At 32.3% G+C, this 72,089-nt stretch overlaps 7 protein-coding genes and 1 pseudogene across 8 annotated transcripts; 6 read left to right on the plus strand and 2 right to left on the minus strand.

Annotated features, from left to right (window-relative positions):
- Window positions 1-8,471: 8,471 nt before the first annotated feature.
- On the minus strand, window positions 8,472-9,098 carry LOC117922440. The gene has a single exon (XM_034840573.1). It carries the CDS (start codon window positions 9,096-9,098, stop codon window positions 8,472-8,474), a length of 627 nt encoding a protein of 208 aa, XP_034696464.1.
- A 3,429-nt stretch (window positions 9,099-12,527) lies between these two features.
- Window positions 12,528-13,552, plus strand: LOC117922660. The gene is made up of 2 exons (XM_034840833.1): window positions 12,528-12,698; window positions 12,963-13,552. Exon 2 carries the CDS (start codon window positions 12,969-12,971, stop codon window positions 13,431-13,433), a length of 465 nt encoding a protein of 154 aa, XP_034696724.1. The 5' UTR covers window positions 12,528-12,698; window positions 12,963-12,968; the 3' UTR covers window positions 13,434-13,552.
- Window positions 13,553-25,515: 11,963 nt separating this feature from the next.
- LOC117922396 lies at window positions 25,516-26,837 on the plus strand. Its single transcript, XM_034840535.1, has one exon. It carries the CDS (start codon window positions 25,638-25,640, stop codon window positions 26,214-26,216), a length of 579 nt encoding a protein of 192 aa, XP_034696426.1. The 5' UTR covers window positions 25,516-25,637; the 3' UTR covers window positions 26,217-26,837.
- Window positions 26,838-34,532: 7,695 nt separating this feature from the next.
- LOC117922441 lies at window positions 34,533-35,498 on the plus strand. Its single transcript, XM_034840574.1, has 2 exons — window positions 34,533-34,634; window positions 35,058-35,498. The coding sequence occupies exons 1-2, from the start codon at window positions 34,533-34,535 to the stop codon at window positions 35,496-35,498; spliced, it is 543 nt and encodes a 180-aa protein (XP_034696465.1).
- A 377-nt stretch (window positions 35,499-35,875) lies between these two features.
- On the minus strand, window positions 35,876-46,065 carry LOC117922172 (homeobox-leucine zipper protein ATHB-15). Of its 2 annotated transcripts, none has more exons than XM_034840208.1 (18): window positions 45,059-46,065; window positions 44,496-44,655; window positions 44,008-44,108; window positions 43,819-43,909; window positions 43,494-43,589; window positions 43,305-43,418; window positions 43,135-43,218; window positions 42,865-43,020; window positions 42,631-42,705; window positions 42,306-42,412; window positions 42,038-42,230; window positions 40,814-40,999; window positions 40,628-40,708; window positions 39,619-39,753; window positions 39,197-39,522; window positions 38,336-38,441; window positions 36,837-36,986; window positions 35,876-36,316 (listed from the first exon to the last, which is right to left on the minus strand). In XM_034840208.1, exons 1-18 carry the CDS (start codon window positions 45,265-45,267, stop codon window positions 36,170-36,172), a joined length of 2,517 nt encoding a protein of 838 aa, XP_034696099.1. In that variant the 5' UTR covers window positions 45,268-46,065; the 3' UTR covers window positions 35,876-36,169. The 2 variants fall into 2 exon arrangements, with proteins under 2 accessions (XP_034696099.1, XP_034696100.1); XM_034840209.1 differs by lacking the exon at window positions 35,876-36,316 and adding an exon at window positions 37,256-37,310 and having other exon boundaries at window positions 36,896-36,986.
- A 13,707-nt stretch (window positions 46,066-59,772) lies between these two features.
- Window positions 59,773-61,248, plus strand: LOC117921666 (GATA transcription factor 9-like). The gene is made up of 2 exons (XM_034839616.1): window positions 59,773-60,168; window positions 60,464-61,248. The coding sequence occupies exons 1-2, from the start codon at window positions 59,860-59,862 to the stop codon at window positions 61,142-61,144; spliced, it is 990 nt and encodes a 329-aa protein (XP_034695507.1). The 5' UTR covers window positions 59,773-59,859; the 3' UTR covers window positions 61,145-61,248.
- A 7,814-nt stretch (window positions 61,249-69,062) lies between these two features.
- Window positions 69,063-70,572, plus strand: LOC117922508. The gene is made up of 3 exons (XM_034840639.1): window positions 69,063-69,346; window positions 69,987-70,049; window positions 70,125-70,572. The coding sequence occupies exons 1-3, from the start codon at window positions 69,275-69,277 to the stop codon at window positions 70,311-70,313; spliced, it is 324 nt and encodes a 107-aa protein (XP_034696530.1). The 5' UTR covers window positions 69,063-69,274; the 3' UTR covers window positions 70,314-70,572.
- Window positions 70,573-71,479: 907 nt separating this feature from the next.
- Window positions 71,480-72,089, plus strand: part of LOC117921419 — a 5,358-nt pseudogene continuing 4,748 nt past the window's right edge.

Here is a 72,089-nt window from a genome sequence, read left to right on the forward strand (position 1 = left end):
TCAAACAGGTAATGTATAACTAGTGAACATAATTTCTTATTAGAATGATTGACAAACTTCCTGACCAAAATCTTAAAAAAGAATACTTTAAAAAATATTTAGAAATTCAAAAGCAAAACAATGAAAGAAGCCCATAAAATACAAACCAATATAGTTTAAAAATTGTATTAGATCAATTTTCTGCACCTAAACCTGTAGGAATACAAGACCTCAAAATGAGATAAGTCAAATAAAATTTCAAATTAATAAAATACAAAACCAAAATCAAGACATAGAAACAAGACTTCAAATGTTGGAACATGAGAAACTTCAACTTATAGAAACGATAGAAGATAAACAATTAGAAGAAGGAGAATCTTCTCAATTGTTTGTAAATACTATAACAAAAACTATTACTAAAAAATGGCACATTAAAGTAAAACTTTTTATTAAACTTGATTTCTCAAAAGAATTTGTGGCATTAGTTTATTCTGGTGTTGATATAAATTGTGTAAAAAAGGATCGATTCCTATTGTATACTTTGAGAAAACTTATCAATGAGAAAGGATTTCTTAACATATCAAATATATCTTATTATATTTGGGTATTGAAGATAAAAAAGTTTTATATTTGGATATATGGAGAGGCAAACATGCATACGGAGAGATGAAACCCACGACCTTTTACCAAACAAGTTCTTAAACTATATCGAATTTACCAATTTTTTTAAAAACCTAAATTTATAGGATTTGAACAATACGAAAATTTGAAGAAAAAGAAAAAGAAAGTAAAAAGTAAATAAATAAATAACAAATAAAAACATGAGAAGAAGAGGAAATGGAATACAGAGGGAGTTCAATGATGGAGCACTACTACCCTCCACTTTTTCACCTACTTCCATTGTGGTCATTTTCTGCATTAAAACTTTCGAAAGATCTGAATCCAGCAATATGTTTGTTTACTTCCAAACCTAATTTCTATTTCACAAACGAACAGTTGTCTTCCATCGCAATATTGCATGCATGGTACATGCATATGAATATATACATTCATGTAAGTTTAATCTACAAGAAAATATCTTCACCCTTCTCTCTCTCTCAACAAAACTAATCCGGTTAAATGATGGAAATTGTTTAGCTCGGGTCGAAAATTGTTCAGAAAAACAGTCTTTTGTTATTTAAAACCAAAAAAAAAAAAAAAAAAGCTTTTTAACTCAAAAAACATAGTTCGCCAATTTTAAATAGAAAATAAATTTTTACGATATAATATTTTGAGTAATAAGAAGAAAAATATTTTGAAAATTTTTGTATTGTACATGAGTCTATGGTACTTTAATGAAAAGTAAATTAAGAAAATTAAACCCTATTTGGTAATTATATTCAAAAATAATTCTGAAAATAGTTTTTAAAAATAAATTTTTTAAATGTTTTTAATATTTTAAATATATTAAAAAATAAGTTTTATATCTAATATTTTATTTTTAATCATTTTACATATCTATATAATTATTTTCTATGTCGATTTTTAGAAAACAAGTGAAAATAATAAAAAACAACTAAAATAATATTTTTTTTAAATATCTTATTTTTTTATTTATGAACATAAATAAAAAATTATTTTCGAAAATAGTTGTCAAATAAACCTTTATTTTTCATGTTTGAGTTTTCAATCATAATTCTATTCTTAAACGATTTGAGAAAATAATTTGGAATCATTTTCAAATTCAAAAAATGTTGTCAAAGATTAATTTTTTAAAATGTATCCAAACATGCCTTACCCTCCTCCCTATGAGTTGATGTATGAATATATATGACAATTTGCTTGGGGATAAGGCTATACATATGGCTGCTTGGAAAGTAGAAGTGTACCTTTAATTATTTTTATACATGACAAAGACTGTTGTTAGTGGAGATTTGGAGAAAGCCTTGGCATGAAAGAGGTTCAACTTTTTCTAAAGCTTCCTTTTGCCCACCAGCTCCCCACTTCTTGGTCCTTGGAATCAAATTTGGCCACACAGATCACCTATTTCTTTGGAATTTAAAAATGTATTTTGATAAATAAGAAAAAAAATTAAAAAAAAATAAATATAAAAAATATGTCTAATAGCATATCAAACATGTTTTTAAAATTATTTCTTGAAAAAAAGATTCTGAAAATGAATGTTTTTGTTATTTTAATTTTAATTAAAATTAAGAATATTTATTAAAAAAAAAATCAATTTTACTTGATAGCCATTGATTTAAGTGTTGGGTTACCCTTTCCCTTTCCCTTTCATGATGGGTATAAAATTTGTGGGGTGGATCAGAGGCTTATTTTAACATTTGTGTTTATTTATTTATTTATTTGTAACAAAAGGTTATAGTTTCCTGAGTGGAGGGCAATTATCAGCTAATTTTTATTCCATAAAATATATTAATAATATTTATTTTATTTATTTATTAGATTCAATTTTCTTGACTTTGCCATTCAATTAATAATTTCAAGCCAGCAGGAATATAAAGAATGAGAAAAAAAATTCTACTTTATTGAAAATTAAATATTTTTATTTTTATATATTATAAAATATTAATCATTCAGATGAGGTGGCGGATTGATTCAAATTTGCCTTCTCTTGTCCCATTCTTTTTTTTCCTTATAATAATTAATTAATAACCAAAGTGGCAGCTCTTTTCAGCTATCAACCTGTAAATATAGAACTCTATACTCTCAGCGGCTATAAAGTATAGATGAACACTAAAGTCTCTTTAACATGCAATACAATGTTTGAAGTATGCAAAAGAGAAAGCTAGCTTCACTTCCCCCAACTTTTTGTTTTTAAATGATAACTATTACTTTGATTAGAAAGTGTTTTTGATAACGATTTTAAAAAATAGTATTTGAAAGCTGTTTTTAAAAAAGTTGTCATGTATAAAAGTTTGTTTACTTTTTTTATATTGGATTGATAAGCTTGAATTAGTTTTATTGCATTTTGTATAAGTTGTCGGAAGTCGAGTTCTTGTTAAGGTTATGAGGATCAAGTTGTCTGATCTGTTTTCAAGGTTGAAGGAGGACCCCTTTGAGTGTTTATTTATTTATTTATTTATTATTTTTATATGAAGAATGACGAGTTTATCCATATTATATATGTAGCCTTATTATGATTTAGAATTTTTATTTTAAGAGTGTGATTGAAATTGAAAGGAGAGTGAGAGTTTTACCATATACCCATTCTCTTTTCTTTGATTAGTAAATTTTGAGAGTTGGTGCACCCATAAACATAAAATCACATTGATCATCAAACTATTTTAAAATCATGTGTTTTTTTTATTTTATTTTCTGCTCTTATGTGTGTGTGATTTTGGTTATTATTTAACATATTTTATATATTTAAAAATAATAATTTTTACTTATAATACTTTATTTTCAGTTATTTCTTATATTTATATAATTATGTAGTCTAAAATAATTTTTATAAAATAAGTGAAACAAATAAAACATATCATTAAAGATAACATATGTTATGTTTTTAAGAATAAAAAAGTATTTTTTTTGTTAAAAACTCGTTAAACTTAGGGTCTGATTAATCATGTTTTCTTAAACTTATTTTTAAAATTTGTTTTTATTCTTTATCTTGAAAACAGTTTTTATAAACAAGTTTAAAAAAAAGGTCAAATGAGTTCATGTTTTCATTTTGCTTTTTAAAAACTAATGAAAACAACTTCTATTTGTTCTCTAAAAATTATTCTATATTTCATTTTATTTTTAAAAATTATTTTCAAAGAACAACGGTCAAACAGTATTAAAAATATTAAAAATAATTTTCTATTTTTAAATCACACGATCGAATAAGCTTTTATTTTTCTATTTATTTGTTTTGGAAATCGAAAAATTATTTTTGAAAACAACTTTTAGGTATATCTTAAAATTTTCAAAGTAAAAAAAAAAAAAAAAAACCACATAATAAGTTCGGAGAGTTGGGATTAGTCCACATCATAAATGAAGTAAAACCGAGATTAGATCGATAATTTAAACTAAAGAGTAAAAACCCCTTACACATGTTTGATTTTCATTGATGAAAAATAGGGTTTAATACCAAATTCATATCATAAAATGACCTCAACGGTATCTTGCAACCAAACTTTAATAACCCTAAGTTTGGCATATTGTCGTCATTCAAGAATCATCCATCGTTCCTTTCTTACTCGCTAAGTATTTCGGTAGGCGTTGGGCCGTCGGCATGCCGTAAATTAAACGGTCTAAAACTTAAAAGCTCGTGGACAACATGAGTTTGACTACCAAGTGTAGAATAATGGAGGAAGCCTCAAGGGCCAAAATAACAATGACAAGTACCTTGTGGGCATATACACAAGAGAGAGAGAGAGATCTCAATAATTGAGCACTACCCTCCATTAGCCCTCCACCCACTTTCTTTGGGGGTCATTTTCTTAGCTCACTTTATCACTCAAATAGTTGAATCTAGCACTACATTTGTTTACTTTCAAACCTAACTTCTATATTTTAAACCAACCCTTGACGTGCTTGTCTTCAAATACCTAATTAAAGGGATTTTTACAAAAAAAAAAAAAAAAAAAAAAAAAATCATTTTTAAAAATAATTATTACAATATGGCCATTTTAAAATCATTTCAAATTTACCACAATTCTTTTATATATTAGTTAAAGTTATTTTTGGAAGAGATAATTCAATCGAAAGTTTTAAAATTCAATAAAAGTTGCTTCTTTTGAAAGTGACTTTTATCTGAACTCCTTTGAGTTATATTTGGTTTCGAAAAGTATAAGAGAAAGAAAATAAAAATTAAATATAATTAAAATTATTAAAAATTTTGTATATTTTTAGATTATTTAATATTTACATAGAAAAGTTAAATAAGTGATTTTTTTAAATAGTATATCAAAATAATTTAATAACTTTATATCTATTTTTTATTTTATTTTACTTTCTTTCCTTTTATTTTTATTTTCATAATTTTTCGAGATTCAAACATAGTTTTAAAGTATTATAATTTAGAAATATTTTAAAAAATTATTATACTTTTTCAAAAGCTTTAAATTATAATATTATAAGTAGAAAAAGAGAAATTGGTATAGATGGATACATTCCATCTAAGATTAGGAACATGGTACATTTCATCTAAGATTAAAAATAGGCATGATAAGACTTATCTTTTACATATCTCTTTTTATTTAGAACTCCATAGATGTCATTAGACTTTTATTGAATCGAGAAATAGATTTGATTGTCGAATTTGATTTTTGTCTAAAGTAAGAAATGGATTTGATTGTCGATTTTGTTTTCTTACATAAATTCAAAAAGCATGCTTTCCTTGATCAAAAAAGCATATATCTATAATAGTAAACCATGAGTGGATGAAGTCCCTAATAAGATCATCTCCTCTACTAATTTATAGATTTTTCAAAATTAAAATAATGGCACTGAATGAAGTTGATTTAAACCTATCTAAATCTTTCATTTAAGGGCACGTATCAATGATTAATAGAAAGCAAAAATGTACTTTTAATTATTATATATTAAGACCCTTTGTTAGTGGAGATTTGGACAAAGCTTGGGTTGAAAGAAATTCAACTTTTTGTAAAGCTTTCCTTTGCCCACCAGCTCCACCACCTTCAAGTGGCCTTCCAAACTCTCCACAGAGGCCACCTAGTTTTCTATGAAAGTGGTTCAACTTCAAGGCCATTGATTTTGGGCACCCTTTTCCTCCTTTTCCTTATGGGCATTGATGAAACAACAATCTAGTTGGTGAAGTTATACGACAAAACCCAAATCTCAAAAAGGCACTTAAGCATCAAAAGATAGAATGATTCTTTTCTCAAATGTGAAGTTGTGGGTCTATGACCCCTTATAATATCTGTGCTTTCTTAAATTCCTAGTACCAAAGAGATAGCCCCTAAAGTGGAGGGCACTGAAAATTAATATAGGATGGAGAATGATCTAAATGGGATGAATTTTATTCTACTTTATAAGAGGGTACATGTTTTAATTTGTAGATGGATAATTGCATGTATGTATTCATCATTTAACATATCAATCATTCAAGATTTTATTGAAGAGTACGATATACATATTGAATCTAAATCCTACAAATTTAAGTATTTAGAAAAATTGATAATTTAATATGATATTAAATCATAATCTGATGGAAAGTCGTAAGTTAATTTGTCGTTTTTTATATATTTATTTTTTATGTACGAATTCGAAGTTACACGTGAAAAGTGACGTTAAGAAATATCATATATATACACGTGAAAATTAGTATTTCAAAACACAATGTAAAAATAAATCTAATCACTTTAAAAGCATCGTGTTTTTTTTTTAATATTTAACTAAAAATATTTCTCTTATATAAATTAAACTTTTGCTAAAACTTTTTAAAAAATTCAAAAATAATTATTAAATAACCCATATATGTACTAGTACTACACAATATAAAAATAAAAAAAAAACCCCTCTATCCAAATACCAACCAAAACTTCGTGAAAAGGTCTTTTTAAAAATAAAAAAAATAACACTAACAATTAAGATAAACCCACTATAAATCTATGGAATCACTAGGCCAAATGCATCTACAATTACATGCACAACAATAATTTTGATGTGACTTTGCTTTTGAGTACGGTCAACCGACATTTCCAACTGCTCCCAATTATAATACTACTAAAATATAAGATAAATATCTATATGAAAGCAACATGACCCAAATTTAATGACATGGGACTTCAATCAATTTTTTTTTTTCCCTCTCATTTACAAACAAATCTACTGAATTACTTGCCTGATACGTACAAATGTTTCATAGTATAAAATAAAAAGGGTTGTTTTCAAATAATCAAATTATTGAGGGTCGGAACATAATAAAGGTGTCCGAGAAGCCAAAGATGTGGCCTAAAAGTGACAAGTGTCTCAAAATTGTCGCATTTTCTCCCACTTACCTAATATTTTACCTAAGTTTTTTGTCTTTATGGGTTTAAGTTATCCTCACGCTATACACATTCTAAAAAGTTAAGACCATATGACAAGCAATACATATCTTTCCCCCAATAAATAATAATCTTTAAATCATTTTCGTCCTTCTTGTTTACAATACATGGAAAATAAATCGGTCAACATTATGATTGTGTATGTATGAAAATTATTCTCTTCCCCGTGATGGGTGATTAAACAAAATGACTTTGTAATTTAATAATTAATAAGTCGAGAATTGGAGGCGGATTTTGACCTATCAAAGCATTAAGTAGTTTTGAGTCTTTTGACTTACCATTTTAACCAAATTTTCTTCAAAGTTGCAAAAATGGAGCAAGATCCAATATCATGGTTTGTCAAACCAGCCGCAAGAAATTCCTAATTGACTAAGCAATTTATGTGCCATGTAGATTAGCTAACTAAAAAAGCTATTAATTTTTTAACCATTCTGTCACAATTATTGGAAAAGCATAATGCAACTTCTCTCATTTATTTACCTAATTTAACTGTCCTTTTCTTATAACATATTTGACAGTAATTTTGAAAGATATTTTTAATCTGTCTAAAATATTAAAAAGATTAAAAATATTTTTTAAAATTACTATCAATCGCATTATTAATCGGTCAACACATCCTTCTCTATCTACTCATTGTCACTAATTTTTGGGTAAGAAGGAAACAAAAGATTCATTTGAGTTTATTCAATTAAAAATGTTCATTTTTAGTAAAAATAATTTTGACTAATGGAATATCAACTTACTAGTTACTACATCTACTTGTTCTAATACTGAAGAACTTATTGAAAAAGACAAACAAATCACTCTCTATGACTAATAATCTTCAGCATGCTCCCTTACTTTCTTTGCTTTCATAGATTATAGAATACAACTGTAAAATCCAGTGAGTTGTATAATTTGTTTGCTTTCTGGTTAGAATACAAGTATGCAAGCCCAAGCCACTACCCTAAAAAGAAGAGAAGTTGCTTTTTCAAGCAAAAACAGAAGCAAAAGAGAAAACATAGAAACAAAATGAGGGTTGTGCTTTGGATTGGATAGGGACCTACAACATGGCTTTAGCAGAGCTGAATCAGATCAAGCCATGTCTCTAGTTTTAGCTCAAATGCTTAAAGCAGACAGAGTTAAATATTCATAAGAAATTAACAATACTTTGTTGTTATCGTACTTAGGTGGGTCGTGGCTAGCATTATGCTATGGTAGTTAGACAACTCAAGACGCTTGAAGTTTTTGGCAAAGGCCAGCTCAATCAAACCAGGGAAAGGCAAAGTAGGGAAGGACTGAGTTTGAAAGAATAAAAGCTTTCAATGTATTGAAAATGGAGACTTGCATTAACACAAATTCTGCATTTAAACTCTTGGTTGTATGCACAACTGTCAACCCTTACAAGCTTTTTCAAGTACACAGCAAAACTCGTGCAATTTTTTTTAAATTTATGGTATGAACAACAACAATAAGCTTCTAAATGCCGCCGGAATCCGGCCAGGATGGCCGGAAAATTCAACGTGACAAACTTCCATCCATCTTTTGCTTCTTCAAGTCATTATAGAACCTCTCGATAAATTCCTCAGCTGCCTTGTCCACTTCGCTGTCCTCGTCGATGTCCTTCAGCGGGAACGGCGAGTCCGTTATCCTCAGCTGCCGCACCATGGGGCTCCGGCCGAACCCCGGAAGCGCCGGAGACGCCACCTCGCTGTTCAGCATCTCCAGCACCGCCTTGACGGCGTTCACGGTGGTGAAGTCATCGTCGGAGGTTGGCGGCGTTTGGAAAACACAAGAAAAGATGTTGTGGTGGTTGTGTTTTCTTTTGTTGAAGTTGAAGGGAAAGTGGTAAGGATACGCGGGGCTGTTGCTGCAGCTGAACTCGTACTCACGTGGTGCAGCGAAGGAGATGTGGCCGTCAGCAGAGCGGCGGGCGGCGGAGGAGCTGTGGTGGTGGAACATGAGGTTCCCGATGGCTTTTCCGGCGATCTTGCCGCGCTTCATCATCATGTTGAGATCGAGCAGCAGCTTTCTCTTTGAAATGCCTTTTCTCAGCATGAAGAACATCACACGTACTATGCCCCATAATCTCTTAGCAATCACTGGTAGATTTGGTTCCATTTTCACTGGTGGATTTGGCTCCATTTTCTAGATTTCAGAGGGGTTCCAGAGAAGAAGAAGTGGGTAGAGAGACTCTAGAAAGAGAGGATTTTGGTTTGATTGGAGGAGAAGCGTGAGATGGGGGTATTTAAAGGAGAGAAAGTGGAATTATTGGATTTCGAGATTTGAGCTAGAACAACCGTTGGGTGTATGGATTTTGCGTGTCTTTGAGGGTTTAAATTATTAGTTGAATGATTAGTGGGGCTTGTGGTCAGCTGGCAGCTGGCTCCAGCTCTCCGAGGCTCTGATCATGTAATTGGTTGAAATGAGGAGTTTTTCAATCTTTCTTTTTGACTTTTATGAGTTTTTAACCCAATCAGGATTTGACAAATATTTGTTTTTTCATTTTGCATGTTCTTCCTCTTGAAACTTAAAACAATGTTTTTTTAGCATTTAAAAACTCTAAATTAAAATAAAATTTTATTTTATTTATTTTCAAAATTTTAATTTTATATATATATATATATATATATATATATATATATTATTTTTATAATAGAATTAAATTATTTATATTAATTTTTTTATTTTCTCATTTTTGTAACAAGCCAATATTCATATTTCTCAAATTTAGAAATAAAAGAATTCTGTAGTTGAACTGTCAAATCCGAGTTCTAAATGATTCACTATGTATTGAAAAGATAAGGACCTTATAGTTCTTTTGGATCTAATTCATTGAAATCCCATCAAATAAGATAATAGAATTTTAAATTTGAAATATTATAAATAGAGTCGTTACGACATCCATTGAAGAAGTAGTTCTCCCATCCACAAGTTATTTTAGTTTATTCCGAATCTAATAATATCAATAAATTTCTAATAAAACTCACCCGTACAACCTAAATTTAAAATTCGACAAAGCATATTTTTACGGTGTATAAAGGAATTACTTTCTATTTCACCCACATTTCACACACTTAAAATATGAAAAAAAAAAATTAAAAAACTTTAGAAAGACACGTGCCCTTCTTTATAATTGGAGCTCATTATTCACCTTCTTCAGCTGGCACGTGACTACGTGAGGAATGAAAACCACGAGCAGCTGCACGTCCGTACAGTTCGAAAATCTGATAGTGGAACGGAAGCACGAAAAATCTGTACCTCCAAAATCACCAAACCACCTGCCTTTCCAGAGAGGTTTCTTAGTGGCAAAGATTTCGGACACGTGTCGCAACGGTAAAATTGTGAAACTTCCACGCATCTACCATTAGCCCATATAATCACTTTATGCTTTTGCGATATTTTGGTGATTAATCGATTTGAATACACTTGGATCTGTACGTAATGACTTGAGCTTATCCTCTTTGCTTCCTTCGTTGGAGATACTTTAAACATTGGGCCCGCCCCACTGGACCAGGACCCGGACACATGGCAGGCCCATTCAGTTCACATGATAGGAAGATGTGGTGGTGGTTTTTCTTGACCCTTTGCTTCTTTGTGTTGATTCTTCATATGCTTTTTTCCATACTCAACTTTACTTCAATAACGACAATTTGTGTTCGGTGGGTCGTGTTTGTATTATCTGCAAATCAAACACTTCATTAAATATCTCAATTCAAATTATAATTTAACTAAGAATGCATAAACGAATTAATTATTAAACAGATAACACATCGTATAATTTATTTAATTATCGAGTCCTATTTAAACTCAAGTTGAATTAGATTGTTAAAGTATTTTATTTAATAGGTAATTTTATTCCTTCCTTATTAATAAGATGTAAATTTTTTTTCTAAATCAAGTTATTCGGATTTGTAAAATTTAAAATAAATATGCATTGATAGTTGGTAAAAATTTTTGGTTGGTTAATAGAAGAAATTAGGAAAAGAATATTTTCTATTTCTTAATTTGATTTCTACTATTTTTTTAATTTCAAAAAATATTTTTGATAAGCTTTAAAATTATGTTTGATTCTAAAAAGAATTTTTGGTATTTTTTTTTAATAAGTTTTAAAAAGAAACAATTGTCTTTTAGACCTAATTGGATCCAAAAATTAAGATTTGACCCATAAAAGTTGCATAATTGATGGAGATGATATTAAATATGAAGAGACTAATATACCCTTTGAAACTATTTTCTACTATAATGTTTGAGAAATTTTTTATCTTAATTTTTTTTAATAATAATTCTGAAAATTTATTATTTTTAGAAAACTAATTTTTTCAAAAATATATTATAAAATATATCATTTAAAAAAAATAAATTTGACATATTTTTAGTTATTTTTTATATACACAATTTTAAAAATATATATTTTTCAAGATGTTTGATTTTTAAATAATAATGATTTATTTTTATTTTTTTTAGAAAATGGGGTATTTTTTTCAAAATCACTAAATTATATTAAATTTTATTGAGGTTTGTAAAAGGAATAAAATTTAAATTAATATTTTTTTACTCTTTTTTTTTCAGTCAATAAATGTTATTTTTGGAAAGATAAAAACTTCATATCCTCCTTCTCAATTTTCACACTTCTTCTAAGTCATAAGTTTAACTAATGAACTTATATGAACCAAAATTTAATTTTTGAGTCCAACTAGGTCCAAAACACAATTATTCATTTTTAAAATATGATTACCTTTAAATTGAAATTTGATTCTAAAAAAAATCTTTAAAATATTTTAAAATTGAGAAATTCTCCATAATTTTAAGAAAATATTTTATAAATATAAATAGAAATATTTTTTTTTTGAAAAGGTGTGGCCAAGAGCTTTTATGAAATCTAACATAGCATATTCATTTATTAAAAACTTAATTACTACGACTTTTAAAATATTTTTTTAAAGTAACTTTCGACTAAAATAAATATCAAAGATTTTATTATAAAACTTCAATAAAGGTTTCGTGGGATTCACTAAAGAGTAAAGGAGAGTGTTAAATTAATAATGTGGAAAATGAGTGTAAGTGCGACTTTAGGGAGTAGATATATTCAAATAAATTGTGTACTATTTTATTATATTTAGAGGTCAAAGACTATCGTGGTTTTTTACATTTACTAGATTGTTCGGTGATTTTTTCATGTTTATTTATGGGATTGATTTTCGTTCTCTCCAATGAATTAATATAAAATAAGTAATAAAATATTAATTTAGGGTATAATTCAAAAACTACATATTCACCAACCTTTTAGGTAGTTCCATTATATTAGATATTTTTCCAAGTGGCAGTCAACTATTGGCCGAGAGTGCCGATGTACAAGCCAAAATCCACTATCATGCCCATGTAAAGAGCCTATTTTGGCGGCCTACAGAATTTATGTTCCCAGAATACCCTCATACGTCTCCTATTATACAAAGCCATGGAAGGCGCCGTGAGAAAGAACGAGGGCAGTCCCGGTAAAATGTCCATAGAAAATAACGGTCTCATTGGGTTCTCAACCATCATCCGGCCTTCAATTCAAAAACTAATATTTTCTTAGCCCACAAACGAAGGCAGAACTCTGACTTTAAACAAAGCAGACTCTTCAAAGAGAAGAGAAAGTTGATTCAAATTTTGCTTGCTATCTTCGTTGATTCCTCTGAAATCTTGGATTTTTGGATCATCTTTTCAATTCCTATTCTTCTCCACTGGGAATCATCCAAACAGGTAATTTACACTGTTCTGTTCTGAACATTTTCTATTTCTTGATTGATTTTTTCTCTTTTTGAGTTTTTTCTTGTCCATTACTGAAAAGGACCATCTGTTTTCTTCTTTGTGGATCAATTATGAGATAGAACCTTTGGAAAGCTACTGATCTTTCTTCTTTTTGAAGATTTGGTGCAAGAATCTAGATTCTATGTTACTGGTATATCTTTCGTCTTTGTAGTATATTTGTATGGTGTTTTTCAAGCTTTTTCTGTTTGATTCTAGGGAAAAATGGAACAAAACCTGGTGTCTTACCAGTCTAGTACTGTTGGGAGTCATAGACCCAGTGGGCTTAGGTTTAAGAAAGGACTACAGTTGGCAATGGCATTGGCAGTTTGCATTTGGCTACTACACCAGATTAAAGAATCATCCAACCATGATATGCATAGGCCGAACCAGTTGGTCAAAGAACATGGAACCATGCTTCTGGGACGAAAATGGAAGGTGGGGTTGATGGATGGAGGCGACCCAGAATCTGAAAATGGAAAAGGGTTGAGAGAGGTGGAAGGGAAAGAGGATGGAGGGGTTGAAGATGGGTCTGATGAGAGTGAAATCGGGGGTGGAGTCCATGGATTTCGTGACGAGAATGGGGTTCCACCGGATGGGTTTGAGCTTGTGAACTCGACTCCTTATGAGCGTAGACAGTATGATCAGGCACAAGCTTCAGATTATTCTAGTAGAGATGTTTCTCAATGACAAGGAAGAGAAGGTTGAAGATTGACAGAAACTTCACAAGATGAAAGGTGTTTGATTATTTGATTTGTAAAATGCATAATAACCCAAAATTTAGTGGAGTTCTGATAATTATTTGAGTAGGTGGTGTTTGGTTTTCGACTTGATAGAAAAAATTAATATTTTAATTTTTTATTTAATTAAAAATAATATATTAATGTTAATTCATATACTCAATCTATTAATAGTTGTTAATATAAACAAATTATTTTTAACTAAATAAAAAAAGTCAAATATTCAACCAAAAAAACAAACTCCATCTAAATCTTCTAAAAAAATATCCTCAAATTAGTATATTACAACTTTGTGGCATAACGCCAATGTGCGAGAAAATGACCAATTGGAGGAACATTTCACAATCACAAATTGGTTTTTCAATGCCTTTCCATTTAAAGCAGATTTGGAATAGATTTTGAAAAAGACGTGTTTCTTATTGATTTTCAATATGGAGAATCAAAAATCACGTTTTATTATATAATATATTACCAAAAATATTATTAAAATACTTTTTTTTTATATATAGTTTATATATCCAAATAGCAGAAAAAAATAAAAATATTTTAACCATAATTACTCCTAATTAACTATAATCATTCCTAATTCTTCGGACTCCTTTATGAAATTTAAGATGATATTTGTTTTTTATTTATTAAATAGAGTTTAATAGTTTTAAGTATTAAGTTGTTTATTTTTTAATTTTTTATTTTTATTAAGTATTAAAAAGTAAAGAAAAATCAATATGTTATTTATTTATTTTTTTAATTGAAAAAATAAAATATTTTGATTTTTTCTATTTAACTAAAAATTTATAATAAGTTATGAAAAAGTAGAAAAACAAATAACATAAAATGTGAAAGCAAATTGTTTATGGTGAAAAGGTAAAAAGAAATTTAATTTCTAAAAAACACATCTTTAAACTTTCTTATTTTTTTTTCTTATTATTTTTTCTTAGATATTTATTGAGAACCAAATATAGTGAAATGCATGTGAAAAATGGCAAAAACAAAATTGCGGAAGAATTCAGAAATTATTTCTGCGGCCAATGACTTTTTGTTAACCAATCTGACTTTTAAAGTCAAGTCATTCTATGGCATTGAAATGGAGCCCTTTTCGTTCTAGACGGTCTATAAACTGGAATGGTTTAAGCCTCAATTTAAGGTCTTGACGTGGGGCGAGGGCTTGGGCTGGGCATTAGGGCCTTTTCTAACTCTCCTTATGATGGGTCCAAGGGTTCAACTTGGGTTCGTTCGTCAGACCCAATCCGAATCTCTGATGGGCTTGTACAATTATTTTTAATATTCAAATTAGGTTTAAATTATTATTATTTTTCCCGATCACAATTGAATTTGGGTCGGGTTTGATCCAAAATTCAAATACATTAAGCTTAACCCAGTCCTATTCCAATATTTTTTTTTTTATAATATTGACAATTTAAATATTCAATGTAATAATATTGGTTTTTATTGATTTTTTAATTTTCTAAAAAAAAAAAAACCACATCATGTGCTATTTCATTTTTCTAGAAATATCCATATATTTATTTTTATTTCTTTAATTATTTTGAAATCTTATCCTATTTACTATTTAAGCTTTGTATAAGTATGCAAAAAAAAGTTTTAAAATAATATTATGATTGAGTTTAATCCCACCCAATCTAATTTTAATTCAATACAATTTGATTAACTTTTAAATTTAAAATATTATAAATAGAATCGTTGACATCCATTAAAGAAATAGTTTCCCATCTACAAATAATTTTAATATATTCTGAATTTAATAATATTAATAAATTTCTAATAAAACTTACACGTAGAACGTAAATTTTAAATTCGACAAAGCATATTTTTACCACCTTTGATGGGTGTATAAAGGAATTACTTTCTATTTCACCCGCATTTCACACACTTAAAATATGAAAAAAAAAAAAAGATTAAAAAAACTTTAGAAAGACACGTGCCCTTCTTTATAATTGGAGCTCATTATTCACCTTCTTCGGCTGGCACGTGAGGAATGAAAACCACGAGCGGCTGCACGTCCGTACAGTTCGAAATCTGATAGTGGAACGGAAGCACGAAAAATCTGTACCTCCAAAATCACCAAACCACCTGCCTTTCCAGAGAGGTTTCTTAGAGGCAAAAATTTCGGACACGTGTCGCAATGGTAAAATTGTGAAACTTCCACACATCTAAATCTTCTAAAAAAATATCCTCAAATAGGTTACAACTTTGTGGCATAATGGCAATGTGCAAGAAAATGACCAATTGGAGGAACATTTCACAATCATAAACTTGGTTTTTCAATGCCTTTCTATTTAAAGTAGATTTGGAAGTGATTTTGAAAAAGATGTGTTTTTTACAATCATGATTTTCAATAGGAGAATCGAAAATCATGTTTTATAATATAATATACTACCAAAAATATTATTAAAATACTTTTTTTTATATATAGTTTATATATCCAAACATCAGAATAAAAATAAAAATATTTTAACTATAATCACTCCTAATTTTTACTAAATAGAGTTTAATAGTTTTAAGTATTAAATTGGAAAAGTAAAAAAGATCTGATATGTTACCCTTTTTTTTCATTTGAAAAAAGTTAAATATTTAATTTTTTTAATTTAACTAAAAATTTATAATAAGTAATAAAAAAATAGAAAAACAAATAACATAAAATCTGAAAGCAAATTGTTTTGGCAAAAAGCTAAAAAAAAAAAATTAATTTCTAAAAAATACATCTTTAAACTTTCTTAATTTTTTTTCTTAGATATTTATTGAGAACCAAATAATCAAATATAGTGAAATGCATGTGAAAAATGGCAAAAACAAAATTGCAGAAGAATTCAGAAATTATTTCTGCGATCAATGACTTTTTGTTAACCAATCTGACTTTTAAGGTCAAGTCATTCTATGGCATTGAAATGGAGCCATTTTCGTTCTAGATGGTCTATAAACTGGAATGGTTCAAGCCTCAATTTAAGGCCTTCACGTAGGGCGAGGGCTTGGGCTGGGCTGGGCTTGAGGGCCTTTTCTAACTCTCCTTATGATGGGTCCAAGGGTTCAACTTGGGTTCGTCAGACCCAATCCGAATCTCTGATGGGCTAGTACAATTATTTTTAATATTCAAATTAGGTTTAAATTATTACTATTTTTTCCTATCAAATTTGAATTTGGGTCGGGTTTGATCCAAGATTCAAATACGTTAAGCTTAACCCAATCCTATTCCAATATTTTTATAATATTGACAATTTAAATATTCAATGTAATAATATTGGTTTTAATTGATTTTTTAATTTTCTAAAAAAAAACCACATCATGTGCTATTTCATTTTTCTAGAAATATCCATATATTTATTTTTATTTCTTTAATTATTTTGAAATCTTATCCTATTTACTATTTAAGCTTTGTATAAGTATGTAGAAAAAAGTTTTAAAATAACATTATGGGTGAGTTCAATCCAACCCAATCTAATTTTAACTCAATCCAATTTGATCAACTTTTCTGATTAGTTTAAGTTTAACAAAAATTAATAGAGTTAAAGGATCTATACTTTGCAACCGTTGGATTGAACGATAATTCAATTTTAGGTCTTGACTATTGTGTTCATATTTAATAATATTGGAGAGTAGCCGATCAAGGTATCTCTATAATTATTTTTCAAATGTGATCAAATTGCATTTTTAGTTGATTAAGATAGGTAACGAGACCAAGTTACTTCATGGTTATAAGTGGTTACTTCTTAATGTAATCTAAATTACTTTTTCAACATGATTCGGACTATCCTTCCATGTATATCATAAATCAACTGCCCTAAAATTATGCTTGATAATGTCTTAAACCAATATTGGGAACTCAAAACCAACCAAACCTAGGCCATAAAATTATAAATGTTGAGGGTTTTTAATTTTATTCATCTTTTATATAGTGCACGTGCACTCACGTCTATAGTCTCTCTTTATATATAATTGTGAAACCAAGGTTTGGTTAATCTCGATTTTGATGATAACAAAATAAAGTTTAGAACTAATGATTATATTTTAAGTGTGATTAGGCAAGACAATTTCCAAAGTGGCAATCACAAAGACAAATCAAGTAAAGGAGAAATTATGAAGAAAAATACCACCTCAAAGAGAAGTGGTTTTTAAGATCCAAGCTTCATAAGATCTCTTTGTAAAGTTGTTGGTGTACTAGGATTTTCATGTATTACATTCTTTACTTATGCACCAAAATCATCCAAGAGTTATTTTGTTTTAAATATTTTAAAATTGGATGATTTCATGTTTTCAACTAAAATCTTGTGTCAAATGTTTTTTAAACTTGTTTAAAAAGTTTTAAGTTGAAAAAGTTGGTTGTTGAGCCAAAAACGGCTCAACTGGTTGAACCGGTCGACCGCTAGCTCAATTGGTCTAGGAGCAAGTCGACCCCCAGTTCAACCAGTCAATGGTGTGAACAGTAACCGGTCGACCGCCGGCTCAATCGGTCAAGGGGTGCAAAAAACCTTCTCTCTCTTCTAGAATGGTTGTTCAACCGGATGAGGAATCGGTCGACCCACACCTCAATCAATCGAGGTCCTGTCAAGGTCTGGTCGAGGTTCAACGGTCACCTGCTAAACATTAAATGTTAACGGCTAGTCAACCGGTCAAACCCCCAACGGTTAGTTTGACTTTTTTCCTCTATAAAAAGGCTCCAAATCTTCATTGTTTATGAGCTCAACCTTCTCAAACCTTTATTGAATATATTTGAGTCTTGGAAGAGTGTTTTGAGTGTACCATTATTCTAAAACTTGTATATCATTAGTGCACCTTTCAATCCTAGTTTTCTTGTATTATTTGAGTTTAAAATTTTTGTATTAGGATTTTGTGAGATTATTTATTTATAAATCTTTGAGAGGAAGTTTGTCAAGTATGGGGTAATACTTGAGAGGTTGTTGAAGAGTAGGATATCTCTTGAGGATTGTAAAGGGTGCTTGGAGCCAAAAGTCCATGAAGGTGGATTGGAACCATAATTCAATTGTATTGCTTGAAGGCTTAGTTTAGAAGCCTTGAATTAGTGGAACCTTAAGCTTGGGATTGAAGCTAGAGGAGAGTAGATGTAGGTCAGGTTGCGCCGAACCACTATAAAATCTTGTGTTTGCATTTTCTCTTCCCTACTCTTTTACTTTATATGCAATTGTCTTTATATTATTTTATTATATATATACTTGCATATATTTGTCTCTTGCATTCACATAATTTAAAGTTGCAAAAAGAGACCATCACCCTATTCACCCCCTCTCTAAGGTGATTATCATAGGTTGGATTAACCTAATTTTTCTAACAATAATCTAGTAGGGTAACACTTAGAATTGGTTAAATAAATGATTTGACTCTTATTGGTCCAAAATTTGATTATTTTTAATCGAGTTAAGTTCTTTGATAATATAGAAAAGATTCAAAACCAACCAACACACAAGATAATGGATTTTTTACGTGGAAGACTTCCACATAGACGTTATTTTTAAGACTTACCCTTTTGTAACTATACTGTATTTCACATTTGCGATAAAACACTTTGTGTGCTCTTAATAGATCTCACCTCAGCATTTGAGGGATACAAATTTCCTTCATAACCCAGTAGAAGTATGACAGCCTTTTTGGAAAGTTTTGGGAACGGGAAAACAAACTAAGTTTTTTCCAAAGTGTTTGCGTCAAACCAAAAACCTTTTTAGACAAAGTATATATAAGCCTAGGGACCTAGTAGATCGATTCTTAAAAATTCCTCAAAAGAAATCCTTTTAAAAAAAGGTAGAAGGATAGATCTCTGAAATTCTAGAGAATTCTATCACAAGTGTTTGAGTGCTATTACTAGCACTGGAGCACTCAGGGCAATTCTTTCAAACAATTAGAAAACACTTTACATAGTTTTAAACACCTCAATCCATACCAAGCTATACTAACCATTAATTTGTCTTTCTCAAACCTTTCTATACTTATCCATGCCATCATGATTGAACAATCAACAACTTCAAGTATTAAGTGGAAATAAGACACATTTTAGACAAATCTTAAGGTAGAATCAATGGAATAAAATTGTCAATCTTAAACTACTGTAGACCCCTCATGCTGCACCCGGGATGGACGACAGCTTCTTGTAGAGGAGGAGAGGGAGACCGACTTCTTCAAGCGAGCTGTTGGAGACACGTAGCGGAGCAAGTGACTAGAGCCAGGGTGGTGGTTGGAGCTCCTGACTTGCTGAGGTGGTGAACAGAAGAACAGGTGCGGATTTTTCGAGTGAGAGGAGCTTCTTGTAGAGTAGGTGAGAGCTGTGAAAGGATGGGCGGGAAAGAAAGACAGGACAGGGGAGATGATTTTTTTTTTTTTGGAAAAAGAGATCCTTCAGCTTGGGGGGGCGTTCCAGAGAGGGGGGGATTACGGGAGAAGAAGAGTGAAGTTCGGAGAAGAAAAGAAGCGCCTCTAGGTATGGTTTTTTTATGTTTTATATTTTTTATCTCCTCATTACCCTGTTCTTTGTTCATCCTTTGCCGCTTCTGGATAGATTTTTATTGGTTTTTGAGCATGAATGATAGACGATTGCACATATATTTTCGTTGGTTTCTCGGGTTGTCATGGGTCGGTCGACGTTGCCACTTCTCCCTTATTTTTTTTTTCCTCTCTTTATGTCCCTCTGTTTTCGTTTCCGTTCACTGCTTCCAAAAACACTCGTACCAGAAAACGAAGCGAAGGGCGCCGAGAGGCAAACTTTTCGGTGTAGCCGCCGGGTTATCGGAAACAAGGAGATCCACTATAGAGGCGTGCGCAAGAGGCCGTTTGGCAGGTTTGCCGCCAAGATCCAGGACCCACGAAAGAAAACTCGGGTCTGGTTCAACACTTTCGACTCCGTGGAGGATGCATCTCAAGGCCAAGACTAATTTTCCGTCGACATCTCCGACGTTTCCGTTGACCATGCCGCTTCAGCAATCGAGTCAATATCAGATTCAAAATGAGAATCACAATCACCAGCATCAGCCTTAGAAGCCAACCATGAGCAGTAGCAGCACCATGGAGTCTTCTAGTTGAGAGGCGCCGTCTCCGGGTGTAATAGTCGGTCTTTCGGCCCCAGATCTCAATCTGCCTCATCCCGTCGCCGCCAACCAATTTGATTTTTCTGCGGCTCATTACCCCGTTGTCGTTGTACTTCCTATTGCGCCGCCACTCTTCTTCTCCAAGCCATTTTCCCGTCCAAAGAAGCCCAAATACCCACTGCCATATGTCTGACTTTAAAAAAAAAAAATAAATAATAATAATAATAATAATAATAAAAAATGAATAAAATACAATAAAATAAAACGAGATAAACATCATTTTCAAAACAATCTTCTAAAGTTTAATTTTAAAATTAGTTTGCATAATTCTAATTTTTGAAATTCTATTTTTCCGTAGCTCCAATTTATTTATTTATCTTTATCTTTATTAAAAAAAAATTCAATTCTCATGATAATTTTCTAAAGTTTTAATTTTGAATTTAATTATCCGGGATTCAAATTCTTAAAATTAATTTTTCAAAAATTCCACAATTCCAAACTTAATTTTTTTAAAATATCACCTTCGAATAAGTTTTCAAAACTCCAATTCCCTTCAAATCCAATTTTCAGAAATTTCATTCCCAAACAATTTTTTAAAATTCCATTTTCTTAAATTTAATTTTCAAGCTTCCTTCTTTAAATAATTCTTCAAAATTCCGATTTTTAAATTTAATCCCAATTTTCGAAATTCCAATTTTTACATCAAGTTATTCATTATCCTTTTATTCATTTATTTATTTGTTTATTTTGAAATTCAATCTTTAAACAACTCTTCAAAATTCCGCTTTCTAAATTTAATCCTAATTTCAGAAATTCTAATTTTCCCATTAATTTATTTAATCATTAGTATTTTATTTATTTATTTCAAAACTCAATTTTAAATCAATTCTTAAAAATCTCTGATTTCCGAATTAAATTCCTAATCCCGAAAATTTTTGTATTCATATTAATTTATTTAATCATTAATATTTTATTTTTATTTTTATTTTAAAAAAAACTCCATTTTAATCAATTCTTTAAAACTTCTGATTTGCAAATTAAATTCCTAACCCCGAAAATTCTCATATTCCCATTAATTTATTTATTTTTATTTATTTATTTTGAAACTCCATTTTAAATCAATTTTTTAAAACCTTTTATTTCCGAATTAAATTCCTAATCCCAAAAATTTCCATATTTACATTAATTTATTTAATCATTAGTATTTTATTTAAAACTCTATTTTAAATCAATTCTTTAAAACTTCAGATTTCCGAATTAAGTCCCGAAAATTCTCATATTCACATTAATTTATTCAATTATTATTATTTTATTTATTTATTCTAAAATTCCATTTTAAACAATTCATTAAAATTTCCACTTCCGATTTTAATTTCTAATTCCAAAAATTCCAATATTCACATTAATCCATTTAATTATTTTATTTTATTTATTTATTCTAAAATTCCATTTAAACAATTCATTTAAAACTTTTGATTTCCGAATTAAATTTCTATTTCTGAAAATTCCAATATTCACATTAATCTATTTAATTATTATTATTTTAGTTATTTATTTTGAAATTTCATTTTAAACAATTCTTCAAAATTCCAATTTCTGAACTTAATTTCCGATTTCCAAAATTCTAATTTCTTTCAAATTTAATATCCGAAATTCCAATTCTTAAATTTAATTTTCAAGACTCCAATCTTCAAATAATTTTCGAGACTCTAATTTCCAAATAAATCTCAAAAATCCAGTTTTCTCTCGAATAACTTTAATTCCACTCCGATTTTTAAATAATGTTCTATTTCTTTTTATGTTTACACAAGCAAGAATGATGAATCTTCATAATTCCAAAATAATGGGATTCGCGAGATTAATTCAAGCAAGATCAATCGGGCTCTTGGTGGGGGCCCCACATATATGATTTTATGACTGACTGATTGATTAATTGATTTATTTACCATGCTTGTTTGATTTATTCTGTTCCTTGACATGCGCATAATTTTATCTATTCGTCATTCACTAATCCTGTTTCATGATAGCGCATTCATGACTGGAGGACCAGGTACGCATCCACTCATATTTTGTTCATTCTTTATACATGCTCTGCTTCCCACGTCATGCATGATTAAGGTGAGTATCCATTGACTTTCTCATTGATTGCCGTGTCATCTTCATTCTATTAGTAGAGACCCGATTTCAGGGACTTAGAGGGGTACTACGGTTCATATCGTACCTTCCCGATAAGTAACCTGATCCCCGAACCCGATCCGGTTTTTCACAAACCACCTTTTCCAGAATAAAGAGTCGCACTTAGGGTTTTCTTTCTTATTTTGTTTACCCTTTTTAAAAAAAAAAAAAAAAAACAAAAATGAGTGGCGACTCCAAGTCAGTTTTTAATTAATAAAAAATCATTTTTTAAATAAAAATCGAGCTCGCCATCGAGTAGGAAACGCATGAGCCGAAATGCGGGGTCCACAACTACATAACCTAATGTGTATATATATTTATGCATAATTGTCAAAAAAAATCATCAAATATCTTTTGTACTTTGAGTTAAAAGAGAGATGAGTGAAATTAATAAATAAGAAGAATAGATGAAGTATTTGATAAAATTTCAAACTATTTAATGATGACCAAGCTATATAACTTAAATCTCAAGGGGGGTGAGTTAAATTAACCTTATATATATAATGTTTAATTTCAAGTATGCTACATAAAAAGATTTCCATAGATCAATCAAGAAGAAGTTATATAAGGAGGTTAAAAAGGTTTTTGTAAAAACATAGAAACCTTGTGGAAGGTCTAGATTAGAAGTTAATAGTTTTAGGCTTGCTAAGTTAGGGCTTGTACAATTAGATGAGGATTATGAATATGTCTTAAAAATGACTTTTAAAAACTATGTCTCATTGAACAAAAAAGAATGAACTTTTTAAAAGTTTTTTTTTTTCTTTTAAACTCGTCTATGAATTTTTTATGATTAATTTTTATAAAAAAGGAGATTAATTTTTGGCGTGCAATGTCTACATGTTGAACAATTGCTATGTCGAATGGCTAAATGGTTGAGCAATTAGTCGATCATCTGCGAAATCAATTAACTAGTTGAATCTCAATGGTCACTTGTAAATGTTAATAGTCAAAAAGTAGTCTATCAAACATTTGACCGGTTGAGTGAAAAATGTGATAACTAGTTTCCATACAATGCTATAAGTATGTTTACCGAAACTCATTCATGATGGACCAATAACTTGCAAATTATTATTACTTTGAGTTCAAACTTTTTTTGAGCATTTATATGCATCAAACCCAAATCTAAGTGATTTTTTATTGCAGTGAAATCTAAGTCCGTTTATTTGCATATCCACCCTTCAAGAAGAGTTTTTTCTTCTTATCTTTTCTTGTAATCTTGATCAAATTGTACCAAAATCTTGTTTAGAAAACTTTCAAAAAAATAATGAAAATTTCTCGAGCCTTGAGGGAAACTAGGGAATATGGACGTAAGCTATATTAATAGTTTCTAAACCATGATAAAATCCTTTTTTACATTTTCTTTTTCATATCTCTTTAATTTTTATTTTATTATTTCATTGTTATTTCTTATTATTACATTTTTTTCATTAAGTCTTTATATAAATTTGGGATTTGGACCAACAAAATTTTCTTCATTGTTTATATACGTAGAAACACATAAACCAATGCAAGAATTATACATGCATGTAAAAATCATAGATATTTTCAACATAGGAGGGTAGGTTTGACAACTTCTCAATTGGGTGAGCCTTGACTTACTAATTTTGGCTGTGCACATGCAGCCTGCTTGAGCATTAATGCTAAATAATAATAATAATAATAATAATAATAATGAATTAAGTACTTGGATACAAAGGCTTTGGAATTGCAGCCCTAGGTTAAACCTGTGGCAGGTAGGGGTTTTCAAAAAGCTATATGATTCACATTCTCACATATTCATCAATTAAAGCCACCTTTTCTTCTTCAATATTTCAAGATGCCTGTGAATCATCAATGCCATGTCTCTTTATTTCTTTATTTGCAGCAGTACATAACCTAAAGAAACTTTCTTATGTCATCCTTTCCCTCATACTTGCATGCATGATTTTTCTTCTCGTGAAATGTAGGTTTGTGGCTGTAGAGAAAGTCGCCCATTATTTGATGAATATTCCCTTTCTTTCATTTTCTCACCTACACGGGCTACATAGATCAAGGCTGAGCTGAACCTATACAGGGATCAGCAGTATATGGTAGCAGTAGGCCTACACGTGAAATCCAGACTCATCTTATTTTAGGATACAAACCTAATAAAATAAATAATAATGTCAAAATAAGGAAAACTTTTTCCTAGAAACCAAACAACCCTCTTCCTCTGCATGCATCACGGGGTTCTCCATTTCTCTGATTTCATTAGAAGCTTTTTTTTGGATTTGCATTATTTTTATCATATTTAGGAATGCAACATAGATTTGAATCTACACTAAATATTTAAAAATAATTAAAATTTTATGTACTTCTCAATCAAATGTAATACTTTTGATCATCTCGGGTACCATCAATTATCGGTGGATTTATGAAATTTGAATTATTTTTAAAGTATTTTATTTTTTAGTTTTTTTTTTTTTTAAAAAATGGGTGTGATATCGTACTTTTTTCAGACTTTTTCTATTAAAAAAAAACCAGGGTTATTCACATATATTGCATATATGATGATTTCTACACATCTATTTGGCGGGAAAATTTTGCATGAAAAGTTTTTGGGCATCGAGATCTTCATTGAAAGAGTCATTTTCCATGTCAAAATCAGTCCACATTTAATTATTTCAAACTAAAAGGAAAACAACGACTTTTCTTTCAGACCTCTCCTGAAAAATCTAGCAAGTTCATGGCTGTTAATGTTTCAGATGATAATTGACTTGCAAGCTTCCATTGTCCACAAAACCCACAGATAGGTTTCTAGAGGAAGGTGAGTGAACCAGTATAAATTAAGTAGAATCCTCACCTTCTCCTTACCATGAGATAATCATCAAGTTCCTCTACCATTTCATCACTTAGCTATAAAAATTTCCAACTTCCTTTCAATTTCCTCATTAGGGTTTCCCTTATTCTTGTCCATGGCGCCCCCACATGGAGAAGCCATTGTTAGCTCCTACGCTAGGGCTAACACCTTCTGCAAGCCACCGAAAGTCTCAACCGATAACCTCCAACGAACCATTTCTGACATTTCCTTCGAGCTTAGCAAGGAGGCCATCGGAGACTTGACACTTCCTCCAATATCTGAGGTTGAAGACGCGAAATGTGAGTGCTGTGGCATGAGCGAAGAGTGCACCCCAGAATACATTAAGCGGGTCCGGGACAAGTTCTTGGGGAAGTGGATATGTGGGCTGTGTACAGAAGCTGTGAAGGAAGAGATAGAGAAGAATGGAGGAAAAAAAGAAGAAGCATTAAGCACACATATGAATGCTTGTTCTAGGTTTAACAAGCTTGGCAGGGCTTATCCAGTTTTATTCCAAGCTGAGGCCATGAGGGAGATATTGAAGAAGAGCACAAGGTTGGATGGGAGAGGAGCTAGGGCTAAATCTATTAGCCCTAGGATCGAAAAAACCGGGCAAAAAGTCGGCGGCATTGCAAGGAGTTCAAGCTGCATTCCGGCTATTACAAGAGAGATGAACGATCTGACAAAGAGTAATTGATTTTCCCAAGTGTTCGGACATGTTTAATTTTATGTTTGTCTACATTTCTCTATTCATCTTCTCTAATTATTAGGTTTTCCTTTTGGAAATTAGTCCATTTCCGAACACCCCTTAAGCTTGCATATGTTTCCTCCAATGGATAGGATCAGTCTTTGATTTACCCTCCCATGGTTTTTTGGGTTAACCTCTTATCATTTCTAGGGTTTCCTTTCAATCTTTCAGTTGGGTTTTTTCTTATTTCCCTTTTTTTTTAGTACAAAAACCACCAACTTTTCCCCCTAAATTAGGGCTATGTTATTGAAACTTGGTCATTAGGGTTTTTCGGGTTGGTCCATGCTTTCTCTTACCCATTACTGCAAATGCATGGCAGAGTTGATTAATATGCATGTGCAGTATAATCTCTCTCTCTCTATCTATCTATCTATCTCTATCTCTATCTATTGAATGTAATAAAGCATAGTTGTTAGATGTTGTGAAGAGTTGTCATGGCTATGATCTTCACTTCCACTCTAACCTGAGGGTCTTTATTTGTAATATGTGACACCATTTATTTCAAGTATTGAAGTCATGTATGTGGACATGTATAAGGTTTCAATAAATTAATTGTTATATTGTTTTATACTTGTGTGTATTCAAGAACCTCTAATTACTCCATAAACAAAAAGGTAAAAAAAAAAAAAAAATCCCTCTTCATTTGCAATCAAACAAGAAAGGAAAAAAAAAGACATTAAAAAATGGATTCATGAGTTTATCATAGAGATATTTAAAATAATAAAAAACAAAATTAAGTATTTTTGTTGCAAGATTTTGGGTAATGCATTTAAAAAACATCACATAATTAATTTCTAAAAATTAAGTATTTGAATTATTTCATGTTTAAGAAGTAGCACATTTTTCATGGTATATATGTACAAAAATATGGAAGAAATATGTGTATACACCACTCTACTACCCAATCACTTTGATCTAACTTCATCATAGCCTTTTTGAGAACACATACATTTACACATTCATATAGAGGAATTTAAAGAGGGAGATTTAAAAAAAACATTAGCTTGCAGACATTATCGTGGGAGTCTTGTCAATCTGTGTCTTGTATTCTTATTCAGAGTAGCAAATAAATACAAGTTGAGGTTGGTGCCCTATAATTAGAGTGTGCTTATGTGAGTTCTTTTGATGTAATCTCATATGGGTTTCGAAAGGTTGGCCTAGATGGGTGTCTAGCACACGCACGCACATCTTTCTGGTTAAGAAATGGTGGGAAATCCTTCTTCAGATTCAATTTTCATTTGATCCAAGGAAAAAGCCATCTTCTTCTATTATCAATTTTACGTGGGGCCAATGGTTTTTCAACTTCTTTGTTGGACTCACTGTCAATAATATAGGTTGGGTCTGCGTTCTTAATGAATCGTATCATATTGTTACTAGGAGGACAAAAGTTTACAAGTTTCAAGCTGGAGCCATGAAGAAGAATTCTCTTTCCTCTGTGACAAAAAGCTGGGCCGCACTGTAACAAAGCAAAAGCCACATGAGTCAGGCCCAGCCCAAAGAGTGGCTTCGGCCCATTTTTCATAGAGTTTTTTTTATTAATTTCATGTCGATTAGTACAAATTATGTTAAAAGATAACGAAATTCCAAACCGACAGGTAGGGGATAAGGGGTGGTTTCGGGATGATGGATCACACTACTCAACTCTGTCTTATTTATTTATATTTATTTTCAGTTTTATCCAAAAATAAATTAGATGGAGCATGCCTAATGTAGAAAATTCCTATACCCATTTTGCCTTTTTTTAATTTTTTTAATTTTAAATTTTATTAAAAATAATATAATTTATAAATAAATAAATATTTATAATTTATTTTTATGAAAAATAAAACCAAGATAGTTTAATGAGAAAACAAATATATATGTTTAGATGCAAATAAACGGGACTAAGAGTGCGTTTGATAGTAATTTAGGAAGTGTTTCTGGATTTTATAACACTTAAAAATTTTCATCATTTAAGTATTATAAAACCTAAAAATATTTTCTATAATTATGCTCAAACACTCTCTAAATATAGATAAATAAAACAAATATAAATAGAGACATTAAAATTGATCCCCTCCTCGCCTTTGTTACATTACCAGTTGGGAACCCACATTTGGCCTAGTCACTAGTCAGTCCAAATCCAACCTCCCACATCGATTCAGAGGGCCGATGTTCCTCTGCTCTCGGAGGTTGATATAAGAGCTCGTGAATTATCACGGGGCCATGACAAGTGGAACATTCTATTTCCATCACAATCCTGAGTCCAAGTTTGAACAACTTTTCACCACCTATGACTGCAGCGCATTCTATGCTTTTGGCAAACGGAATTTAGATATTTTCTTTCCGGGAGAATGAATATTTGGCTGTGTTGATAACTTAATTACCGCCTCCCTCACCGGCAGAGCTCAAAATAGGATTAAGAGGGGGGAGAGATTATTTTTAGGGGGGGCCATTATGAGTCAAAAAGCAATATTTGGTTTAATGGTCGGTTTGTCAATGGACCTCCCCCTCCTATTATTATGTCTCGGTTAAGTATTATAGATTTACGGTGTTTTCCTTGATTTCTTTTCTTATTTGTTAATTAAGCTCCATTGTTGTGTTAGTCCATGCATGTATCAACTGTATAGGTTTTCCAACCCGAGGCAACTATGCTCATATCATATGTAAAAATCGTAGTCCGTGCATTGCATCCACGGGTTGCACCATGACCAATGACAAGTCGCTATTACACCTTGCTCATATTCAAAACCCTTAATATCGTACCCTTGATATGGTATAGTTGATACACCATTGTTATATTTGAGTGAACCACATCTTCTCTCAATATCATTATGAGTCATTTTCAAAATTTTACGAGGAAGCATCATAAGTGCTTCATGATACATGATACTTTTGAAAATAAAATTCAAAAAATTCAAAAAATCCTTTTTCTACTTCAAAAACCTAAGGCTTCCTTACTAACCATAAAAAATTCAACACTTCATAGTTGAACCACCCCCACATGCTATCTCGTATGGTACCATATCATTTGAGTCGAAGTATTGACAATAAGCCTGGAGCTTAAAATGCCCTAAAGATGTGCTATATGTGTAGGAAAAATTAATTCAAGGCACTAATTCACTAACCATCCCGCTAGCAATTTTAACTATTAAAAATGTATGATAAAATTTAAGTCCTTAGGCAAAAATGAAAATAGATAAGAATAGGGCGCTTACTCCTGTCATCACCTCTCTGCATAACTGGATAAGAGAGAGAGAGAGAGAGAGAGAGAGAGAGAGAGAGAGAGAGAGAGAGAGAGAGATTTTGTCCTTTTCTCCATCCTTCACCATACGTGCCACTTTTGGCTAACCCCTGAGCTTTGAAGAGGCTTATCCTTCTCCAACATGCCACTGGCTCTTGCATTATGGTTGATGAAGCTTCTATCAGAAGTTGGGACTAGTCAGCCCAAATCCAACCAGACTCATCCATTCAGAACAGCGGTGTTCGTCTGCTCTCAGTAGGTTGATATCAGAGCTCGTGAATCATCACGGGGGCCATGACAAGTGGAATATTCTATTTCCATTGCAATTCTGACTTCCAAGTTTGAGCAACTTGTTCACCACCTATATCTGCACTGCATTCCACCCCTTTGCTCGACTCCATTGCCCCTATAAACCCTCCCTAAACCTCTCTACTCTCTTTCAGAATTTAGATATTTTCTTTTCGAGAGATTAATGGATATTTGGCTGTGTTAGTAGTAACCTTCCACCTCCCCCTCTCCCTATTTATGTATCTCTGTTCACTGCTATTGATAGGATCATAGCTTCCATCAAACATGGTGAGTTGCATTCACTATAGATTATATATGGTGCTGTCTTTTACTTTCTTTTCTTGCTTGTTAACTGTTTTTTCATGCAATCCATCGTTTAACAGAGCGAGAAGTGCATTCGAAGGGCCATATCCGAAGTTTCTGCTGAGTCACAGAGGATGACAATCGAGGAAGGCGACACCAGAAGTGAAGCTACTCGGGTTGAACAGTCCCGGTGCGAGTGCTGTGGATTCATGGAGGAGTGTACTGCTAGTTACATCCAGCAAGTCAGCGATTCTCATTCTGGGAAATGGGTTTGCGGGATCTGTTCAGAAGCAGTGAAAGAAAGGATTAAACGAGTTCCGAGAACGGCCATGGAAGAAGCACTGAGCTCTCACAAGGATTTGTGTGAAAGATTTAACACTACTACTAGGCAGAATCCCAAGCTGTCTTTGACTATGACAATGAGGGAGTTGGCCAGGAGAAGTGCTCACCAAAGGAATGACCACAGCTCCATGAAACCCAGAATTGGTCGAACCAGCAGCTGTGCTCCCAGGATTGAATAGACCGGTTGAATGGGATTATGTGTAGTAAGTGTGAAATATAAATTGCTTTTGTTCATTCTAAGGTAATAAATTGAAGAAAAAACCCTTGTCTATAATATAAATTGAGCAAACACCATCTGCCACTACCAGGTCTTTGTATTTATAAAGTGATTATGGTGATGGAATTGCTTCAAAAATTCAAAGGCTAAGGCAAAGCCCAAACTGACCACCTACAGGAGTATTGGGTTTTTTTTTCTTTCAAACCCAATTCTAGGGTTTGGGTTATCCACTGCTGGGGACAGACCTACTCTGAACTGAAAGAATGAGCATTCAGGAAAGCAGGTGGGTTTCCTGAATTAGGGCTATGGTATTGAAACTAGGTCATTAGGGTTTTTTGGGTTGGTCCATGCTTTCTCTTACCCATTACTGCAAATGCATGGCCGAGTTGATTAATATGCATGTGCAGTATGATCTCTCTCTCTCTATCTGTCTATCTATCTCTAGCTATTGCATGTAATAAGGCATAGTTGTTAGATGTTGTGAAGAGTTGTCATGGCTATGATCTTCACTTCCACTCTAACCTGAGGGTCTTTATTTGTAATCTATGATACCATTTATTTCAAGTATTGAAGTCATGTATGTGGACATGTATAAGGTTTCAATAAATTAATTGTTATATTGTTTTATACTTGTGTGTATTCAAGAACCTCTAATTACTCCATAAACAAAAAGGCAAAAAAAACCCCAATTTGCAATCGAACAAGAAAGGAAAAAAAAAAAGACATTAAAAAATGGATTCATGAGTTTATCATAGAGATATTTAAAGTAATTAAATAAACAAAATTATGTATTTTGTTGCAAGATTTTGGGTAATGCATTTAAAAAACATCACATAATTATTTTCTAAAAATTAAGTATTTGTATTATTTCATGTTTAAGAAGTAGCATATTTTTCATGGTACATATGTACAAAAATATGGAAGAAATACGTGTATACACCACTCTACCACCCAATCAATTTCATCTAACTTCATCAGAGCCTTTTTGAGAACATGTACATTTACAGGTTCATACAGAAGAATTTAAAGAGGGAGATTTAAAAAGAACATGAGCTTGCTGACACTATTATGGGAGTCTTGTATTCTTATTCAGAGTAGCAATTAAATACAAGTTGAGGTTGGTGCCCTATAATTCGGTGTGTGCTTATGTGAGTTCTTTTGATGTAATCTCATATGGGTTTCGAAAGGTTGGCCTAGATGGGTGTCTAGCACACGCACGGCACATCTTTCTGGTTAAGAAATGGTGGGAAATCTTTCTTCAGATTCAATTTTCCTTCTTCTCTTATGTATTTTACGTGGGGCCAATGGTTTTTCAACTTCTTTGTTGGACTCACTGTCAATAATATGGGTTGGGTCTGCGTTCTTAATGAATTGTATCATATTGTTACTAGGCGGACAAAAGTTTACAAGTTTCAAGCTGGAGCAATGAAAAGAAGAATTTTCTTTCCTCTGTGACAAAAAGCTGGGCCGCACTGTAACAAAGCAAAAGCCACATGAGTCAGGCCCAGACCAAAGAGCTGCTTCGGCCCATTTTTCATAGAGTTTTTTTTTTATTAATTTGATGTCGATTAGTACGAATTATGTTAAAAGATAACGAAATTCCAACCCAACAGGTAGGGATAAAGGGGTGGTTTCGGGATGATGGATGGTGCCCTCCCAACTCTGTTTTATTTATTTATATTTATTTTCAGCTTTATCCAAAAATAAATTAGATGGAGCGTGCCTAACATAGAAAATTCTAATACCCATTCTGCCTTATTTAATTTTTTAATTTTAAATTTTATTAAAAATAAAAATATTTTATAAATAAATAAATATTTATAATTTATTTTCTCAATTCCAATTTACAACACTATTTTTACTAATGCAATATTTTATATCCTCCCTTATTCCTTCCCCTTCTCTGCTCTCTCCTCCCCCTTCTCTTCTCTTCTCTTCTCTTCTCCCCCAACCCCACGTTCCAATTGTACCCCTTTTTTATTTGTTTTTTTCCAATCCTCACCCCACATTTTAACATTCTTTTTCTTTTATTTTTATCTTTCTTTTCATCTCTACTCACCCAATTAAACTTTGTTTTTTTTTTCCTTTTCATTTCTATTATTTTTTCACACTTAATTGTTTTTTATATTCTTCTTATATTTTAAAACAAAATAATTTCTTTAAATAATAAATTATAAAATAATTTTTTCACCAAAAATATATTATATAAAATGATTTTATTATATTCAATATTTTAATGTGAAATTCATAACTCAATTTTTTTAAATAAAAATTATTATTAAAATTTAGATTTAATAGGTTAGAAAGAGTTCTTTATTAAAAATAACATATATGGAAAAAATAATAACAAAAAAATGTTACGTTTAATAAAAGAGATGTTATGAATAACAATCCCTTTTGTTTTTATGAAAAATAAAATCAAGATAATTGAAAAATATAAGTACCTAGATCCAAACTAAATATGGACAAATAAAACAAATATAAATAGAAAGAGACGAAATACAAATACATGACATTAAAATTGATCCCCCCTTTGCCTATGTTATATTACCAGTTGGGAACCCACATTTGGCCTAGTCACTAGTCAGTCCAAATCCAACCTCCCACATCGATTCAGAGCGGCGATGTTCGTCTGCTCTCGCAGGTTGATATAAGAGCTCGTGAATTATCACGAGGCCATGACAAGTGGAACATTCTATTTCCATCACAATCCTGAGTCCAAGTTTGAACAACTTTTCACCACCTATGACTGCACTGCATTCTATGCTTTTACTTGACACTATTGCCACGACAAACCCTTGGCAAACAGAATTTGGATATTTTCTTTCCGGGAGAATGAATATTTGGCTGTGTTGATAACTTAATTACCGCCTCCCTCACCGGCGGAGCTAGAAATAGGATTAAGAGGGGGAGAGAGTATTTTTAGGGAGGGCAATTATGAGTCAAAAAGCAATATTTGGTTTAATGGTCGGTTTGTCAATGGACCACCGCCTCGTATTATTATGTCTCGGTTAAGTATTATAGATTTATGGTGTTGTCTTTCATTTCTTCTCTTATTTGTTAATTAAGCTCCGTTGTTGTGTTGGTCCATGTATGTATCAATTATACAAGTCTTCCAACCTGAGACAATTATGCTCATATCATATGTAAAAACCGTAGCCCGTACATTGCATCCACGGGTTACACCATGACCAATGACAAGTCTCTATTACACCTTGTCATATTCGAAATTCTTAATATTGTACCCTTGATATGGTATAGTTGGTATACCATCGTTATCTTTGAGTGAGCTACATCTTCTCTCAATATTATTATGAGTCATTTCCAAAATTTTACGAGGAAGCATCATAAATGCTCGAGGATACACGATAATTCTAAAAATACAAAAAAAAAAATCGAAAAATCATTTTTCCACTTCAAAAACCTAAGACCTCCTTACTAACCATAAAAAATTCAACACTTCAATTTTAACATAGTTGAACCACCCCACATGCTATCTCGTATGGTACCATATCATTTGAGTTGAAGTATTGACAATAAGCCTGGAGCTTAAAAAGCCCTAAAGATGTGCTACATGTATAGGAAAAATTCAAGGCACTAATTCACTAACCATCCCCTAGCAATTTTAACCACTAAAAATGTATGATAAAATATAAGTCCTTAGGCAAAAATAAAAATAGATGAGAATAGGGCACTTACTCCTGTCATCCCTCTCTGCATAACTGGATAAGAGAGAGAGAGAGAGGGAGAGAGAGAGATTTTGTCCTTTTCTCCATCCTCCACCATACGTGCCACTTTTGGCTAACCAGATTTTGTCCTTTTCTCCATCCTTCACCATACGTGCCACTTTTGGCTAACCCCTGAGCTTTGAAGAGGCTTATCCATCTCCAACATGCCACTGGCTCTTGCATTATGGTTGATGAAGCTTCCATCAGAAGTTGGGACTAGTCAGCCCAAATCCAACCAGACTCATCCATTCAGAACAGCGGTGTTCGTCTGCTCTCAGTAGGTTGATATCAGAGCTCGTGAATCATCACGGGGGCCATGACAAGTGGAATATTTTATTTCCATTGCAATTCTGACTTCCAAGTTTGAGCAACTTGTTCACCACCTATATCTGCACTGCATTCTACCCCTTTGCTCGACTCCATTGCCCCTATAAACCCTCCCTAAACCTCTCTACTCTCTTTCAGAATTTAGATATTTTCTTTTCGGGAGATTAATGGATATTTGGCTGTGTTAGTAACCTTCCACCTCCCCCGCTCCCTATTTATGTATCTCTGTTCACTGCTATCGATAGGATCATAGCTTCCATCAAACATGGTGAGTTGCATGCACTATAGATTATATATGGTGCTGTCTTTTACCTTCTTTTCTTGCTTGTTAACTGTTTTTCATGCAATCCATCGTTTAACAGAGCGAGAAGTGCATTCGAAGGGCCATATCCGATGTTTCTGCTGAGTCACAGAGGATGACAATCGAAGAAGGCGACACCAGAAGTGAAGCTACTCAGGTTGAACAGTCCCGGTGCGAGTGCTGTGGATTCTTGGAGGAGTGTACTGCTAGTTACATCCAGCAAGTCAGCGATTCTCATTCTGGGAAATGGGTTTGCGGTATCTGTTCAGAAGCAGTGAAAGAAAGGATTAAGCGAGTTCCAAGAACGGCCATGAAAGAAGCACTGAGCTCTCATAAGGATTTGTGTGAAAGATTTAACACTACTACTAGGCTGAATCCCAAGCTGTCTTTGACTATGACAATGAGGGAGGTGGCCAGGAGAAGTGCTCACCAAAGGAACGACCACAGCTCCATGAAACCCAGAATTGCTCGAACCAGCAGCCGTGCTCCCAGGATTGAATAGACCGGTTGAATGGGATTATGTGTAGTAAGTGTGAAATATAAATTGCTTTTGTTCATTCTAAGGTAATAAATTGAAGAATAAACCCTTGTCTATGATATAAGTTGGGCAAACACCATCGGCCACTACCAGGACTTTGTATTTATAAAGTGATTATGGTTATGGAATTGCTTCAAAAATTCAAAGGCAAAGGCAAAGCCCAAACTGACCACCTACAGGGAGTATTGGGTTTTCTTTTCTTACAAACCCAATTCTAGGGTTTGGGTTATCCACTTCTGGGGACAGACCTACTCTGAACTGAAAGAATGAGCATTCAGGAAAGCAGGTGGGTATCAGCTGAGCATTGAGAGTTTAGAAGCTTTTAGCATTGAATCAGTTCCTGGTTTCAAGCATTTCCTCCATTTTAACAAATAATTACATTAGAGATAATTCTTCTATTCAGGAACTGAAGAGATCATGAAATTACCCAAAATGGAACACAAGGTAGTTTCAGGGTAAATATCTCAACAGCAGGCCTAAAAACATGGGAACATTGGTCCTAATCAGTACTCCAGGGTTTCCACAACAAAAAGACAAACAAGGAACAAAAAAGAAAAAAGAAAAGACGAGAATAATGGTCTTAAAGAGTGTTCTAGTACTCTTCATACACTGTACTTTTAGTTCTGGTCAGAAGGTCAGACAAAAGACCAGTTCATAAACATAAAACAGACACAATGGGCGTTCTCTTCTTCATTCAGCACCTTCCATGCCACAGCTCTTTCATATGAGACAGGACGGCCCATGCTTGACAAACAGATACCACCTTGAAGGCAAGCAAAACCCTGCACATAAAGAATCAAAACACAGCTGTTATCTATCCATTAATATCTAATGTTGGTGCACTTTCACAAAAGATGGTTAAAGCAAAAGACTAAAAAAGACAAATACCCAACTTTCATGCAAGGAAATAACTAATTTTTCTCCCAAACAGAAATTAGGAAACAACTTTCATGCACTTTCTACATTTTCTGAAAGAAATGGGGACATGTAAATGGAAACAGGCATTTGAATATCCATGGAAATAAAACCTTTATTTAGTTTTTTTTTTTTTCCCCTTGTATCCAATGTGTCTCCTTAATAACTCATAGCAGCAGTGGCAGGATTTCAAGGAAAGAGATCATGTTTTTCATTATATTGTAGGACTCCAATACTTCGTAAACACTTCATTTGTGACTGAAGTTAGTCTGAGTGATGCAACTGAAAATGAAATGAAATAGCCACAGCGAATCAAACCCCCCCACCTCAAACCCAACGTGGAAAAATAAAATAAAATGAAATCCCATATAAAAGCTACTGGAAGACCTGTTGCATTATCTGAGGGAACTCTGAGCAGAGAGTCTTGCGTCCATGATCGTCAAATATCTTCTCCAAGGTAATGTCTTGCAGTGCAACCAAGGTTGTCTCAAGCATATCAAGACCAGCCTGGTTTGCGAAGGTGAATACAGGTAATGCCTGCAGGAATTAAGCACTTAAAAATTATGCTGGCTTTTTGAAAAATCAAGGTAAAAACATAAAAGTATCTTAACATGATAAGCATATCAATGGAAAAACTAAATGCTACAAATATGGCTAGAGATACACAGATGAGATAGCCAAAAAACTTGATCTATAAAACTCATCCTGGCGATCTAAAGACACAGAAGTCGACATTTGTGTCTAGCACGATGCTAAAAAATAGACAGTTTGGTACACATCAAATAATAAATTCTGGATAAAATCACCAATGTTTCAACACAAAACCCTCCAGATGCTTAGGCATTTCCTTGCATGGATAAACTGAACCAACAAAAAGCATCATCAGAAATTCATTTTATTGTCTCTAACTTGTTAATGCTGTAACAACTATCGTCTACTCAGTCAAATACAACAAAAGGTCCTACAAATCAGAAACTTCAATTGGACTCCCATCAGATCCAGAGTAGGATTACTGCCCCGAGTATTCCTCTTGTAGTCCCATGTAAAATTTAACATGGGTTAGACAAGGAATAGAACAGAGTAGAGATGCTATATTCCATGTGTATAATGCATACCCATACATAGGAATTGATCTTCTCTATGTGCACATACCGCCGAAACTAAATAAAAACACATAAGAATTTAACTAATTTAGTTAAAGATCCCTAGAAGGGTTTTGTGGCTGCTCAAGATATCCATATTCATGCCTAAAATGAACCATTAGATCTCTTATATGTTCTCAAGAGCACAGAGAATCATATTACATTAAAAGAGGCAAACACTAAGTCATAACAGTAAGGAAGCTACATACTTCCAGACTCCATGAGGCAAATAATATTGTCAGAAGCCCTATTATCATCCTACTGAAAATCAGGAGGAAGACTAGATTGAAATTGTGGAACACATTTCACAGCACCTCCTTTACTGTCATGTCAGAAGGACGATCGAAGTATTAACACTGTTTCAAAAGTCTACTTAAATCAGATCTATTGTTAGAGAGCTTCCACGAGTTTTCAGAATCAATAATTATATTGTTGGAACTGGGCGTCAAACCACTAAAAATAATCTAAAAATGTCTATGCAATGCACCACATGTAGAAGCAGAAGCCTGACAACACATATTCATACCCCTTATGATATATGCTAAACTCCAAAACAATTACTGCCTGTGGCATAGATTGTGATAAGTATCAAATCACCACTAGAAGACCTAATTTCCATGGTCATGCATAAAACTACTGCAATATCTGAATGGATATATATAGAACAGTCACTTACATTACCATAAATTTTTTTGATGGAAAAAACCAAGGTTAAAAACCAAAGTAGTATATTAGAAAGCACACCTTCAGAGAGCAGCACATGATAGCATCTGAGAGATGCCACAGTGTTTTTAGGATGGTCTCACTCCCTTCACCACTGGATTTGAGTAGCTCCACACCCAGGTAGCACCTATAGCTGTGAAACAAGGAAGAAGTATTCAGCTGACCATTTTATGAAATATAGCAAAAGCTTAACAGTGCGTGTCAGGGTTAGGTTACATTGTGACCAACAGACAGATCTACTCAAAATTGAAAACTACAGCAACCTTTTAGCTTGAATCCCACAATTCAGAAGCGGAGTCCAAAAGTTCCATATCCTTGTGATTAAACCAACAATAATATCCTAAAATAGTGTAAAATCATGAACAGTGTGCTATATTTATTTTCATTTTGGCAGGAGAAAACACAAAGCTATTAAGCATATCAATGTGGCAATGCTCCATCAAGTTCATAGATTGTTTGGTTTTAGTTAAGGTGGAAAGGACATGCTAATAGGTTATAATGAAAGCATTTAATCAACACCATTGGATAGAACTTGTTCCCAAAAGGAATATAACCAGCAACTATTAATATTCTAAGTCCATCTTGTTATGCACTGAAAACGTTATACCTTAATTTTTTTTAATTAACCTTTCAAAACTGAGATAAATAAATCCCTCACAAATAAAGAAAATAAAAGGAGATTAATACTTTGAGAGAGGAATATGCACCACCTTAATAAAGCAGTCACATTTTTATCTCTTTCAATATCCTCTTAAAGTTTAAATTGATAAACAAAATCTTAATCTGGCATAATGACTCCCTCTACCTCCTAAAACATCAATAGCAAAGTGTTGCTGTCATCAAGATTCCATACATGCAAGGTAGAGAATTAAAGAGGCACACCTATAGCTGTGACTGATCCAACGAGCAAGTGTGTGCGCTTCAGGAGTGCCCAGTGGTGGCCGAAGACCAGCATGGGAACTTAAATGCGAAGGAGAGAGAGCTAATGCCACCCTCTGAACAGATGATATAATGCTGCGCACATACTGCCGAGCCATGGATGCTACATTTTCTTGTAGGTGGCTTTCAAATGCAAATTCAAATGCAATTGTCATAACAGATCTAGTATTGCCACCATTAACAGAATAATCATTTGATGATCTATTCCCAGCTGGCCCAATCTCAAGAGCAGATGCAAGGTCTAGGGTGCGATTTGGACTGGAGGCTTCCTGCATCATTGGACAATTCATTGATTAAAGAAAAGTCAAAGAAAAAGGCAAGAGAAACTAAAGGAATACAACAGTTAATGTGATTTAAATGCTAACCTTCCCAGAATCAAGAGGGATGATGCGAAAACCAGAAGGCAAAAGAGGTGCATCATCAGCAAAAGAAGCATCAATGGGAGCAAATATGAGTTCAGCACAGGTGCCAACAGCATTCTCATCCATTCCACTGCATAGCTGTTGAAACAGTGTAAACAGAGACATCAATAATGTCAACAACTAACAGGTCATGATAACAAAAGAAGATACCTACTAAGATAGCATGTTCAACGAACTTCAGAAATCTCAACACCATGAATTGTCACATATCTGGTAGTGCAAAGGCACAACCAAAAACTTTGAAATAGGAAAACATATGGAAAGGTATGACTTTGGTTTAACACTAGCACCATAAGAAGTGACAGCATAAATAAAACCTGTGATTCCATATTTAAACAGAAAAAAAGCTAATCTCAGTAACAAACTGGCACTGCAATCAAAGTTCTCTAACATTCAGAATAATTACACTCACTCCAAGATAAACAAGCATCATATCCCAAGTACACATGATTGGAACTCAACAAAGAAAATCCAAATAAGATCCAAAAGACACAAATTACCATTTAATTTCAAAACTCTACATGTGTGTTTAGGAGTTATCTCCTCTTACACATTTTAATGCACTGCTGGAGCCAAATCTAACCCAATTGAGGTCAAATAGAATTTTTCAACCCAACTGTAACCTTAAGTGTATAAAAACTTGTCAAAGCACATCCAACAACCCAGCCAAGTCGCAGCACCAATTGTGACTAATGTGACACACACCATCTTCCAGGAAATCCAACTTGGGCATTCTAAGAGAGGAAATTGCACCTAAATGTAGCACTAAATTGAGTGTGTTAAAACCTGTTTGCAGAAAATCCATTTGGAACTCTGAATCTATGCTAGTTCAGAAGAAGGGGCCCTGGACAAGTAGGTTATAGCTTAAAATAGCCTCAGCCTCTTTTTTTTTCCCTAATATAGGACAACAAATATAAATACAAGACAAGCAATTTGGAGAAATAATGCTTACTTGCAAGAGAAACATGTCTCTAGGCATCATTGCATCTTCAGGACAATGGCCGACACCTTCCAGCTTAATGACCTCCAAGAACTAATAAGCACAAAAACAAATATCTCATTCACAAGTCTGAAGCAAACATTCTTCAATAATCTTGAATTAGCTTTTAAAATAACAAACTATGAATAGATTGCTTGCCTCTTCATGCTCAATAGTGTGAGCCAGTGGAAGTATGACTTGGCTCCCAAAACTTCCAACTCGAGACCCCGGCAAACTACAGGGACCAACTTTTACAGCTGCAGCTGAGTAAGCATCAATATTGTTGTCTGCCCATTCTGATCTGTGCTCCCGCAGAAACCTAAGAAGTATTGCTGGAGGCACATTCTGAAAATGATAAATAGTGAACAGAACATCAGAACAAGATATAAAGCCTTTAAACAAAGAGATTAATATCAAGAAAATGGAGGCCCCCAACCATGACCAATTGAGCCACAATCAAAAACATCACATTGTGGGTACTGTCTCATATTCACTGTACAGAGAAAGCTCCCCTCTGCCATCCAATATAAATTAATACTCCCCCAACCTCCCCAAGCTTTTCACAGTAAATTTAGTAGGACTTCACATCAACCCAATATCATGGTACTTGGATATGAGTTCATTAATGACTTCCAAGGGAAAGGTTGAGACATGAGCTTGGTTATTTACTCCTACCTTTTAACAATAATTGGCGTACTCTTTACTTAGTTAAGTAATTGCTATTATTCTTATTTGGTTTCATTTAATCTACTGCATGGTTTGTTTTGGGAAACACAAATTCATGGTCTGGTTCGAGTGAAAAAAAAATATCAACAAGCCAGCTTTTGGTCAAATAAGTTCTTATTTGCTGCCAGTCGGATATCCATCATAGATAACTACAAAGACAGTTTTGACAATTTAGAGGGCAAGATAATGATTACTGCAACACTTGCAAGACAGATTAGATAATACAAGGTCTGAAAACTCAGCAATAACCTGTTGGATCAGGAAAAGAGAAGTAAATTCTACAAGCAAGTGGAACAAAGACAAATGTTGGTTTCCCCATGTAAGCAAATTATGAACTTCTTCCTCTAGTTTGATAGGGAACACGTCTTAACACTGAGCTACATATGCAATGGCACGTGCTTTAAGAGAAGGCCCAGGAAAAGACTTATGGACCAAATTTACATTTACTTGTTTTAATTTGCTAAATTAAATGAAAGGATAGAACCATAGTAAACTTCCTCAATAATGCTTGGACAGCATTTGTCAAATTGATAGGTGAATTTACAAATCCAATGTGGCATTATATAAACACAACAAAGAAATATAGAATTCAATGAACTTTTTATCAATAGTTCCCATTAATCATCCAGAACATTTGAAAATTTTCAGTGTACTAACCTGCAAAAGCATTGATGCTTTAGCGCATAACACAGCATTGCTGACTGCAGGAAATCCATTAGCAAAGGAAAGATTTAAGCCTGTTAGTTTCTCAGGAGATGAGTTCACAAGGATGGTAACATCATCAATGCCATCATTTCCCATCATTGACCACCCTTCATCAGTAAACCCATTGAGAGCCTCATTAAAACCTCTGCAAGAAATCATATATTAGAATCTGAAACAAGAAATGTGCAAGCCACCGTCAAATGACTAAAAATGCAACCACCTGCTCAGCCTCTGGCTAAGCGCTCGCAGTGCTGCAGGTCGTCTACCCCAACCAGTGACATTAGACTGAGAAACCTCCTGAGCTATTTGTCTCAGCTGGCGCAAAGCCTGCAAAAAAATGAGACTATTAAAATAGGAGACCCTCCTACCAGACCAATTTACAAAAGCATCATTTTTAAGTATGAAAGTATCTCTTTGGCTGATTACAAATGTCCTTGAAGATAAAAGATCATTCAGGATATCACTGGTTAGCTAACACATACATCATATCTGAGAGTAGCAGTTAAAAGTTATAAATTCACCCACAGGAAAAAGAATAGTCTTACCGCCATTGTTGTTTTTTGAGCAAGCACTGTTGATGATTCATACAGAGGACGCAACACTTCAGGCACACTCCATGGCTAGGAGATGAAATGAACATGATAAAGTCATCATCCAGTTTTTGATAGTCAAATGTTTCATAATCAAGTACAGGAAACATGATGAACTAAACATATAAGGTTAACATTTGTGTATCAACTAATAAAAAACTACATAAAAATAAGGATGAGGTTTCTTACCTCTAAATCCATATGATCAACAATATGTATGATTGAACCACCCCCTTCACAAGGTCTTATCAAGTAGCCACTTGGCAGCATTTCTGCTCTCACAAAATGCTGCACTGGTGGCATGCTTGGACCATTCTGAGTATTTTTAAGTGATCTTTCACAGACCTGAGCATTACATCAGAAAATTTGAATGACTTCAAGATAGTTGATTGATGGGAGGAAAACAATAGAACAAGGCTAAGAGGACAATTCAGTCAAGAAGACTTTATGAACACATACCACAAGACTTCCATCCTCCATAACAGAAGTATAACGTAACAACCAGAAGTCACGAGCAGGCGCCAACGTAGTAGGCGCATAGAGCTAAGTCACAAAATTTCAAAAGCATAATAAGCAGTTGTGCATAAAACCTCAACCAGTTGAACAATTATTTAACAATGATCACCTACCTGCATGTAAAGCAGCTCAATAGTTCCACCATTTGCAGTGGGCAACACATTCAGCACATCCACAGCTCGGCAATCACGAAACCAGGATGGCCGATCCTTGAGGATCTCTGCAACCTGAATGGAATGAAGCCAATTAATTATTTAATAAGCTGCAGAAAGGAAGAAACAAAAAGATAAAACCCAACTTACCCTTGTAGGCTCTAGACCCACCAGGCCGCAGGCTCGTGCTGCCACTCCAGTGCAACCATGAGAAATAGCAACGATTCCAATGGAATCCGGACCAGGCTGCACATGTCATACAAAGTTTTCAAAGGAAAATACTATCAACCAAGTCATGGAGAGAGAAATTTCGGCAGGAAAAGTTATAAAGGAATACCCTTTAGATAAGTCACACACTTCAAGAGAATATTGGTTGCATTGAGTATTAAATTATTCCATTTTGCCAATATAAAAATAATTAATTATTTAAATAATTAATAGATAATATATGTAAAATAAAGGTACTGAAAGATACCTTCATTCCAGGCATTTGGACCCACTCTACAGCAGTTCCAGTGGCCTTTGAAAGAAACTCTGTTAAAGTCTCTTCTGCAATGGACAAAAGCCTGGAAAAAATATTAGCATAAACTTATAAGCCACACACAACAAGGTGGTCACAAAGCACGATGACAGAAAAGGACCTAACAACCATATCCCCACTAACCCTGCAGGACTAGCATCCCTGGGCGGATGCTGAGGGGTCAAGTGGTGTTGACCGCTCGTCACCACCGACTCACAACTTGTGTCTTTTGTGGCAAGCGTTGTCTGCAAGAATGCCAAGAAAACAACCGCATCAAAAAACCCAGATAATTCAAAAGTAAAAACAAAAGACAACAACTACAGCATTATGAAAGAAAAAAAAAAGGTGGGTCTGAATTTGGTAGCCAAGAAACCACAAGAAAACAAGGGAAAATAAAAATTAAGACTTTAGATTTGCACTTTTTTGGTTCACAAATAAATGAAATAATCAACTTGAAATTTTGCATAATCATCTGAATTAAGTTGAGGGTTTTCCATATATCTACTCCTATCGTAAAATCTACTTTATTCAGAAGAATCAGAACCTTTAAAAAAAAAAACAAAAAGAAAGAGGAAAAAAAATCATCAGAGACAATATGGCTGGAGACGAGAAAGCATATAAGGAGTTCTCACGTTCTGGGTATGTTGGCGGAAGTAGCCATTCTCATACACCAGTTGAGACACCTGCTTCTGCAACCTATCATTCTCCTCCATCAAAAGCTTGTTCATGGCGGTCAGCTTCCTATTCACAGCTTGGAGGCGAGACGCCTCTTTCCTCTGCTTCTCTCGGCATCTGTAAAATGCAAAACAGAAATGCAAATGACAATGTTCTTAAGCATGCGGGACTATTAATTAATGCTTGACTGGGGTATTCAAATAAAACCATCTATTCCAGTTCAGACGAATAATGTTCCCATACCAGAAAATATCATATTAAAAGATAAAATTTCCTTCCCCATCCTCAATTTTGTAACGAACCATGGTAAATATGTAAACAGACTTGGTTGGTTGACGGGAAAATGTAGAGGCGAAGAAACAATAGCTCTGAAACCAAACTTTGTGTTAACTTACCGCAACTTCATGCGACAAAAAACATTAAGACCCAAATTAATTTTGCTTTCTTTTCCTGCATTTTCTCATCAACCAACCAGACGGGTGCATCAAAAAGCTAAACTAAATCAGCAGCAAAACCAAACCTTCTGTTCTGGAACCAAACTTTGATTTGCTTGGGCTCAATATTGGACAGAATCGGACATTCCCGAATCAGCTGTTGGCGCCGAATAGAACTGGGTTTCGGGCACTCATGATAGAGCCTCTCCAGGGCTTCAACCTGCTCAGGTGTATACCTCACATACTTGCCATTATCCATTATGCCTTTACCATCCTTGCAGGACATTGCCATCATCACTTCAACTCCAAAAACCCACGAAGATTATTCAAAACGCAAACAACTCTCTTCTTCTATAGCGATTTCAAGCTCTGAACCGCCAATCCTAATACTTATGCAGCCTTTGAGTTAAACTTCTTCCAAAGCTTCGATATTTGAACAGTTCAAATACCCAGAACTGTAAGCAGTTATCCTTGTTTTCTCACCACGAAGCAGCGCCAAACACAAGAAAATGCAAATCTTTCGAGATCAGGGCTTTAAACCGACAACGATCTCAGCGTTACTCAAAGCACTGAAAACGTTTCCTCAAACCACCAAAAACAAAACCTCCAAAAGCATTTTTTTCACTCACAACCGCTACCACTTTCTCCCCAAAGGCACCGCCTCAACGAGTCGCCGACTCAACTCAGCTACCACTCACCATTCCCGATCCGAAACCCCTCCTAAATCTATCCACCCCCACCCAGATCTAAACCTCCCGAACCACAACCACCCAGAAAACCGACTCAAACGAGTCAGAGATCTCCGAGCCCCGGACTCAGCCTCCGATACCCATCGTCCCTAACCCCCGAATCATATCACACAGAAAACACTCGCAACGTTTGATCCCGCTTCCATGACTATGCCAATACCCCGAATCAGAAGAAGGAACGGAGAAACTGTGAGAAAATCCTAGGTAAAAACAAGAAAAAGTAGGTGGATTTGGGGTTTGTGTCTAGGTTTCTTCATATCTGAATAGCAGAAGGGGAGGTGGGGGTGGTGGTAGTGGCGAAGCTGAGGATTCTGTTTTTCATTGGATCGTCACTTTCGGCTCTTCACTGCACTGTGGCGGAAAAAATGAAGACCTGGGTTCTGGAAAAATAGGAGAGAGAGATTTTTACGTTACCGAAAATACCCTTGTGTTTTTTTTGGAATTGAATGCCCGGGAAAGTTGTCGGAATTGCTGAATTACCATAAGGGGATGTTGGAGATGGTCGTTGTCGGTTGTAATACCGAAATTACCCCCCTTTGGTTGGTAAAGTTAGTTGTCGACTTTTATCCAAAGAAAGTAACCAAATAAATGTTTTTATGTTTTGTAAATATTTTTATGTTGTGTTATTTAATTATGAAAAAAATTTGTTTACTAGTAGTTACTTTTTCACATTTTTAAAATAATTCTTAAAATAAATATTTTTTATTACATTAAATTGCATATGATCATGTTTGACAGTTAAAAAGTATTTCTAATATTTTTAATATTTGATAAATAAAAAATTTTAAATGTTAAAAGAAATATTTAAAACATTTTTATTGTCAAATGCTTTTTTAAGTGTTTGTTTTTTTAAAATCGTTATTCCACATTTTAAAAAATATATTTGATAGTGATTTTACTCAAAAGAATTTTTAGATCATTTATCAAATATTTATTTAGAAAAACATAATTTTTCAACATATTTTTAAAAATTTTTAAAATATTTTCTAAAATTTATTAAACACCAAATTTCTTTTTCTAAAACACATTTTAAATTAAAAGTGTTTCATAAAATTACAACTAAACCACTCTAAATATTACTCGATAACTTTATTTTTATTTTAGAAGATAAAAATATTTAAAGGAAGAAAAATATTTTACATTTATTTTTTTTTTTATAAAAATCAAAGTTATATACATATTTATAAAATTGGAAAAGGCCTTTATCATTATAGGCAAACATTAGAGGAGAAGTGCAAAAGAAAAGAATAATAATTATAAATTTAAATTTAATAAATTTTTTTATATATTATTCTAAATTTATTTTATTCATTTTTTTTCTTTTAACGGACAAATTAAACAATTTAAAATATATCATTTTTTATTAATTTTTATATTTTTATATAAAAATAAATGTGAGAAAATTAAAAATAGGAATTATTTCTTTTTCTTTTTTTTTTATAGAAAACATCTCATTATAGATGAAAAGATGAAAGGGCATTTGGGAGAGAGCGCGGCACCAAAAGTGGAGCAAACAGATAAAAAAGGAAAAGGGCAAAAGGAGGAAAATAAGGAGAAGAAGAGGGGCAAAAGAGGAAAGAAAGAGAAGCTTAAAAAAAACAAAAGGAAAGAGAGAGAGGGTGGGGGGTTTTGCGTGGGACACAGAGGACAGAATGATGAGGAATTTGCATGCGTCTCGATATTTAGGTCACATACTAAATTCTTATTTCCTTTATTTTATTTATTTCTATTATTTATTATTTATTATTATTAATTGAATCTTATTTTATTATTTATCGATAAGGGCCAGGCCTACGTCATCATCACACTCATCTTATCATCCCTATCTATCCATCTATCTGTATTCAACTGTATAACATGGTCGCATACATGACATGATGTGATGTGACAAGACGTTTGACATGCGTCTGATGATGATGGATGGTGGGTGTGATGTTATGTGTGTAGGGACATGTCACTGCTTACACATACCTGCATCATCACCTCTCGATGCTTCTGCCATAACACACCGTTGCAGGGCTTCAATCTACATCCGCTTGCACCGGATTACAAATTTTACTGCAAAATCTTTTTCTTACTTGGACTTAATATTGGATTAAAAAAATTCAAATCATAATAAAATTATTTTAGGAATAATTTATTTTTAAATATGCATAATTTATGTTATTAACTTGAACACATCATTAATTGGGGCCCACACCTGTCCTCGAGATTTGGGGAAGTTGTAATCATATCCACCGTCCATAACGCTGACATCTTAGATCATCTCCTCACGCTTGTCCACCCATCACAATCTCCTCACGTCATGCTCCCATCCACCGCATCACATGCTATGCATTCCGATGAATTCACCATCTCATCAGTCACCACTGTATAATATTACATTCATACATGCGACATTTCCACATACATGCCATGCGATGCCAAGTCATGTCCGACGTGGCGGAGGTTTCAGAGAGGACAAGCACGAGCCGACAGGGGCCCAATGGGGCCCACTTAGGGCACTGATATGGCGGGTGACGTGGCGAAGATTTCTGGAGAATCGGGCGGACGGCGGGAGCACGGTTGTAACGTGAACACGTATGGCGTGTTTTAGATGGGGGGCACGCCTGACATGCGCTGGATATGAGGCATGATAGCGGCGGGAGCGGCAGCTGTGCTAAAGTCCACCTGGTGCGTAATATTCACTCGTTCCGTACAACGTTGTCTCCGGCATTGATGAGGGAAGATCAGTGTTATAAAGACCGAGTCAGCGGTTGAACCGGATAAACGAATTATTAGTTCGGCGGTCTTTATTGAATAGCCGTTCACGATTAAGTCTATTGGATTCAAACATTAACGAACAAAATTCTTAACTGAATCATTTTATGAAAATTTATTATCATTTTCTACTCCTCCCTTTTATTTTTCAAACTTGATAAATTTTTTTAATAGAATATTTTAATAATAAATGTTAATCATTTTTAAGTTAAAATTAAAAAATAATAATTATACAAATACGAGAATTGATTGGAAATAAATTTTAAAAATTATAAAATAAAATTAATTTTTTATGATAGTTATTAAAATTTATGAGATAGATTCTTAATTTTAAAACATATATTCAATCTATAACCCAATAATGATACATAAAAACAATGAATCTAAACTCGATATCTTATACAAATTAAAGTTATAATAAAAAAAATTAATTCTTTTATCGTATTATCATAATTATAATTAGAAGTTCAAATTTTTCCGTTTACGTAGCACTGCATATGAAAAATGATGATAACTTGACTTATATTATGGTACAAAATAACATGTGCAAGTATGGGTTAGTTTGGTATACCTTACGAGTCAATATCCTAACCGTTTAAACTTTTAGAAAAATTATTAATAAGTTCGACGAAAGTAATAACTTAACTTACATTATGGTATTGAATGACATGTGCAGATGCATATTAGTTTGATATATATTACGAATCAACATCCTAACAGTCTAAACAAAAACTAATTAATAAATTTGACGACGGCCCGACTTTAACATTAATTTAATCAAATAGGTTAAATCAATAACAAATACCAAATTGATTAGGACTACACCTTAGATATTAATAACAATAATAATGATGAATAAAACAAAACAAAACCCAATAAACAAAATGTGTCACATTTTTCTCAATCCACACCGTCCAAAATCATTGATGAAAAAATGGATGAAGATGGGCATATTCCCAACAAATTTGCAGTTGGGCTTTATCAATAATTATCAATCACTGAAGAATGATCCGAGAAGCATCCATGAGAGGCCTATTGATGATTCATCATGGAGGTGGTTTGGCCCTACCCCATCCTCCAGGCCAAGTCGAATCCAGGCTACTTCCATGAAGGAGAGACGCATTTGGACTACTACTACTACACAATGGGCAGCACCAATTTTTTTCAATCATATCTATATTTTGATTCAGAGGGGTGACCACATGTGGAGGATGTTTCCTATTTCAATTATTTCACACAATTTCTTGATTTGTCATGTATAAATAATTATCATATGCTTTGACATTACTTACTATGATTGTATTAAAATAATTGGTGTTGATAATTAAGGGTTATGACATAAATTTATTTTTGGTCCAACCTAAGAACCCCCCCAAGAAGTTAGTAAATGATAGAGTGATGAAGAGAGATTTAATAATGTATTGTCAACATTCTACATGCAATTAATTTGTATATTATTTACTGTAATTATATTTAAAATAATAAGTAACGATAATTAGCCTTTTTTTGGCCATGAAATTGATAAATGATAGAGATGGAGAGATCAACAATGATATAAATATTTTTTAATTATGTTCTTGAGTTTTATAAATATTAAATATGTTTGATTGTTTTTATTTTATTAGTAGCTATTAATGTAAAAATAAAATAAAATATATATTTGATAATGATATAATAGTAATATATATATACACATTTTGACTTTTGCATTTTTTTTTTATACTAACTTATTTGTGTAAAAACTAATGAGACAAGCATTATGAACCTAACAATGCATGCACACGAGCAAAAAATAAAGGAAAAAACAAGATTTTAACGTGGTTTAATGATCAATGTAATCTTTACATCTACGAGGTGCACCAACACTCAATAATTCACTAATCAAAATGAATAAGAAGAGTTAATAATCTCTACATCTATGAGGTGCATCAACACTCAATAATTCATTAATCAAAATGAATAATAAGAGTTAGTAATCCCTACATCTACGAGATGCACCAACACTTAATAATTCATTAATCAAAATGAATAAGAAAAATTGCAACTATGAAATTCTAAAAAAATCTCTCAATTACGACCATACTGTGAGTTAATCGAACAACTTGACTCCCGTCATCCCAAGTGAAGTGTAACAAAACAAATTCAAACTTTATAATCCAATAACCACATGTGATTTTATTAAAAGGTTTATTTGACAAAATTATCATAAATAGTTCTAAAAATATATGTTTGTTAACTGTAGATGTTTAAATTAATTTTAATCATTTTTAAGAACAAGATTTTGTTAAAAACTCAAATATTAAAAAAAAAAAGAAAAAAAAAAGAAAAAAAAAAAAAGAAAAAAAAAAAAGGAAATCATGCTTGAAGTTATCGTGTAATGAAAAGGTTTATAAAGTTATCTTTATATTTAATATTTTTTTTCAATATATATAATATATTTAAAAAAAAGAAGAAACATGTTAAAGTTGTGCTAAAAAACCATCAATTTTTAAACAAATTCTGAAGGTTTTTGGGATAAAAAAATTATTGGAAATTTTTAAATTAAAAAAAGTGTTTACATTTTTATGAAATAGAAAACTGTAAAAACAGTTATTGAAAATGATTTTTGAATGTCTTTCTCTAATATTTTATAAGATGAAAGTCTATTTAAGAAACTGAAATATTTTTAACTCGTTTTCCATGTTTAAAAAAAATAACTTTATGTGTAATATTTTATTTTTAATCATTTTTCATATTCATATAATTATTTTTTAAAATAAATATTATAAAACAAGTAAAAATAACTAAAAAAATGTTATTTGAAAACATTTTGTTTTTTAGTTGTCAAAATCGTATTTTCTTATATTTCTATTATGGAGATTAAAAGACTGTCTTTGAAAATTGTTAAAAAAATTCCTTAAATATACATTGTAAAAATTGTTTAAAAAAATAGAAAAAAATCTTTATTTTTAAAACTTTTGTATACCATTCTAGCCGATATTTTTAAACTTATTTTAAATTTCATCTCATAATTTTGAAAAATAATGAAACACATACTAAGTTATGAAAAGTTGAAAAAGGGAATAAGTATAATCTTTCCATGACATGATTCAATAAAATATCTAAGTTGGTATTGAGTTTGTAAATCCATGCATCAAATTTTTGGACTCCAATATTTTTTACAAAGAATTCTATAAGTTTGAATTAAATGAAACTTCAATCTTAACATACATATTTGGTAGGGATGGCAATGGGGCGGGTCTTTTTAGTACCCGTTCCACCCCGTCCCTAATGGGACGAGGTTTAATTTAATAAACGGGTTTGGGACGGATTTGAGGATTTTTTTAAAAACTCAGGGCTGGTTTGGGTATTGCCCCACCCTGCCCCGATTATATATAAAATTAAATTAAATTTTATTTTATTATTTTTAATATATAGATAATAATAAAATATTTTTAATAAATTAAGTTATAAAAAAATATAATAATTTAATTATTTATAAAATATATTTATTTTAATATAATTAAAAAATTTAAAAGTAATCTTTAAAAAAAAAATTAAAATTCAAAAGAAAGTTAAACGGGACGGGTATTGGAATTTATCATACTAGCTGGTCCCGCCCTGTTTAATTTTTTAAATGGGACGGAGATGTGAATTGTTTCAAATAAACCGGACGGGATTGGGATGGGGGCGGCCCATCCCGAACCCGCCCCATTGTCATCCCTAATATTTGAGCCACTATATCATTTACAAAGAATCTCTTATCACAACATAATTTGTAACTCTAAATTTTAAATTCATGCTCTTCTATTTTCCTTCACTTTCCATCACTTTCTCTCCAAATCAATACCATTTTTATGGACATTTTTCTCTTATACATACATTCTTATCCATTTTTGTGTTTTTTTCTCTAGGGTTTTGTTGGGTTTTTGTTTTATTTGATGATAACTCCTTATTTCTTCTTTGCTCATGTTTTCTTTTGACCCTTTGATCTTGGAATATCGTTACTTTGATTAATAATAATGATAATAATAATAATAGTAATTATTATTATTATTGTTAAAATTATTATTATTTAGAATAAGTTATTTTTTCGGGTTTAATTCGATTTTTTTTTTAAATACATGCATGGTATTATTTTATTGTTTTTTCTGTAAGTAGTAAGTACATTGTTTGAATGAATGTTTCAACATTCATGAGTGTGAAATCCTGTAGACAAAGAGTGTGGCATTGGGAAATGGGGTATGTATATGGAGAATGTGTGGATATTAATATATTGCTAGAGGATTGGAGGAGAGTTGGCCATTGTTTGCCTGTATTTGAGTGATGAAATGATAATTGATATGCCTTGGATTTCTCTGGACAGGGATGAGGTGGGTGAGAACCGAAACAGACGTGGGAATTGGCTGCTTCTAGAGGTGATTGAGAAGTACAAGCAAAAATGGCCCTTAATGTCTTGCAAATTAGTAGAATAAGAGGAAAACGGTGTTTGGAAAAAGTTTAACTCCGGGTTTTGAATACGGTTTTTGAAAAATGTTGTATGATATTTGGTAAAATAAAAGTCTATTCAGTAATTTAAAATATTTTTAACATATTTTTAAATATATTTTAAAAATAACTTTCATATCTAATACTTTATTTTTAATCCTTTTGCATATTTTTATAATTATTTTTTAAAATAATTTTTAGAAAACAAATGAAAAAAATTAAAAGATGTTTGAATAGAAAACAGAAAACCGTTTTTAGTTATCAAATGTGTTTTCTTATCTTTTTGTTTTGAAAAATAAAAAACCATTATCGAAAATAATTACCAAATAACCCCTTAGTATTATTGTATTTGATAAATCAAGATAAATTAAAGTAAAAGGAAATAAGAGTAGGTTGATAAGTTAATTACAAATAATGGAGTTAGTAGCTTGATAGATGTTATTACTCTATTCCCTAAAAACATTTTGAATAACTTTAAATTTTTATAATAATCGAAAGTTCACTTGTTTTTTTAATCTAGATTTATTATTTGTCTTTTAATGAACTTTTTAGGTTATCGATCAATTCAAAGCTTTGCAATAGGAATTATTTTGGAGCATTGATTACAAACATCGGACTTACTTAAACCTCTTGTTATGATAATTATTAAAAAATTAAGAAATACAATATGATACAATAACACGAATTAAATTATATTCAAAATATTTCCCATTTGGAGGGATGAATGATGATGAGTTTGGAAATTTAGAAGTTATTGAGAGCAAATTTATCAACTATCCAAAGAGCAAATGTCTAAAAGGAAAGTTGGCTAACTCTTGTGTTGAATCCATTGAGGGCATTTTCTTGTTGGATAGTGATTCCATGATGATGGGTGATGGTGATGATGCTAATTTGAAGGTGCCTTGGCTACTGATCTGCAGTATACAGTAGACTTATACAAAAGTGTACAAGCAGTTAAAGCCATCGAGTAGCTACTTGAGGTGGATGGCTTTGCTTTGTGTGATAGAGTACAACTTTCTTGACTCAACTCATGCATGTCCTCCCATGATACATGTGCTGGTCTTCAGCCTCAGGGTTGGATCGTGAAATTTGAATCAATTTTATTGCGTTATGCAAAGAATGTTGGAAGCTTTTATAGTTGTTGTATTTTAACCCTTCTATAATTCAAATGAAAAATTATGTGCAATCGTTATTATAACATTTTATCTTCATTTGATTAGAGGATTTACGATGTTTGTATGATATGTGGATATATGATCACATTTATCGTCTAACTATATTAACTTTTTTTCTTATTTTATTTTTGCTTGTTGTGCGACTACGTTAACATTTTAATGGTGATTCAAAAAACAGAATTAAGACACAAATAAATAAGATAGACTTAGAGTATTAAATTATTGAGTTCGAACTTTCAAATTCAATTGTGCTCGAATCTAATTTATAGCATAAGAATAAAATAATTTGGAAATTTGTAGAACGCAAACCCCACTAGAAGATTAGAATCATGGCATGTAGGACCCATTTGGTATGAATTTTTGTGAAATCTAACATGGTCTAAAACATGTTAGTTATTTAGTTTAATCAAAGTTCAACAAAGTTTTGTAGGTAGTGGGAAACCTTTTTTGTGATGCTTTTAGAAGACATAACCTTTGAAATATTGAATGGTTATTTGGCAATTCTTTCTCCATAGTGATTTTCAATTTCTCTTCAAATCATGATGGCATGTCATGTATTCATCTAACATAAGGTACTAATGGAACTGTGGGCAAGTTCATCATTCGTTGGGTTATGCAGAATTGGTTCAAGAAAGTTATTCCCCAAAGCAAATTTCATTGGAAAACAAATTGGAAACTCTGAGAAGTGGTGTGTTTTCCAATCATTTTGCAGGTCCCAACTCGGAATAGAAAAGTTTTTCCAGCACTAAGACCGGTTCAAGTGGATTGCACCATTTGAGGAGGCAGATATCCACAACTTAGTCCCAAACATACCCACAAATCAGGAAAGAATGAGGTATATAGATTTTGGTAGAATACAAATTGTTTTCAAAGAGAAAAGAACAAGAGGATGTCATTTTCAAATGGTAGAAGTAATTTAAGAAATCCATTGATGTGATTATTTTTTGGGGAATTGAAGTAGGGTTTTAAAGTTGTGATCTTCGTTAAGTTAGCGATTGACCCAAAAGTTTAAATTGTTGATCTTGAACATGGAGCATATAAGTATAATAATCTGATGAGCAGATGGAAATAAAGGAATCAAGAGACTTGAACTCGAGACTTTGAATACCAAAGTTTGAATGTAATGTTAAACTTTCAATTAGTCTAATTTTTTTTAATAAAAGTGGTAAAGTTGATATAATTTGTCAACACGATTCAAATTTTATAACTTTTTTATAAGTTTAAATCAAATATAATCATGTTTCAGTCAAATTCGTATCAATTTGCATAACTTTATCGATTGATATATTGTTATTGTGTTCACTTGTAGAATATGAATTTGACTTGAATTGATCTATTAATAATCATATTGATTAACTTAATAATCATAACTTATCCAATCAGTATTTGATTCATAAAATTTGATTTTGAATAAATAAGTCAATTGAATCATAAACATGTCGGATTGAAATGTTAATCATATTGACTCAAATGACACCTAATTTGACTTGATTATTAGATATGATTTAATTATCAAATAAGTTATACGATACGTAGTTCATGCTTTGTATCGTATATGTATAGATCTATCTAGTTAAGTGCTTGACTTTTGACTCGATGTAAATAGGACCCATTGTTATCACCTTTAGTAATGGACCAACACTATATATTATACTAATAAATAAACTTAGAGATAAAATCTAGGGTGAAAATGGAATTAAGTATGAGATAGTAGAACCGACATGTAGGTAGACCAAGAACATGCGAGTTGGTGACACTTCTATTAGTGGGCACCAAGGCCAGGTGGAGTGGTCTTGTGGGTCATGGTTGCTTTTATCCTGCTTGGTAGCTTTTGTGGGGTGGTTGTGATAATACCATTCCAAGTAGTTGAAATTTTTATCTCTTGTAATACCAAAAAACCAAGATATGGGTCTTATTCATTTTCTTACATTTGGAAAGTATCATGTCCCTTTACTTCACTTGGATAAGTAGTTATGCCTGAAATTATTCAGCTAAAAAGTTTCAGACTTTGGACTGCAATTAAATAAATGAAGGTTGCCAAACAGTTTACCTGTCATTGTTGATGCTTCCTTCCTTCCTCCTCTCTTACTTAGAGGATATGGAAATTAGGCACCTTTTGGGCAATCATGGCACTTCTAGTTTGCTACACTTAAAAAGATGTAACCGCAACCGTCTATTGTTTTGGAATAGGAAAAGCTCTGATACCAATTGTGGTAGTTGTTATTACACGAGATGAAATTTAAATTGGATGATTACAAAAAATAAATAGATATGGGAATTATTTTGGGTTTATTAGTAAAATGATGTCCATCTTCATTGAGAGGTTGATGATAAGAGTTTGAGAAGATAGTATTTTTTGGAGGTCGATTTTTTAAAAAAAAAATAGTTTTGAATAGTTTTTTTGTAAATTAATTTCTATAAACCGATAATTTATTATAAATTACCATTGTAATAGACAAAAGTTGAACATCTCCTTCTCTATATTCTTAGGACTTATTATGAAATAATGAAAATACACAAATTTCTACGAAAAACCCTAGATGATAAAAATCACGGGTAGAGGAGAAAAGAAATTCATTATGTCAAAAATTGGTATAATAGGAGAGAGTTGTGAGCAATAATGAACTTTTAATAGAAAATATTTTTTTTTGATAATTTGTTTTGAAAATATATTTTTAAAAATAAATTTTAAATGTTTTTAATTGTTTTTTTTTGTATAATGTTTAGAGTAATAATTAAAGATACAAAGAATATTTTAAAATTGTTAGCATAATATTTTATTAAGAATAAATCAAGAAAATTATTTTTCATATTTAAATGATAAATATATTTTAAAAATAATAATTGAGAATTGTTTTAAAAATGTTGAAAAACCCACCGGACGGGATTAACTTTTGGCCGATGGAAAGGGAGATTAGGGTTTTGACTTTTAAAGTTGGCATTGGATTGGGCTCATGCTTGCTTCAAATTGGGTCAAATACGGCCCAAACCAAATTCATTTATTTGTTTTGACCCATTTAAATGTTTACAACACTAGAAAAAATGGGCTTCCTTTCAAGTTCTTGGGCCTTCTTCTGATTATAATGAATTGGACTCATCAATTTTTGTCATTACTAATGGGCTTCTGGACCTTTTCATCGTTGGTTAAAGTGGGCCTCATGTCCGGCGCCGTGTTATCAAAAGTGGACCAATTCGGCCCACAAACCACTGAATGCAACCTTTGCTCGTAATCGAGAATATTTTTTTCTTCAATATTTAGCTTCTACCCATTTACCTACATACAAATGATTTCATTTGAGTGAAAATTTGTACCATTTTACTAGAGTGAGGGAGGAACAAGAAGACATTGAATACTTACTCACATGGCATGATTCATGCTATTATAGTTATTATCAACTATTTGGGTTAATTTATTACGTTATCTTCCTTCTCATATGGACTTAGACACAATCGGTATTGATTGAGATTGATGTCAAACCCGATTCATTGACTTAATTTATTTTAGGAAATGTAGCCCATGTCGATCCACCTAAGGGTAGCATGCGTATAATTTTTAATAAAAATTATGAAAAAAAAATATTTTTGTAAGGTGACAACATATAATAAACAACGAATTTATGTATGAAAATTTGTATGAATCTTGTCATTTCAATGTCTATAATTCTACATATTATGTTGACACTTTTCGGTCTGTGGAAGCAAGACCTAAGACGTTGGAAATGAAATAAGCCTACCCTAAATAAAACCTTTTAATCTTAATTATTTTTTTGGTTTGCCTTAGTAAACGGCACACAAGGGGGTGAAGTCACGTGAGGTGTCTCCCAGCCACGTGACTGCTCTACACGTGCTGCCATGTTCGCAATAAAACTTGAAGTTGGGCGAAGACACGTGTGGGGGTGGGGGAGCGAGCATCAAAGAAAGACTATTGAGAATCCACCGATTCCAGCCACGTGGAATTGAGCACCTCTTGGTTGGCCTTTTAACACCCACCCTAATCCCCTCACATGCTTGCTGACACCTCCTCCACCTTGTCACGTGCTGAGTGGACCCCACATCCCATTACTATTTTTAAAAATCCCCACAATTAAAAAATTTTGAAATTCTTAAAAAAAAAATGAGAAAGTTATCTAACAGTAATTATTAAACCGTGAACAAACCTTATCCACTCTCCAACGTCGACTCACCTTCGGATCCGTGTCCAGCGATCGGGGCCCACCTGGCTATTCCCCTCTCTCTGTAGGAAAATGTTCCGTGTCACGTACACGTTACGCGCGTGGAATTTGTTCTGTAATAACTGTTCAAAAATCAGATATCAAAAATCTTTTATTATATCAAAATTTTAAAAAATATTAAAAATAAATTCATATTTTTTATATGAGGTTATTACAATATATAGAAATCCTTATTATTTTCTATTTTAAAAATAAAAATGGGAAAAATATGAATGAATAATTATTTGCTTTAAATTTTATTATAAATAATTTAGAAAATTAAAATTGAATATTTTTGAGTGTCATTATGTATATATAAATATAAGATAGTTGGATTTAATACATTATAATTAATTTTGAAAATGATTTATGCACTTACTCTAAATCATGAATTTTAGGTAATTTATTTATTATTTTTAGAAATAATTTTTTATGTAAAATTAGAAAATTTGTAATCCTACAAATGGCGTAAGCTTCACGCGCGTGGACAGCATGTATTTAGCTCGGGACAGCTTTTAATCCTACATGGAAGGTAAGGTAAAAAGTGAAAACCCCGAATGGGCCACGTGGATGAAATCCGGACCGTTGGTTGAATTAAGTTGAGCTGTAACCGTCGTGCTCGAACGTGTGTACAGAATATAATAACAGGTAAGATAAGGGTAGGAAAAGGTAAATAAAAGAAATAAAATAAAGAAAAAAATCAGAGGGATAAAAATAAAAATAATAATAAAAATTGCACAATTCCCCAGAAAAACTAATTAAAGAGCAGAGGAATCCGGCTGTAAACTTGGACACTAATGGAAGTGTCACAGCGACAAAGCCTGCAAGATCTATTCTTAAGGGGTTGAATTTGGACTATTTAATTTTTTTTTTAAATTTTCTATTTTTTTTAAATTTTAATTATTTCCCTCATTAATTGTCTTAATTAATTTTTTTTTTCTTGTTAGGTTTTTTAATTTATTTACTTTCCAACCTTTAATTTTTTTAAAAAAATTTGTTTTAATTTTAAAAGCTTTTAATGTTCGAAAAATTGTTGGTAGGAAAGAATTTAATAATTTTTGTCATCATTAGAAATTATAAGAATAAATTTTTAATTTGAAAAAGGTAAATATTGAAATGAAAATTTTGACAAAAAAATGATATGAATTAATCATTTTTTATTTTTTTTTGGGATTTTTTTTTGTGTTTATTTTTAATTCAAGATATTTTATTTATTTTTATGAAAACGAAAAATATTATTATTTTCGAATTTTTTTCCCTTTGCGGGACAATTAATTAACTTTGCAGAAGTTGCAAGTGACTTGGATTATTTTATTTTTATTTTTTTCATGGGCAGGTGAAGATGCTCCCAAAATTTTGAAAATTTTCATTTTGACCCCTCTCTCACTCATCAAAACCCGCACCACTCTCAGCTGTCGTCTTCAATTCTCGAACCAACCACGCCTCTTTCTCGCTCTAAAACACGCCTCTTTTTCTCTTTCTAAGACACCTGCTTTCGTCCCCTGTCTCTGCAACTGGTGCGGTGATGGAAGCTTCGAGCTTTTTCCCCGGCGGCTACTACAGTGCCGGAGCAGACGAATTTTCGCAGGAAAAGCGAGAGCAGAAGCCTGGAGACCATTTCATGGTCGAGGACTTGCTCGATTTCCCCAATGACGACGACATCATGACCGACGGGTTCTTCGACACTGTTACCGGAAATTCTACAGATTCTTCCACTGTCACCGTTGTTGACAGTTGTAATTCCTCCTTTTCTGGCAACGAGCCTCATTTCTCGGGAGACGTTGGCTGTCGGAATTTCACCGACGCTCAATTCTCCGGCGAGCTTTGCGTTCCGGTAATTTCTCAAGCTGAAGTTGAATATTGGAATTTGTTTTCAGTTACATTGCTGTTTTCAACTTTTCACATTTGAATTCAAAAAAACAAAAAAATCATTAAGAAAATATTTATTTTCATTATATATTCGCGGTTTCTCGTAAAATATTATTTAATTTTGGCGGAATTCCTTCGTTGATTAAAATGTTTCTGTTTTCAAAAAATGCTTTTGAGAATTCGTATATTTCAAAAAGTATCAAATTGCTTTTCAAAGTCTCTTTTGTCTGAATTTGAAAATTCGTTTTCGGTGATCACAGTGCGATGAATTGGCTGAGCTTGAATGGCTCTCGAACTTCGTGGAAGAATCATTCTCAAGCGAAGACCTGCACAAAATCCAAGTGTTATCCGGAATCAAAGCTCCGCTCCACACTACCGAATCTCCTGAACCGCAACTCCAACCCGAAACAGCCCGAAACGAACCGATATTACAACCTCCAATGAACGTCCCCGGCAAAGCCAGAAGCAAGCGGCCACGCTCCGTACCCTGTGACTGGTCCACGCGCCTCCTCGTGCTTTCCCCCGCCACCTCTTCATCCGAGTCTGACGCCTTCAAGAAACCGCCCAAAACGACGTCGTCGAAGAAGAAAGAGAATTCCGACTCCGCCGGTGACGGCCGGAAGTGCCTGCATTGCGCGGCCGAGAAGACCCCGCAGTGGCGAACCGGGCCTATGGGTCCCAAAACGCTGTGCAATGCATGTGGTGTCCGATTCAAATCGGGTCGGTTGGTACCCGAATACCGACCCGCCGCGAGCCCGACGTTTGTGTCCGCAAAACACTCGAACTCGCATCGGAAGGTGCTTGAACTCAGACGTCAAAAGGATCTTCAGAGGTCTCATCACCATCAATTTCTTAGTCAAACCTCCATTTTCAGCGCAACTAACGGTGACGATTACTTGATTCATCACCACGCTGGGCCTGATTTCAGGCATATGATCTAATCCTTGTCGGTTTAGCGCATTTAGGGTGGAGCTTCATGTTCAACAACTAGCTTTTGTCTTAAAAATTCAATCCCTAGCTTTTTCCGGACCAAAAAAAAAAAAAAGAAGCCAAAATTAGAGGAAAAGAGGAGTGAGAAGATCTCATGTTCTCTAATTTCCCATTACCTATTTCTATTTTTGTATTTTTCCCAACATTTTTCAAATTGAGAATCAATTTTATCAGCATGGGAATTTTCCTTTCTCCTCCCTTAAAAATAAATAAATAAATAAATAAATAAAAACCATAGTTAATTGATTTATCGTGAAGATGGGAGTTTGAAAGTGGGTTGCAATTATGCAAATGCTGCACCACTTTTATGAAGCCATGGGCCATAACAAAAGCTTAGTGCCCATGTTAGTATGTGGTTGATATCTCCACGTGAAGGGAATTAATACTTTATGGCCCCAATCAAATCATTTTTCAGTTGACCCATTTATTGCCATCCAAAATTCAAATTAATTCATAAATGTAATCAAAATTTTTATTTTAAATACAAAAATTATTTTGTTCGACTTTTTACTAGTAATTTCAATAAAATACATTGGAAGGAATGCATGGGTTTCAGTGACTCATACACATCGTACCACGTACGTAATACTTCGATGGAAGTGTGGTTAAACTTAAAAACGTAGAACCCAATTGAAATGAGACCCAACCAAAATTAAAAATTAAAAAATAAAATAAAAAAGTAAATTAAAAAAAAAAAAAGAGATATTCATTGGGGCAATACCACTGTCCACCTGATCCTAGACAACAGCCCTTGTATTGGGGTCCACTCCAATGTCCGCCTCGAGTTCTTTATTGTTCTTTCCTCCCATGTATTCAATAAGTGTGCCCTGTTCTCATTGTTGCCCATTCCTTATAATTTGAACATACACAATGTATATATATCTCATAGTTGTTACCAAATTATGGCATGAAAATGACAAAATTTAGTTCATGATAGGAGAGGTGGAGTAAATTTATATTGGGTTAGTTTATATTCAAGCTTGTGAGTCAATGTGTAGGATGAGTGGTTGTGGAAGATAAGTACATATATATATATATATATATATATATATATATATATATAAAACATTATATTATATTATATCATATGGTAGGAGGTTATTGATTTTACAAGGTGGGTTGAGTGTTTGTGGTTTGATTATTTCATTTTGACTCATGATGTGCCCTAATTATTTCTTCATATGGAGCACGTTAATTTTGCCTTTTGAGGGTATCTTTGATAATGGTTTTTTGTTGTAAGTTCTAACCCAATTAATGGTTGTTTGACTAAATGTAATGTGGGGAAAGTTTGATGAAATAATTTGGTAAATTACCTTAACAAACTCATTTCTTAAAAGTAAAAGAAGAAAAGATTAATGTTTGGTTTGTATGCACTTTTTTTTTTAAAAAAAAGAAAAATTGAAAATGGCCATAGGTTTTATATAAAAATAAAAAATTGAATATAAAAATTATAAACTTATGTTATATGCTAATTTTTTTTTAAGATTTCAAACTTTTTAATAGTTTTAAAATCATTATTTTTTTTATATAAATTTTTTAAAATTTTTGCGTTTTATATGTAAGTTATTTTTTTTTAATTTTTAAAAATAAAAATAAAAATAATTTTATATATAAGTTATTAAGTGTATCTAAACTAACATTATACAATGGATTTTAAGGTTTGTTTTTTTGGCCGAATAAAAAATGTTAAATATTTTATTAACTTTTTCTATTCAATTAAAAGTAATTTGTTGATATTAATCAACATAATTAAAGTAAACTTGTTATCAATAAATTCAATTTAGTTATATTAATTGATATTAACTTATTATTTTTAATTGAATAGAAAAATTTGACTATTTTAACTTTTTCTATTTAGCTAAAAAAACAAATATCATTTTAAAGTCTAAATTAAATTATCTCATTATATCCAATGTTTTTTTTTTCTTTTTTTGGTTTTATCAAGTGGTATCTCAACCAAATGCATAAATTAATTGCCGATAACTAAGAAAGACAATTGAAATATATAGCGACTTCCCCTAAAAAGTTTGCTTGGAAAATAAAATCCTAAAACTAACTATTTAGGAAATAATTGTAATGAAATTGAGCTATTTTAGAAAATAATCAAAACATGCATATTGGGTCTTTTTTTTTTCTTTTTCATTTTTTTGGGTGGGGAGGTTTGGAAAATATTGGGAAAAAATAAAAGGAAAGAAACCCATACATATGCTTTTTCATGCGGGAAAGGGAACCATGCCCTCTCATATTCTCTTTACCTATAATAAAATATCATACTATATAGTATGTTGAAGCAATGTCACCCCTACCATCCCAAAAAAACCCACAAATATTTATTATATTATATAGAATTATGAAGCAATGCCACCCCTACCATCCCAAAAAAGCCCACAAATATTTATTATATTCTATAGTATTATGAAGCATTTCCACCCTACCATCCCCAAATAAAACCACAAATATTTTTATAGGAGTACACATGAAGGTACATTGTATATGTTCATGGGCAGTGCCCACATTGTCACTATGTGGAAAGGGGCATTGGCCTAATCGTATTTTTTTGTGACATGTGATATCGAGGACTCTGGACATGCATGTGGCTGATGATGAGGAGCCCCTAAGCACATGCCCCTTCATCACTTAGCATGCCTGCAACCCTCTTCTTCTATGCAGAGTATATATATATATATATATCAAAGTCTGAGCATGGCTTTGGTGTCTATTGTCTAGGGATCTTTCCATATTATTTGGTGAGACGATGCAATAATTCTTGTCCCCTCCCACCAGCCCAAATGCCTTTACTGAAAATGACTCTTGGGTGTAATTTTTTTTTCTTTTTTTGATAAACCCAAGTCAATTTTGCCTAATTTGATGTTGAAATTGCGGCTTATGATTAAGGAAATTTGAATTTTGGTTCAAATTTGAATTGGGTTTGGAGGCATTTTTTTTTTGTTTGTGGAGGGAAGTCGCTATCGGTAGGTGATGGTCCATAAAGCTAGTAAATTGCTTGGTTCCATGGAAAAGTTGGGTGGTGGTTTTCTTTCATGTAGTGTGATATGGCTCCAACCTATTTTACCAATACATAAGAAAATGCCACTCAAAGTAATTAAGAGTTTGTCAATGGGCTTGTTAGGGTTTAAGAGACTTATTACTTAATTAAATTCAGTTATTATTATTATTATTATTATTAAATCACTTTTAGCTTAAATATTTAGTAAGTTGAATTATTAAATTATTATCAATTTTTGTAGTGTAGTGATTTGGAGTCAATTTCTTTAATTTTGATACAAAAAATTCAACTTTTCATTAAATAAATCATTTTATTTTTTAAAAACCGTTTTTAATATTTTTATTTAAATCTTGGAGAAAAAACAAAATTTTTAGTTGAATCATTCAAAGTATAACGAGATTGCTAAAGTTATAAAAATATTAGTTTTTAAATATTCATTTATTAGGATGTTGAATAATTGATAATTGATTTCATATGTCACAATTTTTGTTCCAAAAAATCAAATTATTGGTGAAAAAGAGATAATGTAATTTAATGCAATATTATTATGTATAATAAAATCTAATAAAATATTTAATAGCTATAAAATTATTTCATATTTTTAGTATATGTAACATAACTAATAATCTAATTTAATATAAAACATTTAAATATTAAATATTTTTGTTTCTAATATTATTAATATAGAAATAAGTTAGCATTTGCAAAATATTATTGAAGTAAATAACTTATTTCTTTAAAATTTATTTCTGAAAAACTACTTAAGACTTGTTTGGTAATTATTTTCAAGAACAAGTTTTTGTTTTTATAACAAAAAAAAAAAAAAAAAACACTTTTGACAACATTGGTGTTCTCAGCTAATATCTTTTAATTGTTTTTGCTTATTTTTTCAAGACTGTTTTTAAGAAATAATTATACAAACATATAGAATGATTAAAAATAAAACATTAAACATGAAATTTATTTCTAAAACATATTTAAAAAATATTAAGATCATGTTAAAAATATTTCACGTTTTCAAACATTAGAAAACAATTATCAAAAACTATTTTTAAGACGAAATTAATTACTAAACAGATCCTTAATATTTGAAAATTATTTTGTCAAAAAAAAAAAAGATTTTTAAAGGTTGAGTTTGTGTGTAGAAGAGACCATCATCGAAGTGTTGTAATGTATAACGCTTTGTTAGTAACACTTTCAATGTAACTAAAGAGAATTACTTAGTATTTAAACATGATCTTAAGAAAATATTTTGATCGTGTTTTTGTTGGCGTATTACATAACAAAATATTATTTTTAAAGCAATTATCAACCTAATTTTTATAGGAAGTGTTTTCGAATATTAGGAAATACTTTTAATCTCTTTCAAAATCACTTATTAGGGTGAGACATCATTAACCTTGGGGAAAAATTTCAAATCGGCCGTAAACTTCTTTTTAGAACCATGGCAAGTTGCCAAATAAAGAGAAGAAAGTAGGCAAAAGCTCAACTAATTGGAAACTGTAAAGCTTTGAATTGATTTTGGTTGATTACAACTAGAAAGTGGCCTTGTTTTTTCTCTTTTGGCATGTCACTTGAGAAAAATGGGCTGCACACACCCATCCTCTTTTCCCCATCTCATGCAAAATTTTCAAAGAACATACATTCCCAAAGGCACATTCAAGACATGAAACAAGTGGAACCCAGTATCCCTTTAAGCTGCTAGGAAGTATCAAACTCTTGAATCCCCAAAAGCCCCCTCAAGTTGGAGGCATCTGGAGGCCACTCTGCAGCCATAAGGCAAGTAACTGCGACAGAAAAAGGGGGTCTTATGAGATGCTAAAAGAGCCCCCACATGGATGGCATTATTGAATATTCAACATGGGCATATAGGAATGAATAATAAATAGTAATGGGGAAAAGATGGACTCCATGGACCATGGTTGAGGCTTCTTTTTACCAAATGGGATTGGGTGTATGTGAAGTATATGGAAACTAATAGAAAGTCACCCACCCTTGGCCACATTTTGGTGACCTCATCTTCATGTGGCATAGTAGATTGTTCACCGGCATTAGGTTCAGTTCCCACTAGTTAAGGAGATAAAAAAGAGAACCAAGAAGAAACACAAAATTGTGATATCTTAACTCGGATACGAGATATGATAAAGAGTTTTTCATATTAAATATGTGGCACTGACGGTAAGCTTCTTCTAATTGAGTAGATGGGAATTTAAGCTACAAGGGTTTATAGGGATTCTATTTGTCTAATCTTGTAATCCTATGAGATCTAACAATGACACTGTATCTATATGAAAGGTGACTGTGATATCTTATATCGATTAGAAAAAAAATATTTTTAACATCATATATGTAATGAACTTTTTTAATTAATTATATGACAAGGCTATGGATTCATATTAATGTATTCAAAGAGAACAATATCTATAAAAAAAGGAAAGTGGGTATGATCATATCTTAGTAGTTTAAGCTTGAAAAACATTATAAGCTTAATTGGTTAATGAAAAAAGTTTTTTATTGAACTCAGAACAAATAACGTCTACGTGAGAAAAAACGAATATGAATCATATCACAATAGTTTAAACTTTTAAAACATTAAAATTAAAGCTTAATTTATGGTAGAACTATAGTTGATTAGAATAGTATCTACATGAGAGAGAATAGAAATAGATCATATCCTAATAACTTAAGCCTTCAATAAGACGTCTCAAGTTTGAATCATCTGGTTATAATAAGAATCAAGACATAAGAAAGAAATGCAAGCATCAACATGGCTTAGAGAATATAGAATAATGTCCAACCAGGCTTCATGTCATCATAATTCGGTTAGTTTAGAAAATAATTGAAGACACCATAGCTTGTTCACGTGCAAGTACTATTCTAGATGAAAGTTTAACGTTCAGATAGCTTCCTTTTTCTTTTCTGCTACAACTTGTATTATAATTACAATGTGACAGAACAGTGAAGAAAGTGGGAGAACTTTACACTACTGGAGAAGAAAAGAAGTAACAGCTATGGAGTTTATATAAACTAACTTTTGCTCTTGAACAACTCCACATTAGCTAAGGGTCACATGGCTAGATAAAAGCCAGTTGGGTATCTATTCATAGGCTCATTTCACATGTACCAGCTGCCAAGCAAAAAATGGCCAATCTGCAAATGAACAAATCTGTTGAGCTCATGAATATGGCCATTGACAATGATTGGTTGCAGTGATTGTTGAACTTTCCAGTGGGTCTCTTTTACCAACTACACCATCTTATCATATTATAGCTCTTCTAAGTGTTGGACAATGAGGTTTGTAGCTATTTGGGAAGATATTTCCAATGAAAATGCCAAAATATTCTAGTGGTGTAGAGCGTTCAAGTATGGATTATTAAATATATATAATGAGATTTAAATCATTGAATCATGATAGAAATAAATGAAAGTAAGGTATAAGGATATAAATTATGAGACTTTAAATTATGTGGTACCATTTGATTGATGATGTTTTTCGATAGCTATCGAAAAAAAAAATCTGTTTGACATTGTAAATAAACCCTATTTCAAAGCGTTCCACATCAATTTTTTGGGATATGGTGATGATATAAGTGGTTAGAATTGATGAGAATCAAGGCCAAGGCCCATATGAGTATGTAATTGGCAAATGCTCAAACCCTCATAAGATACATGAAAACCTTGCAGGCATAGATCACTGATAACTTAATATACATAATGGGTCAATTCTTAGATAATTTAAGCTTTTTTTAGAACACTAGCTAATTGTCTAAAATGTGAACCTATTTGATTGATTGTTTGTGCATTTTGTATGATTAGTTTGAAAAATATGTTAATAGAGAATTTCATTAATTTCTTCTAATTTCATGTAATGATTTACTTCTATTTTAAAACATGTTTAGATATATAGTTTCAAGAATCTATTATATATATAAATATATAATATTAAAAACTTCTTTCATGCATCATCCAACGTAAGATATTATCATACTAATATAACATTCTCGTTATGTGTCACGAGATCATGGGATCACTCAAATAAATACATCCCTTATGGAACCAAACAAATAAAGTTCTACATAAGGATCAAAGATTGACTTTAATAGGAACCACCGTTAATTCCTTGTGAGGTAGATATAGTTCATTTTGAATTCAATAGACTTTTACGTTTTTAAAATATGTCTAGTGTTGAGAGGAGCTTGTTACATATATTATACCAAGAACTTAAGATATCATATTCCATTTTCAAAGTTCAGTGAGACGAGAAGGCAAGCAATAGACGAATGACATGGTCCTCTATGACTACATGAATGTATGCCTTTCTATAGGCATGGATGAGTGAAAAGGACTTGATGGTGAAACCCAGTCAGCATGGGTCACAGCCATGTTCTGTGGTGGGCTGAGCCAACCTTACTGCTTCTAAAGACGATCATCAGAAGCATGTGACCCATCAAACAATTTTCTTTAAGAGCCATTATTGACAGCTTAGGATGCTTTACCGGGGCCGAAAACAACCAAGTCTAAATACAAAAAAAATGTGACAACAGAGTCTCCATAGAAACAAGACAGGCAACATATAAGAAGGCACATCAAATCAATGGATATGGACACCTTACAGCTACCAAATCCAATCAATTCCAGATACCCCAATCCCAGTACCCCTCAGCCACCAAATCAAGAGCTTATATCATATAAAGATGTAACAGCCATCACCCAAAATGGGGGCCAAAATATTCTGACAGGAGGGATCAATAAACCTGTGGCCCAGCTCCACCAACCAGAAATTGTACATAATGGAAAGGTGATTGGCTCCATGAATTTATGGACTTGGTAAGGTCAAGAAAAAAGAAGAAGATTCACTTTGTGAAGTAGAAAGGCACACGGGAAAGCAATGAACTGATTTTTTGCTTTGTTTTTTGACCTCAAATTCGCTGCAGTTAAGTCAACTGAACCCGTGAGGATAGCGAAATTATCTTAGATTGTCTCGCTATATAGGTCATTCAAAGCAGGAGGCAATGGCAAATGACATAGTTTCTGGTGATGGGCTGCAACCCAATCTGTTGGTTCAGAGTTTTCCATGGCTAAAGTTTGTTGTTCCATTGAAATGGAGCCCAGGACCTTGAATGAAGGACAGCTCCACCATGCTAGGGTAATTAATCTCTATCTTTTCTTGGCTGTTTCCTTCATTTATTTTAGAATCTCTTTGTTGCCCATTCTGTGCTTAGATCAGATGTACTAGTACTTTGTACTGAAAATTATAATTCGATATGCTCCACAGAAATGGAGCCCAGGAACTTGAACCAAGGACAATAATATTCAGTTCTGTCAATTAGGGTGACTTCTTTCTTCTCTTTGATGGTTTTACACCATTCTTACTTAGATTAGATCTATTAGTGCTTACTTGCTACTAAAAATTGTAATTAGTTATGTACCCTTGGAATGTTATCTTCTTTTTGTTGCCAAGAAACTGGGAACTGAACTTTTTTTTGGGAAGTGTTATAAGAATTAGTTTTGAAAAACAATTTTTGAGAATTGAAAACGATTTTCTTATGTTTTGAGAAAATGGGAACATGCTTTGCTACTTTTTCTTTCATTCTGAATGATGAAAAACTGTTTTATAAAACAGTTGTCAAACAAAACCCGCAGCAAAATTTGGATTAAAGAACAAGGCTTGAAGTGAACTGGTTCATATCAGGTCATGGGCTTCATGGCAATCACCTTCGGCACCATAAAATCTGTATACAAAAAGTCTCAAGAAAAGTACTAAAATTTTGTTCTATTTGTTGCAGGAAGCAGCTGTGGACATAGTACAAAAGATGGAACCAAAGGAAGCCTCAAATGTATTCGCGGATGTATGCTTCTGCAACACTTTCAGCCTCTTTACCAACAAGGATTTTCAATAATTGCTTGATAAATTGATTGTGCAGGGAATGAGACAAGTGGTTACAGTGAAGGAGATGGAGCAGATGGCGGAAAAAGAGCAACTTGAGAAGCTTGCTGAGTGCAATGAGACGGCTCCGGCCATTGGAGGACCCTGCCAGTGCTCATGCTTCCCCACCAACTTAGAATCCCCTGATCAAGCTGGCCCTAGGGAGCCTCTTTCAGCTCCCTTCTGAAGCTTTTTTAATTTTTTTTTCCACTGGTAGCATCACTATCATTAGCCAGTGGCTTAGATGACTGGTTGGCTTGGCTCATACAATATCGTTGGGTTCTGGTTGTTGACCATTAAATCCTTGTATTTAACCATACTGTAAGCCATTGAAACTTAGATTTGTGATGAATAACAACATTTGTAATCTTGTTGATTGTAATTTCAATAAAAGGGTCAGTTGGGCTCCTTTAATTTCACTTTTGGGGGTCCCTAGTGAAAGAGAACATATTGTCCCATTTGTTTGTGAGGTTAAACCAATTTTCACAAGTTTGCATCCTTTCATAAGCATATCTTACTTTCATTGCCAACTTTTTTCAAAAAATAGTTTTAAAAAACTGTTTTTATAATCTATTAAATAAATTTTTAAAAAAACTTAGATATTTTTAACTTATTTTTTTTATGTTTTTAAATATATTTTAAAAATAATTTTTATGTATTTAATTATTTTTTAAAATAGTTATTATAAAATAAAAATAATTAAAAGATGTTATCTAAAATACTATTGTTTTTATTTTAAAAAACAAAAAAAAATATTTTTGTTTTTGTTTAATATATTTTTCTATTTTTTAAATAAAAAAAATTTTAAAACATAATTTCTAATTTTCTTTTTTTGGGTTTTTTTCCATTTTATATTCAAATACATTGAAATTTGTGTAAAAATTTGAATTAGAGGTGAATGCAAAGTATTTATTCAGATTTAAGATTTTGGATAAAATTTAAAATTTTTGACAATTTTTTTAATTTAATAAAATACTTGAAAATAAAAGTATATTTAAAAAATCAAACAATGCTAAAATATCTTAAGTCGCTTCAGAGTTCAGACAAGGAAAAAAATACAGTGCTTAATCTGTAAATATTTTACGTGTCAGGAAGAAGCCCAAAAATGTAAATTTGAAAATATTAAATAAATGTTTTTTTTTTTTTCTAGTGCCAATATATGCATAGTTGTGTCTTGTGGTTGTGGGTTGTACTTGCAAGTGGCACCCAAGGTATAAAAATAATAAACAACTCAATGACGAAAAGAACCCTCATCAGTAATCGCTCATGCACGGTAACCTGGGAAAGGGTATAAGGGCATTTTCGTCATTTAAGTGACGGGTGCCAAAGTCCATAATTTTGAATTTGGATCAAAGTTCTAGGGTTTTTGATCCTTAATACTTAGGGTTTCCGTTTTCTTTCATTTTGGTTCCTCTGCATCTCTCAGGGCTCTTTCGGGGGGAAAACGTAAAACGCAGGTCCGCTCTCTTTTTCTCTCTCTCTCTCTCTGTGTATAACTGTGTGTAATATGGTTTTGAATTTGAATCACAAACGTTAATTTCCGTTTGGTTGCTGAGAAGCTGCTAGAAAATAGGAGACGTTTGAATTTTGAATATAGAAGTCTCATTTATTGAGATTCGAGATAATATAATTGACGGAGCTCAACTCAACTATTTGGTATAGTGTCGTTTTTCCTTTTCCTATCGGGAAATGAAAACAATAGAAAACTTGCAGTCTGATTTTTTCTTTTATTTTGCTGTTTTCTTTCTTGGAAGCCAAATTGAGGGCCTGCATAATTTCTTCAATTTATTTTTATTTTTAGTTTTTGAAATTTTTGGTTAAACTCTGATACGTTATGAGAAATTTTTGCTTCCTGGGATTGGTTTTGGAAACTGATTGTTTGCCACTTTGTGCAAATCGGAGTATCTAAAGTTCATTTTCTGCTAATTTTATGCTCGGTTTATTTTCTGATGAAACCTAGTGT

This window comes from Vitis riparia, chromosome 9 (genome assembly GCF_004353265.1).
Source record: "Vitis riparia cultivar Riparia Gloire de Montpellier isolate 1030 chromosome 9, EGFV_Vit.rip_1.0, whole genome shotgun sequence".
Classification (NCBI taxonomy): domain Eukaryota; kingdom Viridiplantae; phylum Streptophyta; class Magnoliopsida; order Vitales; family Vitaceae; genus Vitis; species Vitis riparia.

What these genes read in the sequence shown, in the direction of transcription:
- LOC117922440 (XM_034840573.1), bottom strand. Translation starts at nt 9,098, where the DNA reads ATGGAGCCAAATCCACCAGTGAAAATGGAACCAAATCTACCAGTGATT.
- LOC117922660 (XM_034840833.1), top strand. Translation starts at nt 12,969, where the DNA reads ATGGAACAAAACCTGGTGTCTTACCAGTCTAGTACTGTTGGGAGTCAT.
- LOC117922396 (XM_034840535.1), top strand. Translation starts at nt 25,638, where the DNA reads ATGGCGCCCCCACATGGAGAAGCCATTGTTAGCTCCTACGCTAGGGCT.
- LOC117922441 (XM_034840574.1), top strand. Translation starts at nt 34,533, where the DNA reads ATGCCACTGGCTCTTGCATTATGGTTGATGAAGCTTCCATCAGAAGTT. An exon ending in CATTCAGAACAGCGGTGTTC is followed by an intron (nt 34,635 to 35,057) that starts GTCTGCTCTCAG and finishes ATCGTTTAACAG; the next exon opens with AGCGAGAAGTGCATTCGAAG.
- LOC117922172 (XM_034840208.1), bottom strand. Translation starts at nt 45,267, where the DNA reads ATGATGGCAATGTCCTGCAAGGATGGTAAAGGCATAATGGATAATGGC. An exon ending in TCCGCCAACATACCCAGAAC is followed by an intron (nt 44,109 to 44,495) that starts GTGAGAACTCCT and finishes GCATTCTTGCAG; the next exon opens with ACAACGCTTGCCACAAAAGA. An exon ending in ACACTATTGAGCATGAAGAG is followed by an intron (nt 40,709 to 40,813) that starts GCAAGCAATCTA and finishes TGTGCTTATTAG; the next exon opens with TTCTTGGAGGTCATTAAGCT.
- LOC117921666 (XM_034839616.1), top strand. Translation starts at nt 59,860, where the DNA reads ATGGAAGCTTCGAGCTTTTTCCCCGGCGGCTACTACAGTGCCGGAGCA. An exon ending in CCGGCGAGCTTTGCGTTCCG is followed by an intron (nt 60,169 to 60,463) that starts GTAATTTCTCAA and finishes CGGTGATCACAG; the next exon opens with TGCGATGAATTGGCTGAGCT.
- LOC117922508 (XM_034840639.1), top strand. Translation starts at nt 69,275, where the DNA reads ATGGCTAAAGTTTGTTGTTCCATTGAAATGGAGCCCAGGACCTTGAAT. An exon ending in GACAGCTCCACCATGCTAGG is followed by an intron (nt 69,347 to 69,986) that starts GTAATTAATCTC and finishes TATTTGTTGCAG; the next exon opens with GAAGCAGCTGTGGACATAGT. An exon ending in CCTCAAATGTATTCGCGGAT is followed by an intron (nt 70,050 to 70,124) that starts GTATGCTTCTGC and finishes TTGATTGTGCAG; the next exon opens with GGAATGAGACAAGTGGTTAC.